At 42.5% G+C, this 71,739-nt stretch overlaps 4 protein-coding genes and 1 pseudogene across 8 annotated transcripts; 3 read left to right on the top strand and 2 right to left on the bottom strand.

Moving 5' to 3' along the window:
* Positions 1-9,508: 9,508 nt before the first annotated feature.
* Positions 9,509-11,284, top strand: LOC127770217 (uncharacterized). Its single transcript, XM_052295882.1, has 2 exons — positions 9,509-10,092; positions 10,162-11,284. Exons 1-2 carry the CDS (start codon positions 9,509-9,511, stop codon positions 11,282-11,284), a joined length of 1,707 nt encoding a protein of 568 aa, XP_052151842.1.
* A 16,397-nt stretch (positions 11,285-27,681) lies between these two features.
* Positions 27,682-29,363, top strand: LOC127770123 (non-structural maintenance of chromosomes element 4 homolog B-like). Its single transcript, XM_052295798.1, has 4 exons — positions 27,682-27,744; positions 28,676-28,877; positions 28,964-29,055; positions 29,160-29,363. Exons 1-4 carry the CDS (start codon positions 27,682-27,684, stop codon positions 29,361-29,363), a joined length of 561 nt encoding a protein of 186 aa, XP_052151758.1.
* A 9,860-nt stretch (positions 29,364-39,223) lies between these two features.
* On the bottom strand, positions 39,224-42,265 carry LOC127769493 (putative inorganic phosphate transporter 1-13). The gene is made up of 3 exons (XM_052295079.1): positions 41,997-42,265; positions 41,647-41,891; positions 39,224-40,280 (listed from the first exon to the last, which is right to left on the bottom strand). Exons 1-3 carry the CDS (start codon positions 42,250-42,252, stop codon positions 39,255-39,257), a joined length of 1,527 nt encoding a protein of 508 aa, XP_052151039.1. The 5' UTR covers positions 42,253-42,265; the 3' UTR covers positions 39,224-39,254.
* A 6,547-nt stretch (positions 42,266-48,812) lies between these two features.
* On the top strand, positions 48,813-57,212 carry LOC127770213 (uncharacterized; annotated as a pseudogene).
* Positions 57,213-61,179: 3,967 nt separating this feature from the next.
* LOC127771981 (probable inorganic phosphate transporter 1-4) lies at positions 61,180-64,206 on the bottom strand. 5 transcript variants are annotated; one of them, XM_052297942.1, is made up of 2 exons: positions 64,139-64,206; positions 61,180-63,076 (listed from the first exon to the last, which is right to left on the bottom strand). In XM_052297942.1, the coding sequence occupies exon 2, from the start codon at positions 63,055-63,057 to the stop codon at positions 61,441-61,443; it is 1,617 nt and encodes a 538-aa protein (XP_052153902.1). In that variant the 5' UTR covers positions 63,058-63,076; positions 64,139-64,206; the 3' UTR covers positions 61,180-61,440. The 5 variants fall into 5 exon arrangements, with proteins under 5 accessions (XP_052153902.1, XP_052153903.1, XP_052153906.1 ...); XM_052297943.1 differs by having other exon boundaries at positions 61,180-63,106; positions 64,139-64,200; XM_052297946.1 differs by lacking the exon at positions 64,139-64,206 and adding an exon at positions 63,359-64,062.
* Positions 64,207-71,739: the final 7,533 nt, after the last annotated feature.

Below are 71,739 nucleotides of genomic sequence, written 5' to 3'. Positions count from 1 at the left end.
CTTGTTCTTAAGACTGGATCGAAAGAGACTCTTGTATACAGTCATCAACTGGTAAATAAGATCTGCATGCATATTTCTGTGGGATGCTTAACCGCGGCGAGCCGCCGCCGATTTCCTTCCCTTTCAGTAGAAAGAGTTATTATTTAATTAATTTTCAATCGTTAATACACCTAAGAACTACAGTCCAGGCAATAAGACAAACAACCGAAGATGCTAATGCAATACAGTAATACGTTTTGCACGCGTTTTCCATTAAACTTCGATCCTATTGGACCATTCGCTATGAAGCAATCAACTAATCCACCAATCCACACGGTCGGCTGCCCGCCTAAGTGCATTAAATTAATTAAGATCATTTCAACGGATTAGCAACGTACTGGCGCCTTCATATAATTAATTTTACGCGCATTCCATCGCCTATATATAGTCGTATTCATGTAAACACTCCAGCAAACGCCATGTTAGCTACACCGTACACACAGCCTGCTCGCAAACACACAAGGTTTGGTAAATTTTTTTACCATTTCCATTCCAGTGGCGTGCAATCACCCTGCCAACGCAATGTCGCTATTTCTTTTTTTTTTCTTTTTTTAGAGATGAGTATTTCTTACCCAGCCTATATATCCAAACTTAGCTTTTGAAACAAACCAATCAGAAATTTGCTCTTATGGATATTTGAACCCTGAATTTTAGGATGCTATCAGGTCACTGTAACCATTAGACTATATGTCTTGTTGCATGCAATATCATTTCTATATTTTCTGCACCTGTGTAGGGTCATGTACTTTTGATGGCGAGCTTGAGGTTCTCGAGGGTCTCTTGGTGGGACTTGGAATCCTAACTCGAGATATCCACGGACCACTACAATTTTCACGGCTAGCTAGTCAAAGAAGACGTGAAATTCCGCCTCACATCATTGCTGCAGAGGTACATCAGGAGATGTGTGTCACCAGAGGAGAGAGAAGCTCCAGACACTAAGTACCGCCAGGAGACCCCCGAGGACCTCAAGCTATTGCCATCAAAATTGCTCCAAAACATTTCATCCCCTCCCACATTGGCAAGGGGTGCTGGCATACCAAATGGACAAGAAATGGTAAACTATTAGCAAAGCTTATCATTCGTATGGTGAAAATGGTCAACGTCATGTGCCGTTAGGCCCTGTTTCTTTCAGCTTAAGATTATTATAATCTAGATTATTGAGTCTGATTACTATAAGCTGGATTGTTATAATCTGTAGTAGAATAAGCGGTTAGTTGTTTCTTTCATAGATTATTAGAGCCTAGATTATTGGGTTTGCAACTTTAAAGAGGGAGTGGGTGGTATGGTGGGTAATTTTTCACCCAATAATCTGGAAAAAGCTCACCTAAATGAGCTTATCAGATTATAATAAGCTGGGCTCCAGATTATAATAAGCTACTTCAATAAGTTGTCTGTTTCTTTCAGCTTACTCCCAATAATCTGGATTATAATAATCCCAAGCTGAAAGAAACAGGGCCTTAAATTTGTCCAATATCAAACACTCACATTCTTGTTTTTCACCTAAATTAGCTTAATGAAAATTTAAGACAACCAAAAAGTTTAATTTGACTAAGAAATTAATTACGCTGTCAGCCTTTAATTAATTAATTTATTTATTGTTAATTGAATCCTATCTTAATATAAAGTTAATGTCCACTAATTTCTATAGCTCAACATGTAAATATGTCACTTTATCACCCACTTAGAATTATTATCTAGAGTATTTTAAATCACATATAATTAGGCATATCATCACTGACTAGCAATTATTTAGGATATTTTAAATATATTTGCACATAACATGTCATCTACAATTTTGTTGTATTAACATGCAAGAAATGTCAAATCATTATCTCCACATCATTTTCATATTATTTAAACATATACATCTATCTTTTCTATAATCTTTAACATTCATTTATCCACATATCCTGCAGCAAAGCGTGGATAGAACTATTACTATATTTACAGTGCCACATTTTTTTTAAAAAAAAGGCAATTCTTTTTTATATTGTACATTTTAATTACACTTTAATTCTTAAAACATACATTGTAAATTTTTCTAGGAATCTTACTACCTTTGACTTTTATGTATGATGTTGTTTTTTCGCATCACATTTGACCATCCGTCTTATTCAAAATATTAGCATGAATATTATATGTAAAAGTTTGTTTGATGATATCATCAACAAAATAAATGTTATTTACATAGTTTTTTTTAATAAAAGAGTAAATTTCTCTTCGGGCCACCTTTTGTTGTCGATGTTTCACTTTGGACCACCTTTTAAGCAATATTTTCACTTTAGACTGGGTAAACCTGCCTTTGTTTCACTTTGGACCACCGACTCTCTTCTCAAGCATATGAACGATCTGGATTACATCGTCTCCTACTTGTCAATGAACTACCACAGCTACATGTAAGACTATTTCTTCGACATATTACAAGTTGGATGTAGATGGATAAAAGAGTAAGGGTGGTCCAAAGTGAAATAAAGGTAAAAATACCCGGTCCAAAGTGAAAACATTAGTCCTAAGGTGGTCCAAAGGGAAACATCGGTAATAAAAGGTGGCCCAAAGTAAAATTAACTCTTAATAAAATGAGTGACAAATGTTATGTCAAAAAAGTCAACAACATCATACATTAAAAAAATGAGAAAGTATATTATTCTTGGACGATTCTCTCTAAAGCAACCAACTAATCCACCTATGCAAAAAATTCTATAAGACCCTGTTCGGGTCGATCAGGAATGCCTGGCATTGAGGCCCAATACCCGTGGATCAACCCGGTGTGGGAAGAATCCCGACCCACGGAAAAATGAGTGATCGGTTAAACCTCGTCGGGACTATAGCCCCAACGTTTACCCCTAATCCTGGCCTGTGAAGAAAACATCTACTACGAAGGCTTGGAAGAAATCCTCGACTCGGAGGGGTGGCATGACTTGGAGGCGCATGGGAGGCCATGGTGCGGTTGCTGCAGCGGCGGTGCGACAATGGTGGCACAGCGCTCTCACCGCCGGCGGTCGTAATACGCTTCGAAGGCTACCTTCACTGCACTTCATCCAGAGGCGATTGACTAGTAGCTTGCCTTCCATATTATCACAAACGTACTAACTTGACGATGTATTTGAGAGATCGCTATAATTTACTAACTTACATCTAAACTACAAATTACAAATTATAAATGAAGTTGTACAGTTGGAATGGGCTTCTCTTTTTCTGCTTGGACTAGTAATTTTTTCTCTTCTCCTGTATATGGGTGCTTGTCTGACTCACATCCATCTCAGACTGATGCGACAATACATGACATTTTCTGCCGATCGCTCCAGATCCATGGCAGAGCATATATATTTTGACGCTAAACCACTCCTGCTACTAAATCAAAATTTGTTGACAGAGATCATAGTTTAATAAGTTCAGTTCAACATATGTTCATATATAAGATTTAGACATTTTCCTTGGTCTTAATTGGCATAGCTCAAATCTGTTGAGTCTTTTAAACGTCGCATCTTGCTATAGTTATTCTTGATCCTCTTTTGATATATAGAGCATGAAATCTTTATAGATGTGCAGAAGAAAATAGTTATGTCAGTGGATAATTATATGCTGAGTCTTATTATCTTTGTCCAGACCAAAGATTGATAAATTGACAAGAGACTATTTGGCTACATGCATGTTAATCAATAACTTTTAAGCTTGGTTGGTTAAATATTGTAGACATCAGTTAATTAATACGATCATTTTTTCTATGGGATCTCTTTTCAATGAGGTAGTTATACCGTCCTTTCTGTGATAGTAGATGTTTCAGTCATCAATGCACCTGAAGGGAAGAGTCCGGGTAACAAAGACAAGCTAAAACAATAGTAGAACGTTTTGTAGGCGTGCTTCCGGTAACCTTCGATCGTACTGGACGATTAGCTCCGAAGAAACCAACTAATCCACCAGTGCAAAATATTTGGTGATCACTAAAGAGTTTGGTGATCTATCGAACAAACTGCCATGAACGAACAAAATGAGTTAATGTTCATTCATGAGAAGGAGCATCAGCAAGAACTTGATGAGCTTATAATATAAGTGATGAACATACGTGTGACGCAGAGGCAAAACATAGATGACTTTTTGGAACTAGAAATCTGGAAAAAAAATTGGATGCAATACTCATTGCTCAATATATAAATAGGGAACAAAGTCTTCTAATGCCAACTGATATAGTTCTACAATGTAATCAGAGATCTCTTTCCCTCTCTTGATTCGGGCTTACTCTAAAGAGACATTGGAGTAAAACAAATGGAAATGGATATGGATGTATAAATTGATGTAATTTGTCGAGGGATTCCTTTCGTTAAGCAGTAGAGATTTTAAATGACGAGTTTAAGGTTAACAAGCATATGCCAATGGTACTCGGTGACCTCAAACTCATCATCAACAGTCTACCAAAAAATTTTGCATGATAACTTTGTGGTTGCAAAAAGAACTTGTACCTCCTATATTGAAGCTGACACGCCATATGAAGCAAAATAGTAAAACATTATCATATTTTACCACTATGGTGATAAAAACTTAGGGTAAATTCTAAAAGTAGAATTTGGAGAATGTCTATTTTTTAGAATAGAGAATAGTTAATATTCCTGTGTGAGAACGGTTGCGAGAGTAGAATGGAGGGAGGGATAAATTGGAAGAGGGGAAAGATGGGTGAGGAGTTGATTAAGAGGGTGTAGAGAAATTTCGCCACTCCCTTCCATGTTGACAGGGGAGGCAAATTAAGAAAAATGATAAAAAATTATAACAAGGTTAAGATCCCCTATAGATACATCCATTGCTCCATCCGTTATATATTTGCTCATCTATAAATACAACTCCAAAATCATGGTGTATTCTCCCCAATAAATTTTGTTCCACACGGTAGCCCATCACCATGAATGGAAGTGTGAGACCAAACAAGGGAACTGGATTACTACCTATGATAGCGACCAACTTGTCCCAGGAGTCCAGCCTCTCGTTTAAGAGTTTGTTGATCTGTCCAACAAACAGTCATTCCGGAATAAAACATGACAAGGAGCATCAGCCAGGCTGCCTCTCTAATGCGCGAGGTGATCGCTTGCATAGGAGGAGCGCGATCGGAGTCGACATAAAAGACACACACGTGCACTGTGCACATCCCATGTTTCCATCCGTGCTTCGACGAGAAAAGGGTTGTGTGAATGCATCCCAGCAAAGCCCATCGAGCCATTCCGAGTCCACATAACTTTTTAGTATTTTCCTTCGACCGTTTGAATTTGAGCCCAAGCAAGCCCGCGACACCAGTTCCAATCATACGGGCTTTCTGAAAAAAAAAAAACCGGCATTTTTTTGATGCACATCTACAAAAGTGAAAGGTTAAACCAATAACGGGAGGAGAATGTGCCACGTCATAAACATTTAATAGCCATCTGATGCTTACAGTAGAACAACCTACACCGTTAGATATAATGGCAGATAATAGAAATGAAAAAATGAAGCGCCTGTATTTTCAGGGAAAAGTCCATTTTACACCCTCGAACTCTTGTGCTTGTCTAAAATACACCCCCAAACTATAAAACCGGATATAATACACCCTCGAACTGTCAATACCGGACACTTAACCCCCCGGGCTGTTTTTACCGTGGTTTTTGCCACGTTGGATGCCACATTGGATGCCACGTCAACCCTAGGCACGTCAGCGCAAAACATTAACATGGGCCAAGCCCATATTCTCTTCCCCTCTCTCCCCCTCCCTCCCTCCCCTGTTCATTATCCTCTCTCACGACCATTGGCGGCGGCGGCGTGGAGCTGCGAAATCGACGGCTACGGCGGCGGCGGCTACGTGGAGCTGCGAGGGCAGCAGCTGCGGCGTCGGCGTGGAGCCGTGAGGGCAGTGGCGGCGGGAAGCTGGTGCAAGGGCGGCGGCTGCGGCATCGGCGGCGCGGAGCTGCGAAATCGGTAGCTACAGCGGCGGCGGCGTGGAGCCGCGAGGGCGGTCGCGGCGGTGTCGGCATCGAGCCGCGAGGGCGGTGGCGGCGGGGAGCTGGTGCGAGGGCGGCGACGCTGCAAATCACAAGCTTGCTGCCTCGCGCGGAAGTGGCCGACCTCGCCGGAGCCATACGCGCGGGGAGGAGTCATCCCTATGCAGCGCTGCCACCGCTTGGTCGAGGACGATGTCGAGCTCAAGCTCTGCATCCGCCGCCGCCTCGTCGAGCTTGAGTTCCTCATCCCCAAGCAGCTCGAGTTCCACCGGCGAGCTCGAACATGGAGAAGATGGAGTTATGGAGCTCCTGGAGGCGGCAGGAGACGTGGGCCTTTGAGCTCATGCTCGCCAGCGGTCAGCATGGAAGGGAAGGCTGGGGATGTGCTTAAGCTCCGTCGCCGCAACGAGCCCCCTGCTCCACGGCCACCAATCTCCTGCTCAGCTCCACCGCTGCTCTCTGTGTGGGAGGAAGAAAGATAGAGAAAGAAAGGGAAGAGGTGATGGGGGAAGAAGTGGCCACTAACGTGTGGCTCTAATTTTTATTCTTAGTTTTATTTGCTGACTAGACTTCCACATCATTGCCACATAGATGAAAATCAGCTGAAAAACCACTTGAGGGTGTAAAGTGAACGGTATTGAAAGTTGGAGGGGGTGGAATATCTGGTTTTAAAGTTTTAGGTGTATTTTAGACCAGACAAATAGTTGGAGGGTGTAAAATGGACTTATCCCGAATTTTCACGAGATCGACTTCCAGAAGAAGCCTCACAATTCGCCGACAAGCCTAATCTCAGAAGACGGAGAAACAATCCTCTGTTCAAGAGGTTAAGGAAAGGAGAAAAATAGGAAAAATAAAAAAAGAGAAAGACATGTAGAGTGTGTCACTTTATCACCCACTAATTTATAAAGATCGACATGCAAGTGTGTCACTTTATCACCTACTAGTAATTATTATCTAGAGTATTTTAAATATTGTATAAACATAATATATCATTTATAATTTTGTTGTATCAACATGCAAGTAATGTCAAATCATTACCTCCAAATCGTTTTCACATTATATACGCATATACATCTTCCATTTCTATGATATTTAACATGTATTTATCCATATATCCCACAGCAAAGCGTGGGTATCAACTAGTTTATTTCATTTTTATATGTCTCTTGGATGTGGATAGAACTGCAACTATATTTGCAGCGCCACATTTTTTAAAAGAAAGTCAATTATTTTTTATATTGTACATTTTAATTACACTTTAACTCTTAAAATAGCAATAGTAATTTTTTCAAGGAATCCTACTACCTCTGATTTTTATGTATGATGTTGATTTTTCACATAAACTTTGACCATCCCTTATTCAAAATATTAGCATGAATATTATATTAAAAGTTTGTTTGATGATATCATCAACAACATAAATTTTGTTTACATACCTTTTTAAATAAAATGAGTGATTAAATGTTACGTCAAAAAAATCAACAACGTTATACAATAAAAAAGAGGAAGTATTTTCTTCTTGGACAATTTTCTCTAAAGCAACCAACTAATCCACCTGCACAAAAAAAAATTCTATAAGACCTTATTTGGTTGGATCAGGAATGCCCTGGATTGAGGCCCAATCCCCGTGGATCAACCTGGCATGGGATGAATCCCGACCCACGGAGAAATTAGTGTTCGGTTAAAGCCTCATCGGGACAATATAACACCAACGTTTACCCTTCATCCTGGCCAGGCAAGAAATTATCTACTACGGAGGAGTGGATGAAATCGTCGACCTGAGGGGCGGCGTGACTTGGAGGCACATGGGAGGCGACGCTGCAGTTGCTGCAGCGGCGGTGCAACGACGGTGGCACAGCGCTCTCGCCGCCGGTGGTCGTAATACACTCCGGAGGCTACTAATTGTCTGCTCTTCATCCAGAGGCGATCGACTAGCTTGCCTTCCATATTATCACAAACGTACTCAACTTGACGATATATTTGGCAGATCGCTATAATTCACTAATTTGTATCTAAATTACAAACTCAGATCGCTGACTGACATCCATCTCAGACTGATGCCACAATACATAATATTTTGTGCAGATCGCTCCAGTCCACTGCAGAGCATATATATTTTGACGCTAACCCACTCCTGCTACTAAATCAAAATTTGTTGACAGAGATTCTAGTTTAATAAATTCAGTTCAACATATGTTCATATATAAGATTTAGACATTTTCCTTGGTCTTAATTTGCATAGCTCAAATCTATTGAGTCATTTAAACGTCATATCTTGCTATAGTTATTCTTATCCTCTTTTGATATATAGAGCATGAAATCTTTTTAGATGTGCAGAAAAAAATAGTTATGTCAGTGGATAATTATATGTTGAATCTTATTATCTTTGTCCAGACCAAAGATTGATAAATATACAAGAGACTATTTGGCTACTTGCATGTTTAATAACTTTTAAGCTTGGTTGGTTTCAAGAAATTGTAGAGACATCAGTTAATTAAGGCCATTCCCAACCCAAGACACTAGACATAGTTTCTATAAACTCCACATCATCAAGAACACACCGCTCTTGGGATGGCGTGTTCGGAAAGGAAGGCGACGAGCGTGGCGGAAAGCAAGGTGACGAGCACGGCGGCGGTAGAGTGTGCGTGCTCGCCAGAGAGACGACCTCCCTCGCCGGCAACGCCGAGGAGGGGAGGTAATCGAGACGTTTTAACGAGCGGGAAATGGTGTTGGAATACCCATGGGTTAGCCCAAGGAGAGCCCAACACTGTTCATGCGGGCTGTAGTGGTCGGGCTTGTGGAATTCGCCATGGATGGTCCATGCGTGATCTGCTCCCGAGCCCGATCAAGGAGGTAAGTTTGCCTACGAGCTGGGTGTGGGTGCCGAAACGGGGTTCTCGGAGTCCTCATCTAGGGTTTCCAGCCACCAGATGAGAGGTCGTGTGCTTTGGGGCGACGGCTAGGCGGATCTGGAGAGCTCCGGCGAGGCTCACTGACGGGAGGTCCTTCCTCGAGGTATCGAAGGGAGGTGTGGATCGTAAACCTGAATTCCAACGTCCTGATCAATGGGTTCCCAATAAGAGAAGAGCGTTCGAAGAGGAGGGGGTGGTGGGAATTGGGGAAATCGAAATTTGCAGGAGAGGGAGGAACGTGAACTTCGGAATCGGTTGTTGGGGCAGCAATAACAGCGTGAGGAGGGAAGGTGGCAGCAAGTTGAGAGAAGGGGGGGAAATAGACAGTGGCAAGGAGATAGAAACAGGGAGGGTGGTGCTTGGGAGGGAGGGGATCGGCGTCCGATTCGTGGAAAGGAGAAGCTGGGGGAGGAAGGGAGATCAGGTCCTTCCCAGAAGGAAGAGATCAAGTGTTTCAACTGTGGAGAAAGTGGTCATCATCAGGTGAATTGCCAGAACCCTCCTCTGTGCTATGTGTGTAAGAATCCTGGACATATTTCATCTGATTGTCCTGTTCATGTTGGGGGGAGTAGTTCTAATTTGGGCAAACTAGAAGTAAAGATGAAAGGTTATGGCATACCTGAGCAGGGTTTCTTTAGCCTGAATGTCGACAATTTGGGTGTGACTGAGAAAGGGGCACAATTTAGAGGAATCCTAACTGTGGAGAAAGGGGTTAGTTCAGTGCAAAAGGTGGCCAATGAGATGTCTCATCTGTTTAGGGAGAAAAATTGGGACTGGAATGTGAAGCAAATTAGCAGTAATGATTTCTTGATTGATTTCCCGAGTGAAGATGCTAGAAGGCAAGTCACTAAGTTCAAGGGGTTTGTGTTTAAGACTTCATCCATCAAAGCGAGTGTAATAGAATCTAAGATGCCTGACAATGCTGTGGATGAGCTCTTTGTGATCTGGGTTAAAGTGTTTGGTCTTCTAGGTTTCGCCAAAAAGCAGGAAATCATTAGAGCAATATCTGACATTGTGGGTGAATTTAAAGAAGTAGATGAGGAGTCTTTGAAGGGGGAAGGAGCTGTTAGGATAAAAGTGGGATGCTTGGACCCTAGTGCTATCAACTATTCTATCATAATATATATCAATGACATTGGATATAAGATAAAATGGGAGGCAGAGGTTGATCCAGAGGGGACTGGGTCTATTGATGGGGGGGGGGGACAATGATGATGATGATGCTGATGATCTGGATGATGATTACCCTCCAGGAGGAAAGAAAGGTGGGGGAAAGATGACAAAGGAAGTCCAAAGAAAAAGGAGCCTGCTAAAGATGCAGATGGCAAAGGGAGGATTGTCAGCCAGACTCAATCTGCCCCTCGAGCTGTTAAACGAAACTCTGAAAACTTGCAAAAGGCCATAATTCTGCAGGTGGAGAATGAGGTGGGGGTCACTGCTAAGGGTGAACTTCTTATTGAATCAACTGCTGTGGAGAAAAAGGCAGACGAGGCAGTGGTGCTATGGAAATCTGAGGATTTTTCACAACCAGAACTGTTTGAGCAAGTTTCACAGGAGAAGGATAAAAGTGGTGACCTTCTCAAAAGAATGGATGTGGATTTAAAATTTGGGGGTGTTAGATTATTCACAGATGAAGAGGGGGAGAAATGTGCTATCCCAACTGACTCAGATATTGAGTTGATGAGGGCAGAGCAAGAGGATGACAGTGAACAACTTGATCTGGAAAGTGAAGCAGAGTTACAGAACAGGGAGGATAAGTTCCAGAAAGTCAGGCACAAGAAAAATCAAGTTAGTTTGGTCAAGAGACAGAGTTCTAGGGTGAAGGATAAGAAGGTACCAGTTCATCTAAAAGCTGAGCTCAGGAAGTCCAAAATGAACATGACCTTAGGTATGTCATCTAAAAATTCTTATGCAATCTTTCAATTTGTTAGTCAGGATTATCTTATCAACATTGCTAGGGCTGGGGGAATTTCTTTGGGTGATAATTCTGAGGAAGTGAGATGCAACTTAGATGCTATTTGTGCTAGGGAATTGGCACAGGCTGCTATTTTTTATGCAGATAAGAGATTACAACAGATGGCTGAAAAAGCAAGTTTGGAAGAAGAAGGGGGACAGGGGGTCCCCCCCAATGAGAATAATGCGATTCTGGGGGTTCCTGTGGTAGAAATAGAGAATGATCAGTATATGGAGGGTCTGAAGGAGGAAGATAGGGATGAGTTGGATGATGCAGATAAAGAGAGTTCTGATAACCTGGGGGATTTTGACTTGCATGACCATGAGGGTCTGAGACAGAAGAAAAAGAAAGGGAAACAATCTGTGCAAAAGGGGTCTGGGCCGAAAAAGAGGGGGCGTCCTAGAAAGAAGTCTAAATCATGAGAGTGGTGTTCTGGAATGTTAGGGGTTTGGGGGCTGCAGGTAGACAAAGACAGTTGAGGGAGATGGCTTTTGAACAGAAAGTGGATATAATTTGCCTTCAGGAGACAATCAAACAAAGTTTTACTGACAGGGAATTGAGGAATCTAGTGGGAGATAACTTTACTTGGAGATATGTGGCAGCCGTGGGTCACTCTGGTGGTATTATGACTAGGGTTAAAGAGTTGTTGTTTGATATTGTTGATTGGGATCAAGTGGCCTTTTCTTTAAGAATGGTGATTAAAAATAAGAAGGATGGACAGAGTTGGGAGCTAACTAACATTTATGGTCCTGCTCAACAGGCACATAGGGGGGAGTTCCTAGCTGAAATTGGCAACAGAGTACAGCAAGGAGTTTATCCTATGATTCTGGGGGGGTGATTTCAATCTGTATCGATATCTAGATGAGAAATCTGGTGGTGGTGGGGTGGATGCGAGAAGAACTGAGGCTTTCAATAATTTTATTAATCATTATGAGTTGCAAGAACTGTTTAAGTTAGGGGGGAAATTCACCTGGACGAATAAGCAAATCAATCCCATCAGATGTGTTCTAGATAGAATACTGGTGACCACTAGTTGGGATCATTTATACCCTTTGGCCATAGTTAGTTCTCTTTTGAGGGTTGGCTCAGACCATTGCCCTTTGCTGTTAGACACTATAGAGGGGGAGAGAGTTTGGGGAAACAATTTTAGGTTCGAGATGGGTTGGTTTGAGCTGGAGGGTTTTAAGAAAGAATTGCTTGAGAAGTGGCCTGCTAGAATACAGAGCAAAATAATGGATTACTGGCATCTCCTTATGCCTTATCTGAGGAGATGGTTAAGGGGGTGGAGTGCTAATATGGTGAGCAAACAGAAAAAGAGAAGGAAAGAGATAGAACAAAAGCTGACTGAAATTGATAACATTGCCGAGTAGAGGGATTTGTTTCCTCGAGAATGGAAGGTTAGATATGAGCTGGAAAAGGAAGTAGAGCAGATCTATCTACAAGAAAAACTGTGGTGCCAAAGGAGAGGGGGTGAACAATGGCTGTTAAGAGGGGACAGCAATACCTCTTTTTTCCATAGGATTGCTAATGGTAGGAATAGGAAAAGGCACATTTTCTGTATACAGCAAGGGGAGGAGGTTATTTCATATTTCCAACAAATACAGACTCATATTTATGATTATTACAAGCAGTTGTTTGGGAGGGAAGAACTGAGAAACATATATTTGGAGCAGGGGGTTTGGGCTAACAGGTTAAGTTTGAATGAGAGGGATAATGAAAGCTTGATGAAACCTTTTGAATTGTCAGAAATTGATCAGGTCATGAAGAGTATGAAAACATATACTGCCCCTGGACCTGATGGTTTTCCAATGGGTTTCTATAAGAAACTTTGGCATGAATTTAGGGATTTGATCAAAGAGATGCTTGATGATCTTTAGAAAGGAATTTTAGACAGTGATAGAATAAAATATGGGGTGATCTCTCTACTGCCAAAAATTAAGGATGCTAATACAATAAAGCAATATAGACCCATTTGTCTTCAAAATGTGATTCTGAAAATTCTAACTAAAGCTTTAACCATGAGGATAGCTAGTGTGATTGGGGGGATTATTAACTAGACACAGACTGCGTTCATTCCTGGAAGGTATATTTTGGATGGGTGTGTAATTCTCCGTGAGGTTTTGCATGAGCTCCATAAAAAGAAAGAATCAGGTGTTATCTTTAAGATCGATTTTGAAAAGGTTTATGATAGGGTGCAGTGGGGGTTTCTTTATGAGGTGATGCAGAAGAAGAATTTTAACAACATTTTATTGAATGGATTAAGAAGATCACTGAAGGGGGTAGTCAGTATAAATATTAATGCAGAACATGGACCTTTTTTCAAGACCTTTAGGGGTCTGAGGCAGGGGGATCCTTTGTCTGCTATCTTATTTAATCTAATAGGGGATGCTTTGTCAGTTATTCTGGATGGTGCTAACAATAATGGGGTTTTGGAGGGGTTGGTTCCTAATCTGGTTCCAGGGGGTCTTACTCATCTCTAGTATGCTGATGACACTATTCTCTTTACTAAAGCTACTAAGGAAAATGTGTTAGCCTTGAAATTCTCTTGCTGTTCTGTTTCGAAGAGATGTTTGGAATGAAAATCAATTATCAGAAGAGTGAGGTTTATGTGTTGGGGGTTCCATAGGATGAGGAGGAATCGTATGCTGACATGCTTAATTGTAAAGTGGGTTCTCTTCCTTTTACTTACTTGGGTTTGCCTATGGGGGTTGGTAAGGTAGGAAAAAGGGACTTGCTTCCAATCATGCAAAAAATAGAGAAAAGATTTCAATCTTGGCATAGTGGTCATCTCTCCTATGGGGGGAGGGAGATCAGGATCAATACCTGTCTGTCCAGTGTCCCAATGTATGCTATGGGTTTTTTTAAGCTTCCTGAGGAGTTCCACAAAAACTTAGACACTATAAGGGGGAGATCTATTGGCAGGGGAATGGAAAGAAGAAGAAATATCACCTTATTATGTGGCAGGGCTTGTGTAGACCTAAGGACTTTGGTGGCTTGGGTTTCATGGACACTAGGACCATGAATATTTGCCTGTTGAGTAAATGGATCATGAAGTTGGACCGTAGTAAAAAAAGCCGGACCGGTAAGTGACCCGGCCGACCTCTCGGTTCAGCGGTCCGCCGGTCCGACCGGTGACCCGGGCGGTCGAACCGCGGTTCACAAAGTACATGTATATTACATATTCACTCATATACACATGTCGTTGGATGGCCTGATGACTAGCTCTTTGCTCTCGTAACCCCTGGACCCGGGTTCGAATCCCACATAGCGCACCATTTCTTGCTATTTTTGCCATAAAAAGACCACCAGCTGCACCAAATGGGCCTTTAAACAGCCCACTGTGGCCCATTAGTGTGTCTAGCCGGTCCAACCAGTGCCGGTTTAGTGTCCGGTTCGCCGAAAACCGGCCGGTTCAGCCGGTTCAGAGCGCACCATTTCTTGCTATTTTTGCCATAAAAAGACCACCAGCTGCACCAAATGGGCCTTTAAACAGCCCACTGTGGCCCATTAGTGTGTCTAGCCGGTCCAACCAGTGCCGGTTTAGTGTCCGGTTCGCCGAAAACCGGCCGGTTCAGCGGGTTCAGAGCGCACCATTTCTTGCTATTTTTGCCATAAAAAGACCACCAGCTGCACCAAATGGGCCTTTAAACAGCCCACTGTGGCCCATTAGTGTGTCTAGCCGGTCCAACCAGTGCCGGTTTAGTGTCCGGTTCGCCGAAAACCGGCCGGTTCAGCCGGTTCAGAGCGGTTCGACTTCATGTCCTGTCTTTAAAGGAAACCAAACCGTGGTCACCTCTGGTTCCGGTTTTTTCCACTATGCTCAGGACATGAGCTGTGTTGTTCTTAGGAATAAGTACTTAGGGAGGGGCAGTTTTTTCAGGAGTTCTGCTGGTGGGGGGTCCCAGTTTTGGAAAGGCCTTCATGAGTGCAAAGTCTGGTTAAACTATTTGGTAGTTAAGAAGATTGGTAATGGAGAAAAAACACAGTTCTGGGAGGATGTTTGGTTGGGAGATGTTCCCCTAAGAATTTTGTTTCCTTCCTTATATATGGTGAATAATCAACAACATCTTTCGGTTAGAGAGCTTTTGGGTGCCCCTAATTGGGATTTGTCCTTTAGAAGAAATCTGGACCAGTCCGACAAGGCTCAATTAGACGTTTTGAAAAGTTTGCTGCAGGATGTGAGGCTAGATGATTTGCCTGACAGCTTAATTTGGCCTCATGAGAAGAATAAGAAGTTCACTACTTAATCTATGTATAGGTTGTTAAAGTTTGCGGGTGTTGTGGACAAAGAGATGATAGAGATTTGGGGGTGCAAAGTTCCGTTGAAAGTCAAGCATTTCTTGTTTTTGGCTGGGAGAGGGAGAATACCTTGTGCTGAACTCTTAGTTCAGAGAAATTGGAGGGGGTACTAAATTTTGTAAATTATGCTTGAGAACTGAATCTACTAACCATGTTATTTTTACTTGTCCTATTGCTTGCTTTGCTTGGTGCTCTGTAATGGAGGTAATTGGGGGGGGGGGGGGTTAATTCCAACTAATATTTGGGATGGTATAAGAGCTGTTAAGGATAAATTGGGGGTGAATTTAGGCCTTTTTCTTTGTGGTAGTTTGTGCTGGGTTTTGTGGTTGGTAAGAAATGACTTTGTTTGTGAGAATAAATTTCCTTGATGCAGATATGGAAGGTGCTGCTGTCAAAAGAAAGAGATCGCGAAGCTTTGAACGCGCTGCTTGAGAAGCTGAAGGCTAAGCTGGAGTCTCTACGTCCTGTGAATGTGCTACCGGACAATATTAGTGCTTAAGCCAGTGATGTTGCTCTTAGGGGTTTAGTCATTTGGATGTCCTTCTTGGCGGGGTTTGTAAGCCTTTTGGGGTTTAGTTTTCTAGCACGTGATGGGTACTGGCAGCCCCAGTTTTACTCTGTTTTTCCTTTAAGTTTTTTTTGTATTCAGACCTTGTTTTGTTTGGCTTTCTCCCAAAAGCCGGGTAATCAAATTACCTGTTATAAAAAAAAAGAAGAAGACACCACTCTTCCAATGCAAACACCACTATTCTATACTTAAATTTCATTATACTTATCTTACATGATGTCTTGGATGTTGTGTAGAAACCATGTCCCATGCAAGACATGGTTTCCTTCTCGTTTCTCATTTATTCACTTGCCATATCATCTTTTATCCTAGGTAGCAGCTTATTTAATATTCCCTCTATCCACAAAAGTTGCACCTATTTCACATTTGAGTTTTTTTCAAATTGGTTGTTCCTATTTGTAGTCTTTATGCATTCAGTACTTAAGTGAAAAGATAAATTAAATATTTTATTAGAACCCAAGGAGTCATCTAAATACTCAATGGTTGCATACCTGCATTCACTCCTTGATTGTGTAACATCCAAGGTGATTTAATTTCTCTTTTGTCTTGGTGTCAAAAGTAATATGTGTAACTTTTATAGATAGAGGGAGTGCTATGGAGACCATGTTAGTCATTAGATTGGGAATGGCCTAATAAGAACATTTTTTCTGTGGGATCTCTTTTCAATCAGGTAGTTATACCGTCCTTTCTGTGATAATAGATGTTTCAGTCATCAATGCACCTGAAGGGAAAGAGTCCAGGCAAAAAAGACAAGCTAAAACAATAGTAGTACGTTTTGTAGGCGTGCTTCCGGTAACCTTCGATCCTACTGGATGATTTGCTCCGAAGAAACCAACTAATCCACCATTTCAAAATATTCCACAAGTGTGAGCTCTAACAATTTGACAGTGCTTAGCCTGTGAAACATTGAGCTGCATGCCATCAGCCGTAACAACAATAGGGGAAGTGCAGACAAGATGGGGGCTTTTAACTATTTGCCACATTTAGATTTGGCAAATAACTATTTGCCACTCCTATCTCAATGACGTGTGGGTCCACATATGTCTATGACATGTGGATCCAGTGGCAAAAAGTTAATTGCCACATCTAAATATGGCAAATGGTTAAATATATCAACAAGATGTACGGCAGTTTAATTTCTAGCTGGCACTCCATTCCAAAGTTATGCCCCGGGATTGCATGTTGTTATGCTTCATTCCCATCCGCTCACTAAAGAGTTTGGTCAACTGTCGAACAAACTGCCATGAACGAACAATATGTGTGAAAGTTCATTCACAAGGAGCATCAGCAAGAACTTGATGAGCTTATACTAGAAGTGATGAACATACGTGTGACACAGATGCCAAACATTGATGACTTTTTGGAACTATAAATCTGGAAAAAAATTTATGCAACACTCATTGCTCAATATATAAATAGGGAACAAAGTCTCCTGATGCCAACTGATATAGAGGACTCTTCCCCTCTCTTGATTAGGGTTTACTTTAATTTGAGAGACATTGGAGTAAAACAAATAGATATGTATGTATACATTGATGTAATTTATCGAGGGATTCATTTTGGTAAGTAGTAGAGACTTTAAATGATGAGCTTGAGGTTAACCACGATCTCTCAGTGGTACTCGGTAACCTCAAAATCGCCATCAACAGTCTACCAAAAAAAACTTTGCACGATAAATTTGTTGTTGCAAAAAGAACTTGTCCCTTCTATGTTAAGCTGGCACGCCATATGAAACAAAATGGTAAAACATTAGCAAATTATAGCACTATGGTCACAAAAATAAGGTAAATTCTAAAAGTAGAATTCAGAGAGTGTCCATTTTTTTAGAATGGAGAATAGTTAATATTTCTGTATGAGAACGGTTGCGAGAGTAGAATGGAGGGAGGGATCAATTGGGAGAGGGGAGAGATGAGTGAGGAGTAGATTAAGAGGGTGAAGAGGAATTTCGCCACTCCTTCCACGTTGACAGGACAAGGGCGAGGCAAATTAATGGAAATGATAAAAAAATAATAACAAGGTTAAGATCCCGATCATCCATTGCTTATATATTTGCTCATCTATAAATACGACGCCATCATCATCGTGTATTATTGTATATATTAGCCCCAATAAATTTTGTTGCACACGGTGGCACATCACCACGAATGGAAGTGTGAGACCAAACAACATATGGGAACTGGATTACTATCGATGATAGTGACCAAACTTGTCCCAGGATTGGAAGTCCAAACATGACAAGCAGCATCAGCCAGGCCGCCTCTCTAATGCGCGGGGTGATCGCTTGCATAGGAGGAGCGCGATCGGAGTCTACAAAAAAGACACACGTGCACATCCCACGTTCCCATCCGTCCATCGGAGAAGAGGTTTGCGTGAATGCATCCTAGAAAAGCCCATCGAGCCATTCCGAGTGGAGTCTAGTGCGCGGAAGTTTGGCCCATGTGCATTTTGAAAGGAGCCCGTGTGTTGTATATTTTCCACTGCCTAGTTCCTGTGTGTTATAACTTTTGAGCCCACTTGCAACTTTCTAGCACACGTGTCTGACAGACCATGCATTGGACAACCCACATGCTTGTATCTCCCGTCCATTTGCACACTTGCATTAGGACTAGCTCATAATTTTTCTTAGGTATAAAACTTTTTTTATTGAACTTTCTACATGATATCTTTATATATATAAACTTTTTGCACATAAAGTTTTGGTGTAGAAACATTGTACGAATGAATTTTTAACAACTTTCAGTAATCAAGTTAAAAAAAAACTATGCATATCATGATGGGCCTGGCCTAATTAAAAACTAGTAGGCTTATACAGCTCCATCGTGTCTTGCACCTTGCAGGAGAGCCCATTTGATTGATAGTGCAGGCAGCTTCTTGCACGTAATTAGGTTCTCTCGATTAGGAAAGTTTGCCGGATTAGAAAAATAACGTGCGCCTCGGTGTGTGGCCACGCATGCCAAACCTGTCAAAACTCGTTCGCGCCGAGGAGCTAACGCAAACGTTCGCGTATTAGGTTTTCCGGGCCCATGATGTTGTAGAATCGTCTTCCACCTCCATCCGCCTATCTCTTTCCCTCCTGGAAGAACCCTAACGCTGCTGCGCTGCTTGATTCCCCTCCTCAAACGTTTCATCTTCGGATTGAGTACGAAAATCTGAAAATCGGTTTCTTATGTTGAGGGCATCGTTTCCCCCAAATCTCCCTACCCAATCGAGTCCTTAATCACCTATAAGGACATAACCGACGATTTTACTCCCTCCTCTGTAAAATCAAAGTGTTTTTTGATTCTTATTCTATGATGAACAATTAGCATCTGTGATTATTGATTTTGATATTTGGAGATTATCGTCGAAGTGGTTTTGGAGATAATCAATTTTCAGGTGATGATCGGATTCACTGTTATTTTATGTGATCGGTCTGACAGGGCTGTGTATGTCAGTCAGACTGGTGGTGATCGAGCGGTCAGACCGGCCGGCCCGCGGTCTGACTGGCTGACGCTGTGTCGGTTTCGGTTTCGGGTTGTTTCTTTGGATATCCGTGATTGTTTCATGGTTATGGCTTCTAGATGAATACTATACGTATGTAATACTGTTGTTTGCTACTAATGAATCAAGTTGGAGATAGCTTGGTCTCGGAATATGGTTTCTTTGTTTGTTTCATGTGTAGATGACTCGATGCCTCGGGAGAGTATTTGCGGTGATGGACCGGGAGTCGACTTGGTGGTAAGACGATGTCCGTGGTGGTCAGATAATATGCGGGATACTAAGGCTAGAGTTGATGCACGTGGTTGGTGAAGATTCCATATGGCATACGACGGAGGTATTGTGTGCGTATGGGATGCGGAGTCGAATTTGGAAGGAGTCCAAATTTGGTACAATTGGTTATGTAAAGTTTGTATCTTGTACTAGAGTGTTCCCTAAGGTGTTTAGGACTCTTAGTATGAGTTTGGTTCATGGCTTTAGGCTGCCTATCTCTTGTATAAATAGAGGGGGAGCGTGAGGCTTCCCGGTATCGCTTTGTATTGCTTTGGAGAGCAATTGAGTTGCTAGATTAGCTAGGGTTTCGAGTTTAGTCGAGATTTTTGTAAGGAGTGCTGTTGTTGCACTTTGTAAACACAGAGAGAAGCAATAAAGTTGTCATCTACTTTCAGAGTTCTTCGATTTGTGTTTCACCGGGTTTTCGGCGGTCTAACCGGCGACTCACGGCGATTAGACCGGCGATGCTCTAGCGGTCAGATCGGCTAGAGCGAGGCGGTCAGACCAGCGGCGACTTCACACGCGGCAGGCGATTTTCAGGCGGTTGGACCGAGTGATCAACACCGGTCAGACCGGCGGCGCGAGAGCGGTCAAACCAGCGGATCAACTTCGGTCAGACCGATCTACATCGAATTTGAGGGTAACTTTTATTTCCGCTAAAAGTTTGGGTTTTTGGGTATACCAACCATTCACCCCCCTCTGGTTGGCTTAGTTCTTGTGATTCGATCCTACATCCTCCCCTTCCCGGTGCTGCTCGTTAACCAGACATCGAATGGGAGACGGACAATGGACGGACGAACAAAAATAGTTGGAAGCAGCATTTATTTTTTTAGTAGAGCTTTTTTTATTTGTTTATTATAAGAACTAGAACATCTAGTGTCGGTTTTTGACGAATACCAATGAGTTGTTATAGGTACCGGTTTTTATTTGTATACCCATTAAAAGACAAGAAAAATCTCATAGGTATCAGTTTTTTATGTACTGGCAACTATGATGGCGTTCTCTTTTAGAGTTCCAATCGTCGGTGTGCAAACTTTCTCAACTATGCTAAGCGACAAAGTGTCCCCCTAGTCCCTATCGCATCATTTCTTCCAATCAATACAAAGTTTCTCTTAATCTTGTCGATGCTATTGATCACCCAGGCCGGCAAGTTGATGGCGACCAGTAGGTAAACTAGGATAGAACTTAGGAATAATTTGCCAGCATTATCCTTCTAGTTGGAGCCCCACTCCGGTGCTTTCTACTCGAAGTAGAAAGAAATCTGGGCCATTGATCATATTTAATTGTAGGGCTGAGATCTAGTTCTACTCCCACCAGCATTAGTGGAAGTAGAAATGTGAAAGGGTGTTTTCATCAAGGGAAAAAAATAAAGTAGGGGTATTATCGTATTTTTTCAGTCTCTTACTCACCCTATCCCTATCCGATTCCTCTCGCATCGTCGCCATTTCACCACTCCCCGTCGCCATTCCCCTCCATCCCCGCCTCCGTCGCCGACCATCTCCCTCGCCGCCTCCAGCGCCGTCGCCTTCTCCGCTCCCTCGTCGCCCTCGCCCTTCCTCGCCGCCTTCTCCCCCGCCAGCGCCCCTCCGTCGACGTCCGCCTCCCCCGCTATCGGCGGCTTCCCTCCGTCGAAGCCCTTCCTCGTCGCCCTCGCCGCCTTCTCCTCCGCCAGCGTCTCCGCGCCGGCTTGTGAGCCCCCACCGTCGCCGTCATCCTCCCCCGCCCCCTTCTCCAGCAAGTCGCGTCACGTCGCCGTCCCTCCACCCGCCTCCACCGGCTCGCGATGAGCCCTCTTCGCCGCGTCGCCTCCCCCCGCCACAGCCGCCACGTTCTCCTCCCCATGGACCGCCGCCCCCTTCTCCACTCCACCGCTGTCACCATCGACCTAGCCGCCGTCGCCATCGACCTAGCCGCCGTTGCGGCTCTCCCCTCCCCATGATCCCCTGCCCCCTTCTCCGTGGAAATCGACCTAGCCGCCGTCACAACTCACCCCTCCTCATCAACCGCCGCCCCCTTCTCCACCGTGCCGGTACCGCTGGCGTCCCCCTGCATCCGCCGCTCATGTCGTTCTCCTCTGCGCCACCAGCAATCCCGCGTCGATCTCCTCCGAGTCTCCCTCTGGCAACCTCCACCTTGGCTAGTGGTAAGTAAACGAGTCAAAATGTCTTACTGTTATGATTTTGCAGATAAAGGTTGTCTGTTCTTCAATCCATTGTATTGTATTTTGATTATTTGATTGAATGGTTGGGAGCAGGGTCAGTTTGCAAGATGGTGGCATGCGCGGAGGGGATCCGCATGCTGGCGAAGGGGTTATCGGTGTTCAGGTGCGACGTTGAAGCATATGCACGTCGGTGACGTCGACAGCTTACTGCCCTGAGTCACCCTGAAGCGTAAGGTTTCATATACCGCTCCTTCTCAAATGGATTCAAATATGAACTATGAATATTATCTCAAAAAGGCATCAATGTTAGGGATCCGTCAAATACCCAAGTAGTATCTAAATGATTTAATAAGGGAAAGAGAGCATAGTAAGGTAATTGTGGTAAATGTTCGACAAATAATCCATTTATGTCGTGGTTGGTAGCAGTGGACGATCTTTAATCTTGTTCAGTTCGGAGTTGATCAAAATTCCGGCCAAGTCCTATCGAAATGTTTTCACATCCTTCTGCATAATGTAAAGGGAGTGCATTTTAAATCGTTTTTCGAAATGGGAAGCACTGGTGCAAAATGTGAATAGAGGTCGTTGTAGTTGCCTGTATTTGAATTTCTGGGAGATAAGATCCGCTCCAATGCTCCATGAACTTAAGGGTGTACAGGCCACACGAGACGCTACAAGAATTTAGTCGTTAGGCTAACACGTTTCCGTAATTGAATAATGTGAATATCATGTGGAAGAGTTTGAGTCACCCACCCGTCTCCTTGTTTTGGAAATTTTTGGACTTTGTTGTATTCCCATTTGGTAATATTGAAATTAGGCCAATCATGTTTTAACTATGGGTGTTGATTCTCTATCCCGTGTAATCCCCTCTCGGTAGCTAGCAGCTGGGAAGTTTCGTGCAACGTTGGTACGGTTAAAACATAGCAAAACCGATTTGAATTATACAAGTGGAAGTGTATCGCTTACCACATGCCTTAGATCGGGTCGATCTTTACTGATTGGCTTTGCGAGCGAATCTAGTATTTGCACCTCACGTCGCTTGGCGTTAAGAACGGCTAGGTACCAATGTGCATATTTAATATTAATTGGGAGGAAAATCTGCAGATGTTCAACAGTAAGATAGAGTCATAAATAGAATTAGCCATTACATAGATAGCTTAAATAAGTATTACCATGTCAAATGCTAGATAGTCGCGTGCCATATCTCTAATCCATCGTTTATCTTGAGGTTTGCTTGCTTCGACATGCACTCCCTCTACATTTAGTAGACCTGTTTTAATGGCCATCTCTAGGAAGGCCTTGCCATCTCCCCTGATTCCTTTCTCTTTATAGCGGAGGCATTGGATGTATGCATCCATGACCTGAATTTGAGGTTAGTTGAGTTACATAACAAATATAGTTATAAAAGAATAGTAGGCTTGTTAAATAGGCAAACTTACATCATCATTCAAGAATTCTAGTTGTGTTAGTACTTTCATTCTTATCCGTTTAACCTCTAGTTCTTCAATATGCACCATCACTTTGTTATCCTTCGTGTTATTAATGTAGGTAATGAAAGGGTCTTCTTTTTTAGTCAACTCTACGAAGGTAGGATAAATTAGTAATAGATCTATAGAAATGTTAAATGGTTAGGCATTACCTTATGAATTTTTTAACGATGTGTGGCCATTCGTTTTTTTCTTCTTTTGACCTCGTAAGGCGTTCTTTGGTGGGCCTTTGTCTATGATTTTTTTGGGTAAGATCTTCCTTCTTAATGTACACTAGAAAAGGGTAAGTCAAATCAGTAACACACAAACATAGAATATAAGTAAAAAATTATGGATGATGTAGAGAGTTCATACATTCAGATATTTCATTCGGTGTTTGGTTGTTTTGTTTCCTCTTCTTTTCACCCCCGTAAGTCGTCTGTGTCTGGCATGTTAGCTTCTTTATCCGTTTGCGCTTGAAAAGGAGGAAAGTTAGTACCATTGACATGAGCATATGTAACTATTAAATAGCATAGTACCTATTGTTTTCTTTGTTTGTGCTTGGGTTCTGATTATGTCGTTCTTTTTACCCCTTGTTTCATAGATGAAGTCAGTTCGATTAGTCGGTTTGTATGTTCTTCCTGTAGGACCTGTAAGCCTCTTCCTGCTTTGATTGCTCTGGTTCTGTTGTCCTGTTAGGTAACAAAGTGCACGTTAGTATTATGATAAGTTGTAGAAACGTTAAGGAGAGAATTAAAATTCAGTTTACCTTCGTTTCACAAGTCATGTTTACATTTTGGTTTATATAGGACTCTTTGTTATGATTTGGTACATGCTCCCTGGGATCAATTTGTTCTTGTTCAACATCCTGCAATAGCGTCAACCTTTTTTTAGCGGTGTTACGTAAGTAATAATGATTAACAGTCTAGCTTATCATCTTTACCTCAAACACATGCCTAGTATCTTTTCGTTCTGGGCATTTTGAATCATTTTCGATGCAATCTAGTATCAATGATCGCATACGTGGCCAAAAATCCTTTGTGAAATCGTTGAAATTATCTTGTAAAGTTTGGATGCTTTCTTGTATCCTTTCTTGTAAAGTGATATCGGCTGATTGTTCAGTGGATGTTATAGAATGTACCTGAATAGCACAAGTGAGAAAAGGATGTCAAACACATTTTGTTAAATAGAGTTCGTATTAAAACCCCATAATATATACCTCTTAAGAAGTGCATAGAAAATCTTCATTGGTACGTGTTTCTGAGTCATTGTCGTGCGCTTTTTCATCGGGGATTTCATTGCAATCTATAGTTCCCCTAATGTCGTCGACAACCTATGTTTTAGTCAAAAAAGTGTATTAGAGATTTTACAGACAATTGATATAATTAGTGCATAGTATTAAAAATGAGATAGTTACCTTCCCTGTTCCAAAAAGGTAAGAAAGTCATTTTTTTTTCTTTTATTTTGTCCCAGTACTAAATTAGTGGCCTTTGATGGCCAGAATGATATATTGTCGTAGCCAATATATCCATTCGCACTTTTTCCCAATACCAAATCTGCAAGCATTTGTACATAAGATAATGAGTATTGCTATGAAAATATGTTAATGTCAATTTTGTAAACATACTCAATCTATGCATTGTTTTGAAACGAACCTGTAAGAGGCATACGTTCCCCTCAATGTTTGTTTCCTTCTCTCTAAATTTTAATATGCCTTTCAGTAACTGATTCAGGGTTAGACTAGACTTGTTTAGTTCCCTCATTTTGTCAACATCGTCGACGAGATTGAGATATTCTGAGCGCACATATCTTTGAGTTGTAGGACATATGAAGGATCCAATTGAGAAAAGAATAAATCTTCGAATGAAGTGGTCATCGTAGCTCGAGGAGTTGATTATTGCTTCCCGTAATGCTTCTAAAGTAATTGTTGTTTGTCCTTTCTTCTTGTACAGGTTGAACAATTCAGGTTTATTGATTTTTGGTGCCTCAAATATCTCATCTCCTTTCGATGGCAGTCCAAGCAAACAATCGACAGCATCGAGTGTCATCGTTACGAACGTACCGTTAATATTGAATGCTTTATTCTCCTTGTCGTAGCTTCTTGCAATCTCATTGCACAAGTCCCGGTAAATATGTATTTTGTTAATCTTTAGCAAGTTGCCAAGACCTGAATCCTCGATAGCTTTCTTTTGAGGTGGACTTAGATGTAGTATTACCTCGGACATGGCAGGTGGAGAGCAAACTAGAGTTCCCTGATTAACAGAAAAGAGAATAAGAGTTTAGTCCATGTGAAAATTTATGCAATTGCACATATATCTGATTGCACATTACCAAACCTAGAGATCAATTAATCCGGCTAGAAATCAATTAGTATCTGTGTATTGTCTTGGCAGGACATGCAGTAATGCTGATGCATTTTTTCCTTTTCAGTACAAAACTGGTCTTCTTTTAATTCATTAGTTGTACAAAAACTGAAAACATAACAGAGAGTACTATTATCTTGAAACTAATGAGCAATGATAAAAAAGGAAAGACTGCAACAAACTTAAGCTGTAATGTATGCATTAATCATTTTTTTATCCTTTACAAAAATACATGAACGCACAAGAAATTAATCGAGTAGACGTTTCCAGGGCAGATAAGACTAGGAAAATGCTTGCTGAAGTCCTGCTCAAGGGATTGCAAGGAAGCAGGTAATTCTCTGCCTAGAATGTATAATTCAGTAGACTTCATTTCTCAATGGAACTTAATTTTTACTGGGATTTCTAGGCCTGTCACTCTCATCGGGTTTTCCCTAGGGGCACGTGTTGTCGTCAAGTGTTTGCAGGTACTAGCTTTGTTGGGAAATAATGGTACCTCTTAACTATGTGCATATATGAAACTTTATTTATAGCTTTTTTGGCTGACCTTCCAGTTTGAATGGGGATCAATAAGGCTGGCTGTGCAGGACATGCATGTCTTTATTAGTACCTGCTCATCAATCAAAATATACCAAACCTACTAAAATCTGTCATCCATGTAGAAGTAGCAAAGTACTCCTACCCCTTCTTTATTAATCTATTCTAGCAGTTGATTTAATCCTGTGTAAATGATCACTATTATGTTAAATAGTCACAAATGTTTCCTTTAATCATGTGTAATATCCAGCACGGGGGGCAATCCATGTCAGGGCTATAGAGCATTTTTGTCTCTAAAAAGTGATGAACTGTAATCTATTAGCAATGAATCATCCCCTCCTGCTCTTCTCCTTTTTATTTTCCCTTTGATGAGAAGCATAAGCTCAATTATAAACATTTGGTGCAGGTATCAGTTGTTCATTTTTAAGAATGCATGGTTGAACCTTGTCGATTTCTATAGTAATCCGGTGAGACATAGAAACATTATGTCTGTTCTCCTTCCTTTATGAAAGTATCCATCAATCTTCACAGTTTTGTTTAATTCACTAAAAAAGTTAATATGTATATGCTCTGTAGGTGGGGAAAATCAGCTATATGTTGGCTAACAATAGTGTAGGGGGCTGCATTATGAGTTAAAACTGACCCCTGTAAACTGTTGCATGTATTCTCCATGTTGCAGGCCCATATTTCTTGGAACATCTTGCCATGCTGTTCACTCTGTGAGGCTGCTACATCCTCTATACAATTGCTCCAGAGACTAGCCAGAGCTCAAAAGAGGCATGTAGTTTAATCAGGGGAGAGACTATATTCATTAACAATCTAATCATATGTGCTGTACTTATCGTAGCGCCTTAGAACTATTGCAATTTTTGCTTGAGGAGTCTAAGATTTCGACAACTGATGTATACAAGAGCTGAGAGTGAATGTTGTATGTAAAAAGACGTACCCGTTTTTTCTTCTGTTGGCTTGTGCCCGTCATCGCTGCATGAGATTGTTTTCGTTTGCTCCCTGTCGGGGGCTCGTAATTTGGCCTCATGTTGTTATTTCGTAATTTTTGCCCAGAACATGTGAACAAATCGAGAACTGTCTCCTCTATCCAAATATATATATGTTACGTGTGGATTAAGCTCTCGGTACGGAATAATAGGAGATCAATATGTTAGACGGTTATTACCTATTCTAAACCCACTGCTACGAAAAACAGATAATTCGGAAGAAAAAAAACACAGCTAATTCGGTCTAAAAAATAACAGATAAATCGGCAGAATAAAATATAAGTGTAATTTGGACGGAAAAAATAACAGATAATTCGACACAAAAAATTCGGTTAGACAACGGATATTCTGTTAGACTTCTATCACCTAATCACGGCCTACATCGCTAGTATTTGTTTAAAAAACCTCGTGTATTTAAAACGGAATAATAGGACATCGTTAATATAACACAGGAAGGTCGATAAGTTTCGACAAGATTTTATAGATATATTCTTGCACGATTCAAAATGACTATGGAGTATATCGTTCCGCTATTTTTCCGTTTTTCCCTTTTTTGTTTAAAGATAAAAAGGATGGACAGGTACCGATCTCATTTTCATTCTTCATAATCTCCTTTCTCCCCGATCTCATCTTCCTCCGTGTGCATCTCTTACTCCGTCAATCTCATCTTCCTCCGTGATTGCAATATGTCTGGTTCCTCAGTGTATCCCGAAGCAGATTCTGCCGTTCAGGTATATCCCGAAGCAGAGGTGAGTGCATGTTCATGTATACACTTGTGAGTTCTGAGACATATAATAGACTTATTTATCTTCGATTACTAGTTGCCAGCAATGGTCTAAGAGTACTTCGGTTACTGCACATCTTATGCTGCCTAGATGTTATCCTTTTTCTTTTCCCTATGAATAGATCTACTCTCTTTGCATTGCGTGTACTGTATCTTAGATTCATTGGTTGGGTCCAACGCACTTTCCCTGGCCTTTATTTAGCTCGGATCCTGTTTACACTGTTTTCAAGCAATCAATCACCAAATTAAAACAGATCTGTAAACCCTGATTACATATGCGATCGACTTTTGGTCCTTGTCATCTGGTTGTCACTTAATTGTTTACGATTTGGGGATAATTTTCTTTTCTAATTCATTAGCGATGAGAGCGCCGTACATTGTTGAGAGACTATCATTACCATTTGTTGCACTAGCAATTCGCTCAAGTATATCGACATATTATGTTATTTCTTATTTAACCTAGTGCTTAATTTGTTACTCTATTTTTTGCCGTCTTCCGTTTTTTCTCTTAAGTATCAACTAACTCAAAAACTTGCATGAATAACCTAAACTTTGACCACAATTTTCTTAACCATTAGTCCACACAAAATGTTTGTTGTGAAACTAATTTGCTATTTGTCCATGTTTGACTTTTGTAACGAAATTTTGGAGTATTTTAAGTTTTTATTTTATTTTTTCATTTAGAAATGACCTAGATTATAGTATGTTGTTTCGTATTAGTAAAACTTATTATTAAGTCGCAGAATTCAACAGCCACCGAAACAACATCATCACTACGACATATAATCCGTCAAAATCGGTCGATGTCATGTGTTACTACTCAAGTTTGTTAATTGGCACAATAGTTTATATGATGATCAACTAAGCCGTTGATTTTTTTTCCTTCTTAAATGCAGCTTGATGATTTAACATGTGGCGATGAAAACATGTTAGCCATGTTTAATGTTCTAAAGAACAAAAAATCTGCAAGGCTCGAAAACCTTGTGTTGGCTAGAAATTCATTTTCCAGAACTGTATACAACATAAATACTTTTTCAAATCTTGTTTATGTTGGAAGGGTACAAATAACTGTGGATGGTGATGGCCGTCATATTGTATGTAAGTGTGTCATTACTTGTTTTCTATTTTTGTTGCTACAAATCTGTGTACTCTATACCTTGATGCTATTATATTTGTTGGTATAGACCCAAGGAATGCACCAACGACAGAAGACATAGCTAGTGGAAAGGTAAAAAATAACCATTTTATAATAAGGACGGATTTTAGGGACTGGCAGGTATGTAGTCATTTTTATATAATATTGTTAATGGTCTCCTCTTCGATTTGGTTGCCCATATTTTAATTCAATATGTTTTAATCTTGCTTCACATTTGTGGGTAGATGATGAAAGACATGGTTGTGGATGGTGAAGAGCTAATGCACGGTCCTCAGCTCACCACACATGGCACCAATGCCAGCAATACGCCACCAATCGTAGTCATCCAGGATGAGGAGGCGGCGGCCACCACCACGTGTGAGAAAATGGAGATGCAGGAGGCTCGCCACAAGTTGAACCGTAGTCTCTTCCAAGACGATGACAAATAATTACATTCACTGTAATCCTGCATAAGCCGTCTCCGAAGAAATCTAAGATGTGAGCTTCGCATTGGGAGGATATTTTTTCAAAAAGTTATGAGATGTTCATTTGTCAATAAGATGTTTTATTTTTAATATTCTAAGTTAGTTTGCTCGGATGTTCATTTGGAATAAGCTAGTTGATAAATATTTATTAAATGATACTCTATTTGGATATTTACTAAATGGAACTCTATTTGGTTATTCACGTGTGAGATACCTGTGGTTCAGTGCACAAATACTGCACCTTTGGTTAAGTGCGATTCTTCTTTCAGTCCAGCAGGGTTGCATTCATTCCCGAACCTGAAATATGAAGATTTTCGTTCAAAAATTGGCTCCAACAGAGTCCCTAGCGAAGTATGTGGTGATGTATTTCCTATAGGGTATACACTATATATAATTTTTATCCAGAAAATATATAAACGTGTTCAAGTAAAACAACTGGAATAGGATCCTAATTTCATCATCATGCCGATTTTATTCGATGATTTTATTGGATTTTGATTTCGGAATTCATCGATCACAAATAGAGGAAAATTAATTAGGAATTAACCCTGAAATTAGATTTGGTTAAAGAAATAAATTATAATTTAAAGTAAAGATTATGTAAGGATAGAAATAAATAAAATATCATCGCGGACATATTTGTATCAATTAGATTTAAATGCAATGGAATAAGAATTAACCCTAATTAAAAATTTAAATAAATTATATAAATAAAATATGAGTAATATTAATCTAGAGTGGATCCATTGGTTGGGCTAATACACATATTGAGTAAACTTCATTCATGCAAGATTTAGAAATTATAGAATCAAATTTATATGGAAAATAAACTAAAATCGGGAAAAATAGGAAAAATCACTATTCATCGACCGCCAGGTGTTCGATCGCGTTCCCTAGCCCTAGCCCCTCCGCTGCCTCGTGCCCCGTGCCGCCCCTGCCGCGCCAACTCCCCTCTGCCGTCGCCGTCGTCATCACCGCGCGTGCCGCCGTCGCCTCGCCGCCCGCCCGTCGCCATCGCCGCCTGCCGCGTGCGCGGCGTCGCCCGCCCGTCGCGCGCGCCGCCGCCGCTGCCGCGCCATCACCGTCGCGTCGTCGTCGGCCTCGTGCCTTGAGCCGCCGCGCGGCCGTCCCCTCGCGCCTGCGCCCCGCCGCGCGGCCGACCCCTCGACGCCGCCCCGAGTCCCGTGCCGCCCCTGCCGCGCCGCGCCAACGTCGCCGCGCCGTCGCCATCGCCACCCGTCCATCACGCCGCCGCTGTCGCGCCGCGCGCCGTCGCCATCACCGTGGGTCGCCGTCGTCCCGCGACTCGTGCCGCCCGTCGTCGCGTCGCCGCTGCCGCCCGTCGCGTCATCCCGAGCCCCGTGCCGCCGCCTCGCGCCCCGCGCCCGTGCCGTCGCGCGTCGCTCGCCGCCATCCCGTCGCGCCGTCCCATCGCCGCAGCTGCCGCCCGCCGTCGCGTCGCTGCTGCCGAGCCGTCGCCGTTGCTGCTTCGCGCCCCGCGCCGCGCTGCGCGCCGTCCCGTCGCCGCGCGCCGTCACCACCGCTGTCACATCGCGCGTCGCCGCATCCGTCGCATCGCCTCGTGCCGTGCGCCCCTGCCTCGTGCCGCCCGCCGTCGCGTCTCCCCTCTCCCCCTTATCTCTTCCCCTCCCCCTCCCCTCCTCCCCTCTCTACAAGTACCCCCTCTCTCCATTTTCCCTCACCCCATCTCACCTTCCTCCCCTTTTCCCTCTCCACCGCGCCGCCGTTCCCGTGCCGCCGCGCTGCCGCTCTCGTGCCACCGCGCCGCCGTTCCCGTGCTGCCGCGCCGCCATTCCCATGCCGCCGCGCCGCCGTTCCCGTGCCGCTGCTCCCGCGCCACCGTGCGCCACCGTCACTGCCGCCGCCGGTGAGCCGCCCTCCTTCCCCTCGCGTCCACCGCCGCCACCGCTCGGGTGGGAGAGAGCCGAGAGAGAGAGGGAGAGGAAAAGAGAGGCCGGCAGAGAGAAAAAGGAGAGGAAGAGAGAAAAGAAAGAAAAAGAGAAAGAGAGAAAAGAAAGAAAAAAAAGAAAAGAAAAGAAAAGAGAAAAGGGAGAAAAAAGGAAAAGGAAAAATAAATAGAAAATTTGGAAGAAAATTAGGGAGGTCAATAGTTTAGAAAATTTAAAATAATTAGAATTTAATTATAGAATAATTATGGTCGTAGAATTGCAAAATTTAATTATTCTTGGTAATTTCTAAAAGAAATCAATTCGTAGTAGTGATTTAGATATAATTAACAATTAGATGAATCTTTATGGACTATTATAGATCATTTTTTTGAATAATCTCTATAAGTAATCAATTCACGGTAGAAATTCGGATTTAATCGCTAGGAATTTTAGACGTATATTATATTTAATCGTTTAGTCATAGACTAAATTAAAACGTATAATATTATAAGATAATTTTAGGATTCCGTCCGACATTTAGCTCGCGATAGAAATTTCTAACCTATTATATGGATATAATGCTCGGGTAGATTAAATTAAAAACTTACGATAACAAAATATTTATACCCGCAAAATAGTTTAGGATATAAAAAAAAATCAAAATTGGGTTTGCCCTAGTTTGCGAATAGTAAAGTTAATATAAAAGAATCAACTTTTGCATTCGACTTCCATTTGGATTTATTTGGATTTTTATTTGAATTCTAACCGAATTCAAATCGTTTCTTCGCACGTAATTTTAGAGCCCGAGGGAGTTGCGGATCCAAGCGAGGACCAAGACCCGCAAGACTTTGAGCAAGGCAAGTCATCACTATTCCTTGAACATGTTGATCCCAATTGCGAAATTATTTTGTTTACAAATAAAATTGCATGCAATGATGAACACCCCACTTGTGATTATGCCATGCCTTGATTATTGTTTACCCTTAAAATCTTTGTAACCATGTTTACGTATGAGTCCCTAGTCAACTATGACAATTGCTTAGAAATGCTATTCTAGAATCATGCATACTCATATTTATCAAATGCTATATGCTTGAGCAATTACCTTTGGGAAGGTAATTGAGATGCGGCATGTGGAGACATGAGCGCCACATTGCTATGATATTGATGACATGATTTGTGAAAGGAGAAATAAATTTAACAACTGTTTTCGACTGGGGCGGACAAAGGATTTGGGTGGTATCTGGAAAAGGCTAGTACCGTCCCCGGTCAATTAAGGACCGAGCCATGAAGTTAAGCATGAAACGACCCCCGTACAACCGCAATTCTCGTATAGGTATAGACCTAGCGGAGTAGATAGCCGAGCGGAGGCAGTATCCCTGCATAGATGGTTCACCCCTGAGTGAGGCAGGTGCGCTACGGTGGGACAGCCGTTGAGGTAGGGCCGAGAGGCGTGCCCTACATCGGTGTCGCCATTGGTAGGACTGCCATGAGTGTGTGAGAGAGAGAACTTAACTTGAACCATAATTTAATATGTGTGTCAGACTTCTCTTTCCCGGGAGCGCCAGAACTCCTCTCACTGCTAGAAACATGGACGCCTAGAGTGCATGAGGATTTAAGTTCATGGAGCGGGTACTGCCAATGCGAGGTTATCGAAAAGCTTTGCCGTGACGCGTCTCATGTGTTGGGACGAGGCTCATGTGTTGGGCAGTCGCGGAGTGCGGGTAAAGTGTACATCCACTGCAATGTGAGTAAACCAAAACTATTCGAATAGCCGTGCTCGCGGTTATTGAGCACCGGGACATGTATTACACTTGGCTAGACTCTAAATTCTTTAACTTGTGTGGGATGGGATATTGCATGATGATTTTTATGCTGATGGAACCACTTCCTGAGAGGCGGGAATGTAGACGTCCTCAGAAAACCATGACGACTCAATGGCGGGAAGCTATCCTTGGAATCACAATGGATGGTGGACAGAACCGTCATTGTTTAATATAAATACTGGTACTAAAATTTGATCAGTCAATGCTAGGTCTTAGGCTTGTGAAAAGAATTACAAAACTGGCTTTATGCAAAAGAGTCATAGCCATCCTTTGAAATACCCCTTTCATATGCATTGTTGCTGTGGTGACTTGCTGAGTACGGTTGGTACTCACCCTTGCAAATATAAAATTAATCAGAAGCGGGAGATGAAGCTTCGGAGGATCCCTATGCCTACTACCAGGAGGGAGATGAAGACGATGGCGCTCAGTAGGTCTTAGTATGGTCATTGCCTGTGGCAATGGCATGCCGCTGCCTGAATTCCGCTGCCTCATCTATTTCTGCTTTTGGATGTATTCCGGACCGCTTGGTCCGATGATTTAAGACAATGCCTGCGGGCTTATGATGTAATAATTAGCACTAGACTCTCGTGTATGTGCTTTTGGTATTTCAGCCATGAACTCGTGTGTACCAGACTACTTGATCCAGGGAAATGGTACTGTTTACACGAATGATTCCTGTTATAAAAACGGGGGTCTACACGCTGGCTTGTGGTTGGTACGGTTATTGTCTCACAACAGTAGCTCGCGAACCGGTCCTTAATTGTCATGAGCATGACCTTCAAAACCATGTGCTCACAACCCACCATTGACAAGTTTTAATTATCATTTAATTATCAATTAATTATCTTAACACGATTAACCATTGTGAGCTACCATTAATTATAATCATAAATAATAATGTAGTATGATTCATCCCATTAATGAGCTAATGTTTCTAAGCATGGCTAAGCAATTATATATATATAGCATTTAGCTGAACCAAACCAATATATAAGGTTCTAGCTAATCAAATTATAACCCATAGGAAAATAAAGTCATCTTCGGCCATTAATTAATTGGGAAAGGCTCACCACCCAATGACATTCGAAAATAATGCATAAGTTGAAATAAAACATTAGCTTTAAACGGGTTCAACATGCTCAACATGCTCAAAGGGTTGTTTGGGATCTGTGTGACTTGCCTTGAGCTTCCTCAAACGCTTCTGAACCTTCCTCAACGTAATCGCTCTACTCCGGAATGTTGGAAACTAAAGCAAATGAATAAAATCAACAAAACAGTAAAAAAACAAGCATAAATAGTACATGTGGATATTTTTAACATGTAGATCTCGATTTTACATGAATTTAGCAACTTGAACCACTTGAATCCGAGTTACGATGATTTAGTTATGAATTTCCGAAGTTTAATCAGATTTCATCTAATACAGAAAAACTAAAAAAAGATTTATGACGTCACGATGACATATCGCAGCCATGGCACTGGACCACAACTCCGCCGGCGATAGAGAGCTCGGTTGGGCTATCCGAAGACACCAACACGAAGAGGACGACGACGCGAACTCACCGGTGCAAAGAACAACGACGAACGACGACAAACGACGGCCGGCGACGAGGTCCCAAGGCGGCACGGTTCGGCTCAACATCAACGGCGGCGCTCCGGCTGTCTTCGGCGGCTGCAAAGGGACGGCCGGGGTGCTCCTCCTCCTCACGAACCCGACGGTTGCGACGGAAGGCGGCGGCGATGACCACAGCAGCGGCGCGGCGTGGCTGAAGCGACGACAACGACGGCGGCGGCTAGGGCTACGCGGTGGCGGTGCTACGGGCAACGGTAGAGCTCGGGACTTGGGGCAAACGGAAGAGGACGACTAGGGCATGCTTTATATAGGCATGGGTGAGAGAGATCGAACTCAAAACGAAAGGATTTGAGCCAGAAAAATCCGAGGGTTAGGTGGAGAGATAAACTCCAAAACGAATTCGATTCGGTTTATCCGGGCAAAATTGATCTCCGAAACTTTAGGGGAAAGAAAAATGATAAGGAGGAGATAATTTCCCCTCAACTAATTTTAGGAAAACACAAGAGAAAAAGTCGGATTTGGAGGGGAAAAACCGAGCCAATTCGGTCTCAGGTCGGCTGCTAGAGGTTGAAGACGATACTGTAGCGACAGGGACAGAAAGTAGACTTTCCTTCATCGGCTGGCTGAAAACAAAGCAAAGAAAGAAAGAGAAGGGGGAGCTCGGCTGGGCCGACTTGGGCTGCACAGCCGTGCACACAAAGGAGGGAGATGGGCTGGAATCAGCCCACGGCTTAGGGGAAGATTTAAAACTTTTTTCAATTAAAATAATCACTGAAATGATCTTTGAATTGTTAAAAATACTTCCAATGCTCAAGTAATTTTAAAAAAAATCCTGAAAATACTTGGACACTCAAAGTACTTAACAAGATTATAATCAGACCATATAATGATTAATTTAATATGTGGGTAATTACTGAAATGTTCTTTGTATGATTAAAATTAGGAATTGAGCTACGAAAAATCCGAGAAAATTCCAGAGAGTATAATTAACCATGGAGAATTTAATAAAAATTAAATCCATCCATGCTTTATATTTAGGAAATTTATTTCTCACATTTAACTTCACTTATAAATTAATGAACATTTAATATAAATTCTAATAATAATTTATTAAATAATTTATAAATCTAAAACGAAAATCAAGATGTGACAATCAGCCGACGAGCTTCTTTGATTACGAGATTAGTTTTGATCTGCCGACGAAGCGAGCGAACTAAACTCTGACCTCCCTCGCCTTAGCCTTTGTCGTGTCCCGGAAGCACACTGTGGAGGCGACGGCTGGCCTCATCTAACCCATCTCCTTGCCCCAATCCTTCCCTGGATCTCCTCGTCCTCCTCCTCCCGTGGATATCCCCGTCGCCTCCATCGCTCGTCGTCGTCTCTGTTCTGACCCTGTAGCATCGGTTTTCTCAGCCCTAGCGTGGCCCCGTCCATGCCGCCGGCACCGATGTGCATCACAAGAGGCAACTCCCTGTTGGCTACCCCCTGGCGGCATCGGCTGTGCTGCGTGCCCCGTCTACCGCCGTCGAAAGCGACAGCACCCTGTCCGTCTGACCCACCCATCGCTGACGTCTCGTCCCTTGGCAGAGGTCTCTTCTGTTCTCCTGTTTGCTACCACATCGATCCTCATTCCTCAATCAGTTCAGGAACTGCTATTGCAGTTAACTAATGTAACTAAGTATATTGATTTTTCATAGCTTCAGTAAAACGCTGCGAGTTTCTGTTCCAGTGTATGATGAATTCATGGTTCAGTACATTGATGCATGTTAATTTCTGTTTGAGTGGATTGATGCAAGTTAATGCCCTGTGTGGGTTCATGTGGGAGACAGAAAGAAGATCACAGAGAGTGGCTATGAGAGTTTTAGCTTTGTCTGAATTGATTGCGGGAATGTACGAGTCCACATGAAACTAGTCATGTATATATGAATTCGTGAGGCATGTGAATTTTTAGAACCAATTTTGGATGATGTGATCTATAGAGTCTATAAGTATATTGTTCTGCATCTGTGAAATGTATGGTGTGCTCTTATAGCAATATACTTGACATTCAGATGAATATGATACTGATCGCTGAAAAATTGTTTCTGGATGAGTTGTGACTTGTATGCAACATGTGTATATCAAGCCAGGACCAAAAATAATTTTGAAAGTACAAAGATGTATATGAGACACATGAGGAGCTGCTTCCTGGTGCTAAATATTTAGTGCTTGTAAACAGACAAAGTAGTTCCCTCTAATTGAATTAATGCCATTCTGGCAAATGATCAAATGAACTCGATAAAATGAGATTTGCCCCGGTCCAACAAAAAGTACATCGAGGTACCGGTATCTCACGGTACCAAATCATTTTCAATCGTTGGATCTAGTTGGACAGGATGAATATTGTTAGATCCAACGATCGGAAACGATTTGGTACTGTGAGGTACCGGTACTTCGAGATACTTTTTGTTGGACCGGAGCAAATCTTCGATAAAATTCATCAGAAGGCACCTTCATTCATATGCAGTCCTCCAAGCATATTGCAAGGATAGATTTTAGGGAAATAGCAGAATACAAGCATATTCCCAACGATGGTGGCGATGGAGACGTCCAGGGGAGGAGGAGGGCAAGGAGATGGGCATGACAAGGCCAGCCGCCGCCGTCGCCGCGTGCGACAGCGATGGCGAGAACTGCTGAGCTCGTCGCCACCGAGAATGAACGACGGGACGAGTATGTTCGCTCGTTTCATCAGGAGATCAAAACTAATCCCGTAATTAAATAAGTGGCAAGATGGTCCATTCTCAGCCATCGCTCTCCAACACGATTGAAGAAAACGGAAAACAGATGAGTGCAATGGAAAGCCTATAAATAGGAACGGAGTTACGATTTAGGCGCTATTATAGTATAAACGCTGAACTTTTGGTGCTATAAAACTAAAAAAGGAAACTTTGGATGCTATAGAACCAATTTTGCATTTTTAATTAGGTATAGATTTTATGAATTACTTTTGCCTCTTAATTGCACGAATTGAAACTGCAATGGCATACAGAATGTGCGCACACTACTTTTAGTGGCAAAATTGTAATTCATGATTTTATGGTTATTTCAAGTTAGGGGGTGAAAGTAGGGGCATATAGACAATTTTCCTTTAGGAAAAGAGGGAAAGGAGACTGACTGGTTAGGCTAAGAGAGAGAAGAACAGGGAAGCGGCATAGGTGAATAGTAAAGCCTTGAGAATTTTCAGGCATTAGTTTGGTTTGGATATTTGGAAGATTTGAATATATATTTGAACTCAAAATTGTTTCTTTAGCTTACCAAAACTTGAGATTTTCATCAACAGGCTTTTGGCTAGGACTTGGATAATTTTGAAATAGGTTTGAATTTGAAATAAATTTCCGGAATGTTTAGGAAGGAAAAGAGTCATTTTCAAAAAAGGACTTGAAGAATTCACAATTGTAAATTTTAAGCAAGGATTTATGAGAGGTGTTTTAAATGGAATTTTTGAAGGAGATGTGTTGATGAACTTGGAATTTAGGAGTTCCAAAACGAACCATGGACGGGACATCCTGAGATTTGAATTGTACAGGATTTTTTTTTGGGGAAAATTGGGGTCTTAAGGAGGATTCAACTGATCAGATCACTTAGGCCCTTAATTCAAACATAAAGAACACAATTTTCAGAACTTAGTTTTTTCTTGAAAATAGTTTTTAACATCCAAAAACCGGTGCATTACACTTGCAACTAGGAAGGGTTTGTTTAGAGTCGAGTTTGTGCCTGTGCAACTGAGAAAAGTAGTACCATATTGATTTAATATTGATTTATTACTCTACTGTTTTACTACTGATCTCAAATGTTTATTAAATCTACTTTTGAAAATGATCCCAATTATGTCGTCATTCCATATACCTCATGCATTTGAATATTTATTGAGTGACTTAGTGAGTATTCTATATACTCACCTTGCTATATCAACAAAATATCATTAGTTGAAGAAAAGTGTTTTAATAGAAAAAAATGGAGTTATAAGACCGAGCTTATACCACAGTTTAGTTGCCTATGGGAGTGGATACGAAGCTGCCCTAGACCCTTTTTCCGTTGTAGATTTTTTCTTTGTGAGCAGTAAGTGCCTATTTCACAAGTATATTTGGCGTTTCATTATGTTGGATCTATACTCTCTCTGTTAAAAAATATAGCAACTTAATAGTGGATTAATTGGATACAACCATTACTATGAATCTGTGTAAGGGGTTATCTAGATTTATAGTACTACGTTGTATCCGATCCGGTACTAGGTTCTTCTATTTTGGGATAGAGAGAGTATATTAAATTGTCACTTTGTTTACCTTGACTGATTTAAGATAAGGATTGAATGCACATATTATTAGAAAATTGGTGGCGGATTTCTATCCGTGACACTCTCATCTCCTATTTAACTACTAAAAGAATTATGCTAATTCACCGAGTATTGCAGAACGGATGGCATATATGCATATTTATATATACTGTGATGTTATAGAAGTATATAAAATAGGCGGGTGCAGGAGCAGGGTTGTCATCGTATTGTTGGCTATAAAGGCACAGTATGTATGGGTCTAGACAAAGCAACTTCACTTCCTTCATCTTCCTCCTGGAACTCTTCAATCTCCCCAGTGAGATCCTCAAGGGACTTCCCTTTCGGCTCTGGTAAGAGAAGGGTGAAGATGAATCCAACAAGATTGCACCCAATAAGGACAAACAGAAAGATCCTGATATGGTATTCTGTGTACAAGAAACCAAACACACCGACAATCGCACCGATCTTCCCAACCGCACCAGATATCCCATGGCATGTGGACCGTAGCCTTGCAGGGAAAATCTCAGCTGGAATTATGAAGGTTGTAGTATTTGGCCCAAAGTTGGCGAAGAAGAAGGTCAGGCCATACATGACTGCAAATCCATACTTGTTCTTGTGCCTCAGCCACTGATCATAAGGAATTGCAAGACAAAGCATGAAAACAGTCATCATGGTGAATCCAATCAGCTGGATCTTGACACGGCCGATGCGATCAACGAAGGCGACAGTGAAGAAATACCCGGGAAGTGCACCGCAAAGCGAGATAAATGTGTGAACTGCTGTCATGGTGATCATCCGCTGGAGGGTATGGTGGTATTCGCTATCTAGACGAGGAAGAAGACCGACCTCGGTGAAGATATTCTTCATGAAAATGTTGAGCGAGTAGAAGGTGACGTCGAGGACGAACCAACAGACGGTGGTGCCAAGGAGGTGGAGGCCATGGCGGTGGAGAAACTCGAACGAGAAGAGGCCATACTCGTCCTGCCTTGCAAGCTCATTGATAACTTCATCGTCCGGGGTTATGTTGACATTGAGCACGGCTGACATGTCCTTGGCGGCCTTCTTTGCATTCTTAGAGATGAGGGCAGTGTAACGTGCTGTTTCTGGCATTTTCATGCGCCAGTGGTAAGTGAGAGCAGCAGGAATGGCGCCAAACATGAGGATTATCCGCCAGGCATAGTCAATCTTTGATGCCGATGAATGCTTGAAAGCTGCAGATACTATCATTCCAATGATCCCAGCAGCAAGGTTGCCGAAACCCTACAAGTCAATTCAGAAGCATGTGGTCTCTGACAACAGTTTTATGAAGTAACTTGTCTGAAGAAAACATGAACAAATTAAAAAGGGACTATCTATTTTTTCACATGAATGATTTTTCTAAATATCAATCAATCACTTTTTAACTTTGTATCAATGTCAACAACTTCACTTTTTTCTGTATATTTTTTCTTGTGGTGAAGCAAATAATGTTTGAATCTATCTAAAAGTAAAAAAGAAAAGGATGCTATGTGGTTTCAATTCATGCCATTATAAAACTTTAAACTATGATTTATATAAGCATAGTAATGCATCTTGATTAATACAGCAACTAAAATATAAAGAAAAATAAAGAGTAAATTCAAAAAAAAAATAGATATATTGATCAATCTTTCGCAAAAACAACAGTATGGATGTGCATCATAAAACTTTAGATTTAGCATCAAATGTTTCACAAAACTACAAATTTAACATTAATTTTAACACAAAAATTACAGCCTTCGTAAGTAAAAAAAAGTGCTATGGATATAAACTCTAAAATATTTAGTTATTTGATAACTTCATCATTAAATTTGTAGTTCTGTAATACAATGCTTTAAATCTATAGTTTTTATGATAAATTATTTGATGCTAGGTCTGTAGTTTTGTGATGCATATTTGAAATCTATAGTTGTGTGATAGTTTTTGCAAAATATCTGTAGTGTTGCGGAATATACTCAAAAATAAAAGTTGCACTTCGTTTCTACTGAAGTTGCAACATTTTATATTTTGCAAGACTTGTGCAAGTTATTTGGCTCCTAGTCTAGTCCTATGGAAATGATGTTATCCTACATAGTTGTAGGATCAAGAATAATCTTACAAGTTTTGTTGTTAATCAGCTAATATGTACTAGACGTTCTGTAATCCTTTGTAATTCTCTTTGCTATATATAATATTTTTACACTGCTGGGTACAGCCTAACAGTTTTGCTTTAATAAAAATTACTAGGTGACAGATAAATAACGAAACTGGGTTAACAATAATTTAGACATGCTCCTATTCAATATTTGACACTTCAATTTTGTCAAACTTTTGACTTTGTCATTAATAATGTCTGAAATATTATGTTTAAAAACTAAAGAATGGATGGTATGGGTACATTTACCTCCAAAAACTATAAGTAATATGCAGAAACCTCATTCATGTTAAGGCTGGATTCAATTACAATAAGAAAAACATACTCCCTTCGTCTCTAAATATTTGACGTTGTTGACTTTTTTAAACATGTATACATATAGCTTTACATATTTCACAAAAAATTTTGAATAAAATGAACGAAAAAATCAACGACGTCAAATATTTAGGGACGGAGGGAGTAGTTTCTACTTACTTGCATAGCGAAGACAGCAGCAATGAAGGCACCACGAGTCCTCTTGTTGGCGTACTCTGACATGATGGTGGCGGAGAGTGGGTAATCCCCACCGATGCTGACGCCAAGCCAGAACCGGAAGAAGCAAAGCACAGCGATAATGTTCATCCCCTCGTGCTTACTGAAGGAGAGTCCGGAGGCGAGAGAGGAGACAACCATGAGGAGGAGGGTGATTCCATAGACACGCTTCCGGCCCATTTTGTCGCCTGAAAGTGTGTATAGACTCAACGCAATGATTAATTGGATTGATAATCCAAGCGGAGTACGTACATATAGGCACAATATAATCCTTCCTTATCTACTCAACCGACCTAGCCAGCCGAAGACGAGCTGTCCAGGGACGGTGCCACAAAGCGCGATGCCGGTGACGGCGGCGTGGATGTTCCGGGGGAGCTCGCCGTGGTAGTAGACGTGGCCGAGGAGGTCGGCGACGAGAGAGATGGAGAAGAGGTCGTAGGCGTCGGTGAAGAAGCCCATGCCGGCGATCACGATCGCGATGAAATGGTACAGCTGTGTCCTTGCAATATCCAGGGCGTGCAGCACCCGCATCTGCTGGTTGCCGGCCATTGTTGTTGTCCGATCCGACTTGCTTCCTTAATTTCTTCGATCCTGTCCTTGCTATTGTAAGTTGCTAAGTTATATAAGCTTCCAAGCATATTCAACTGTCTCTGTCATATCGAAGGTTTTATGCTTTCCATCTAATCGATTTTTGAACGGAATTGCTAAAAAACTGTCAAAGGTTTTTTTTTGCAAAAACTTTCAAATGTAAATGTAGTATAGTTATAGTGTAACTATAATATAATTACACTAGTATTTTTACGTAAATAATTAGTCTAACTGTATTGTAACTATATTGTAATCTGCATATATTATGTTAGGCATTATTTTAATACTTATATACAATTTATATTATAGCTATAGTATAGTTGTAGTGAAAATATATTACAATTATACTATAGTTAGATTTGGATGCTTTCCCTTGAAAAACTTGCCGCAGTTTTTTTAGATAGTTCCCTGAACTTTATGAATTTCATTTCTACAATCTGCTGAACCTGACAACCACTTGGGAGTCACAAATGGTTTATTGTCTCCATGTGTCCGTACTTGTGCAACAAGACACTAGCATATGGTGAACTGAATGAATATTCTTATTGTTGTATCAGATATAATTGGATCTGTAGAAATCTTGAATTTAGTGTAACAACTGATAGCAACTAGGTAGTACAAATTAAATGTAGACTGGAAAATACTAGTGGTATACGTGCTTGGTTCTTCAGATCAGAAGTTAGCTGGAACTTGCTGGTTGCAATTTATTCAAAGTCGTCGCACTTGAAGTCCCGGACGGCAAGCAGGAACAAGAAAGTAAAACATGTCTGTTTCAATCATCCTGGCATCTGACGTGCCCGATGAATTGCTGGGTGTAATATTCTCTAATGAAGATACAGATTCCGTAAGAGCGAGTTCAGAACACACTGCTCCGTTTACAGATAGATCTGGTCTTAGGATGTATGGATGTACAAACATTTTAAGATTTCATAATTCATTTGCAAAAATGGTATCAATAATGTTTTCATGAGAATATATCCATATAGTTATACTTTATATAGCTTTTCATAATATATAATTCAAACAAATATGAACTTGTACACAGGAAACTTTATCGACAACTTTGTTGAAATTAATAGATAGGCCTTAGCCCATTTGAAGATTAATTCTTTGAAAAATCACAAAATCACACCTTATGGGATAACATGTATGAGTAGTTTAGTCCCTCCTTAAAAGGGAGGATGCTCTCCTAGCCACTTGAGGCATGTCAGGCGGAGAGAATAGGGGGAACACACACGCACGCTCGCTCGCCTCGCCTGGCCAGACATAGTGGCGCGCGTGCACGACGTACGCGTCGAATGGTCCGATAAAATTGGTTCCTTATGCAGTTTTGTTTTGCTGCAGAAAATTCAGATTTGTTTTTTTGGAAACACTCCGAATAATACGGTGTGTGAAACGGCGTGGAGTCCAGATAAGTTACGCGCGACTTATTCGATTCGTTTATCTGGAGTGGAGATTGTGCAGGCGCCCTGATCAAGCATCCTGATATCTCTATATAAGTAGAATCGCTGCCTCCACGCAACATGTGAAATCAATCTAGGGTTTGCCTGTTCCTCTGTACTGCGCCATCACTCATAGTCTACTTCATCCCGCTCGCGGGCATGCACCGGCGATTGGGAGAGTAGGTTTCCAGAACCTTCGTCTTCGACGTCCTGCACCGGGAGAAGGTGGCAGTAAGTTTTTTTGGGAAGCGTTTTGCGCGACTACTCCCTGTTCGTCCACAACGGGTCGTCTTCCTCTTCACTCACGTGCTGCGCGCCGTTGTCAACGCACTGTACCATGAGTTCTTCCTACTGAGCAGCCGGTTTTCCAAAACCCTCGGTACGCATTCAACATGTTTCGCAGATTTGACCTGTTCATGCTTTACTGTCTAGTTTACATGTGTAGATCGTATGATGCGATTATGCTATTTTACATCTACAATGTCATGATTTATTTAGGGAATAAATTAAATCATTATGTGCTTATATATTCAACAAACTTGAAAAGAATTAATGGGCAGTGACTAGTAGGCCACATCTTTGCTATCCAAAGATAATATACAGATAACCATTTAACAGTCCTAGTATGCTATTTCTATAAATGGCCTCCTTCACCTTCTGTTATTGTCACTATATTTAAATTACTTTTCTTCGATTACCTACAAAATAGCTTATATATACACAAGCTTAGAGTAACATACTCCACAAATTTGGGAAAATCATTAGCGAAAATATTTTTCATCAACATTATTCATTCTTGTTGAGTCGGAGCCCTTTCGATCCTTTCCCACTTATTTTCCCCTTCTCCCTTCTGATCGACTTCATTGATCCAACTCATTCAATTTTTCCCTATAAAAATCGTGAAAAAACCTAACTCAATACTATTCTTCGTGGGCCAAGGCCAATACGTCCGCCCACTTCCTCCCTTTCGCTCCTCGTCCTCTCTCTCTCTACTTATGCACAAATTATTGGAATACCTGAGTTACTAGGGTAGTATTGTGCCCTGTGCTCGGTTTCAGCTAACGTGGCGAGTTGGCTATAATCAATATGGCTGAGTCAGCATGAGATATATCCACGTGGACTCCACATGTCAGGGCATTTTTCTGTTTCTTTGCTCTCTTTTTCGGGGGTTGCTAGTGGGCGGGTGATCGCTTCCCTCTCCTCCTAGCGATCACCCATCCCTCCCCCTAATACAGTAATACTCATCCTTCATCTCTCTTTTTTAATTTTCTATTCATAAATTTCAAAAAAAATTAGTAAAAGAAAATTAGGAAAAAAAATCTAATACTCTCATTCATGTGCATAGACTTTATATCGTATACTTTGCACGCATAAACTTTATGTATAGAAATATTTTATATATAAAATATTTGAATCCGAATTTGAATTTTAATCGGATATATAAACTTTTGACTTATAAACATTCGCTCTACAAATTTTAGGTGGATAAACTTTAGATGTGTAAACTTTAGGTGTATAAACTTACTAAAAGAGGAAAATATAAAATATTTGAATTTGAATTTAAATTTGAATTGGGCATATAAACTTTTGACTTATAAACATTCGCTCTATAAATTTTAGGTGGATAAACTTTAGATGTGTAAACTTTAGGTGTATAAACTTACTAAAAGAGGAAAATATAAAATATTTGAATTCGAATTTAAATTTGAATTGGGTATATAAACTTTTGACTTATAAACATTCGCTTTAAAAACTTTAGGTGGATAAACTTTAGTTGTGTAAACTTTAGGTGTATAAACTTTAGAAAAAGAAAAAAAAGAAAAAAACTATTGCTGGCAGCGATAGTTAGCCTTCTCGCTCTTTTTCCTCTCTATTTTTCTCTATCCCTTTATCTGCCATTTTTTTTCAACAGCCGGCCGAAGAGAGGGCGAGCGACCGGAGGGGCCACGCGACGTCGGCAATGGCTCGGACCAATGGTGCAGTGGCAGCAGCCCATAGAGGCATAGAGCTGCTCGGTTATTCCTTCGGCCATAGAAGATGCGAGGTGGAGGCGGAGGGAAGAGGAGCCGGGAGATCGCGATCGAGCGGCCGTGGAGGCGAAATCATCGAGGGACCAGGGTGCGGAGGAGGTGGAGCGGTGCCGTGCTTGTGCTCGACCAGCTGCTGTTGCTCCTCGTTGGCTAGCGGTTAGCTAAGGAAGAAAGGGCATGTGGGCACGATTGTTTTTTACCCTCGTAACTGACAGGGTCCTCCTATTTTTTTTATAAAAAAAAGATTGTAATGGCACGTAGATAACGCATCATATTAAAAACTAATGTATGCGCTATGTAGGACGAAACTTTTCTAAAAACCACCAATAGACTCAATTTGCACTTAGGGCCTGATTGGTTGCTACACAGCTGAGCAAATAAGCCTGGTCGAGCCTGTAACTCGCCTGGCATATGTTTGGTTGCTACCCTGAGGATTCTAGCCTGATGAATCTTGCCCGAGTGTACTCGCCTGAGTCAGGCGTATGAAATGGGTGGCGTGAACAAGCCGTGCTATTTCGCTCCACCTGCCTGAGTAAAATCACCGCTCTTCTACACTGTAGTGAAAATAAGACCACTTCTTCCTCCTCCTCACTGAAACTTGGTGTTAAATATATTCACTATTTCCCTGTTGCCATTTGCATGTTTAACCATATGTGATGCTTTTATCATTATGGAATGGAAGATCGTTTGGCAAAATCTTGGTAGAGGGTACTCTCACCATCTACATAGCATACGGTGAGTGTATGCTCAGGCAAAATATTAGCCAAACACTGCCTGACACTTATGTCCACTCAGGCATGTTCTCGGAGCTTCAACCAAAGACCTCCTTAAATTTGTGTCATTCCTGGACAGGTATTTTCTGCAAGCAAGCTCAGGCAGCCCTCAGGCATGGAAAATACTCAGGCAGGTTGCTCAGGGTAGCAACCAAACAGACCCTATTTGTTTTGATGGTTAAGGGATACTTCGTACCAGAGTTTGTGGTTTAGGGAAGCAAATAAAATACAACTCATAGTTGAGGGATATAAAGTGGACTTTTCGCTATTACGTATTCAAAATCATTTCCTAAATTCCAGAGAAAATGGTGGAGAGAGAAAAGGAGAAGGAGTGGAGTGGATAATACCGTGAGGAAAGAGAGGCAAGTGGATAAGACAAAGAGCTGTGGGGCACGCGAGGTGTAGGGCATCCGATATTTTCCCTTCTCATCGGACGCCTAGGTCAAATCTTTTTTGCAAAGATTTAGCAAAACCATTTTCACAAATATGTCTGGAACATCATATAAAGAGATACAAAGGAAATTTTCTCTACTAACTATTATTTTCGCGAACACGTAAAAGAATTACACGTCAATATATTTGAAGAAAAAAAGATTTTGTTATACAACGCAATCAGTCAGACCGAATTATGACAAGGGAAGGGAGAAAAGGCAAAGGCAAAAACGGAAGCTTAGGAACTAGTTCGATGGCTAAATGCAACTCCTATGCTCTACTAACTACTAATAACTCGCTGTTGAGGAATCTGTACGCATCTTCACTAGAGGATATTAATCCTGACGCGTACAATTTCAGCAAGTCATTGGGCAACATATATATAATGAAGGCATCAATTCATCTATCTTTTATTTGCAGGATAGAAAACAGATATGGTTTGTTTGTTCATGCCGTCCAGGACATGAATAGCGACGACTTTGAACTGATTACAACCAGCAAATTCTAGGTAATTTCTGCCTAAGTACCAATGAATTGTTAAACAGAATTTAATATTCTTTATACAGATCTAAGTATACATGTTTCATCTGACATTAAAAAATTCATTCAGTTGAGCAAATGCTAGTGTCTTGTTGCACAAGTACGGACATGAAAAGAATAAACAGTAGAAACAGATAGAGAGAATTAAACAAACACATGGAAACCATAGAACCTCTGGTATGACAGCAACTGGAAGCTTATTAACCTTCAGGAACTTACAATAAGAATTAGGACGGGATCCAACGAAGGAGGCAAATCAGAGAAAACAATGGCTGACAAGTGACAACCAGCAGCTGCGGGTGCTGCACGCTCTGGACGTGGCAAGGACGCAGCTATACCAATTCAAGCTAGGCGATCGTGATCGCCGGAATATGGACTTATTCACCGATGCCTACGACCTCTTGTCCATCTCTCTTGTCGCTGACCTCCTCGGATACATCTACTACAAAGGCCAGCTCTCCCCCAATATCGACGCCGCCATCACCAGCTAGTGATTTCAGTGAACATGTAAGCATTCCGTGCTGATGCTTCTATGATGTGATGTAATATTTTGGAGATTTGAATCTGTGGATGTATTTGAATCTGTGGTGGTATTTGGTCCAGAATGAGTTCTTGGGCTGCTGGTATTATCTGGGCCGGCCCAATATGCCGAGGAAATGGGCTGAGCCAAATTTAAAAGGACAAAGTACACCGCAGGTCCCTCAACTTGTCACCGAATTACAAAATCGTCCTTAAACCGCAAAACCGGATACAATGCCTCCCTCAACTTACAAAACCATTGCAAACTAGGTCCCTCGGCGGTTTTGACTCCGGTTTTATCCGATGTGACAGCTGACTCAGCTGTGGGTCCCACATATCAGCCCCTTCTTCCCCTCCCCTCTCTTCCTCTCTCCTCTTCTTTTCTCTCCCTCTCCTCAGTTCGGAGGTGGGCAGGGCAACCAGCCGGTGGGGGAGGCGGGAGTTCGGCGGCTGACGACGGGCGACGAGGCGGCGGCGGATCTCAACGCGACGTCCCCCGCCCCGACGCAGCGAAGCAATCCACCCCACCGCCCACCACATCGCCGGCGCCTTCTCGTCTGCGATGCAACATACACATCGGGGCAAAATCAATCAAGAAAGCGTCAAATGCCATTAATGGCGGCGTGTTCGTGCTGTTGCTGTTTGGTGTTGCGTTTGTGTCATTGGGTGGTGGTGGTGGTGTACTGACCGTGGAGGTTGGCGGAGATGGAGCCGCGGCCGGAGAAGTGGAAGATGAGGTAGAGGTCGCGGTCGACGCAGCAGCCGAGGAGCGCGCACACGTTGGGATGCCGCGCGTGCCCCACCGTGCCAAGCTCTGCCAGGAAGTCGCGCTCCCACCGCTCGCACGCCCACGCACGGACGCGCCCATCAGCCGACATCAAGCAGCTGTCGCTCCCGGACCCCTCTTCCTCGAGCAGAGGCAGGACGCGCTCCTTGCCTACGCCCAGATCGCGCTCGCCGTAGACCGGGCCACCGACGTCGGGATCAAGACCGCGTGCGGCTCATTCCAGAGCGCGGCAGTGGCGTTCACGTGGATGAGGAAGAGCGGCGTCAATGCCAAGGCCGTCGCGGCCGGGGCCACCACCGTCGACGCCCTCTCCTTGCTCTCCCCCGCCTCGCCGCCGAACCACCTTGCCCTCCTCCCCGCCCTGCGCGACCTAGCTCTCGGCCTCGTGCTCCAGCGCCGCCACCGCGGCGTCCCCACCCCTGCCTCCGCCGTCGCCCCCGCCTCCACCGCTGCCATCGCCGCGGTGCCCCCACCGCCGCGTCCAGCTCCTCCCCCGCCGGCTGCTAGCCGCGCCCATCTCCGCCCTCGCCGGCCATGCCCCATGCTTCCCCCGCCGGTCACCGGTCGGGCCCAGCTCCTCCCCCACCGAACGCCGTGGCTCTCCATCACCGTCGCCGTGGAAAGGGATGAGAGAGGAAGAGAAGAGGAGAGAGGAAGAGAAGAAGAGGCTGACATATGGGTCCCACGCTGAGTCAGCTGCCACGTCGGACAAAACTGGAGTCAAAACCGCCGAGAGATCTAGTTTGCATTGGTTTTGTAAATTGGGGATGTGTTGTATCTGGTTTTGTAGTTTAAGGACGATTTTGTAATTCGATGACAAGTTGAGGAACCTTCGGTGTACTTTTTCCAATTTAAAATAAAGTTGGCTGATTACCCAATATAAAAAGAAATTGGAGGACAATTTGAAACGAAAGTGGGCCGCGCAGAAAATATCTCGGCCCAGCCCATCCTACATTTCGGTACCCTAATAATAAAATTTAAATTTCGAAAAAAAATGCTGTCATGGAATGGTGAGCCACGTCACCAAGCTGACGTGTCAGTTATAGCCACGTCACCAAGCTGATGTGTCAGATGCAGCCCTGTCAGATTCCACCTCACCATGCTGAGATAGCAGTGTTGATGTGGCACAACGTCCATGACGGTCCGTTTCATCACTGATGCTGCCTGAAAACCAAACGAATAGCTATTCCATGACGGTCACAGTCGTCACCGATCCAGCGCGTCTTTTTTCCATGACGGGGATTCTCTTATGTATTTCTGGACTCTCACGGATAGTTACCTGTGACGTTTCTTAGGGTGTCTATGACAAACGGTTATGGATAAGGGACAATTACTCATTTGACCCTGTTCTCAAGTCTAACTACTAATTTGACCCTACTTTTTAAACTTTGCTCATTTGACCCTGTTTTTCAAAATCGAAACTGCCGTCTAACCCTATTTTCACTCCACCGTTAGGGTTTATTAAAGGAACCAGAAGAAAATCATTTTATAATATAAACTGACTAAAATACCCCTGAGCAGTGAACACAAAATCAATCCCCAAATTTCTCACCCCGCGGTCAAATTTTTCATCCTGTGCCTTCTTGGCGGCGCAGCTAGGGTTCGGCAGAGGCGGTGCGCACGGAGTGGGCTTCGGCGGTGGCGGCGGGAACTGTGGTGGTGGCACACGGCGGGGCTGCAACGGCGGGCGGCGGCGTCGGCGGGTCGTGATGGGAGCTGTGGTCCAGCGGCGTCAACGCTCGGTGGGGGCTGCGGTGGCGGCGCACAGAGAGGGCTTCGGCGGTGGCGGTGGCGGCGGGAGCTGCGGTGGTGGCACGCGGCGGGGCTGCAACAACGGGCGTCGCGCGGTAGGGACTGCGGAGACAGCGCTTGGCGCGAGCGGCGGAGGCGGCGCACACAGAGGGCTTCGGCGGCGACGGCGCGCGAGAGCTGCGGTGGCGGCGCACGGGTGCTATAGCGGCGGCATGCGAGAGAGGCGGACGAAAGGGCTTCGGCAACGACAGTGCGCGGGTGCAGCACTGGCGGCATGCAGGAGTTGCAGCGACGCGTAGGTGCGGCACCGACGACGACGCGCGAGTGCTGCCACGGCGGCATGTAGGAGCTGCAGCAGCGACGGCATGCAGGAGATGGCCATCGAGCTCCACCTGGTTAGCCTCCGGGGATACTGTTTTTTTTCGCGGGAAGCCTGCGGTGATACTTAACTACATGTGTTTGTGTTTTTCTTGGACATGTACATTTTGAGATTGATGTTGTCAAAAATTTATCAAATATGTGAAGTGTAAGTTAACTTTGTCAAAAATATATCAAATTTGTGTCAAAATTATCGAAATTTGTCAAACGTATGTTAAATTTATCAAACCCATATCAAAATTTCTCAAATATAACACTGCTTTGTCAAACTTGGATAAATAAACAAAAATAATAAAAGTAGTGTCAAATAAGCAAGGGATAAATGGTATTTTTGTCATGAGCTAACACCGTTAGGTTGTCTTCACAGAATAGGGTCAAGTCTGATCTTCATTTCTGAAAAAGAGGGTCAAATGAGCAAACTTAAAAAAACAACAGGGCCAAATTGAAAATTAGGCATCAAAATAGGGTCAAAAGCGCAATTGCCCCAACGGATAATGTCATGTATCAACATAATCCTTGTAGTGTTGGCTGGCCTGGCGACAACATCGGTCAGAAGCGTGTCTGCGGAATCCCTCTCCTCCTCATCGTCGTCTCCTCTCTCGCTTCCGGACAAACAATATCGCCGTGCTTTGCTTCTTCTGGTTCTCGCTCGATGTTAGCATCGGAGGTGATTACCCACTCTCGGCGACCATCATGTCCGAGTATGCCAATAAGAGGACTCGTGGCACCTTGATTGTTGCTGTTTTCGCCATGCAAGTAACCAAGAACAGTACTACTAGACATTCGATTATTAACAATGACTGAAAAAGTGCCCATGTGTTGCAACGGGAAGAACATTGAGGAAAAGTTGAGAAAGATTTACATTATGTAATTAATTGAAATACAAATTTCACCATCTTCTTTATATAACACACTACATATGAAATCACAATTACACAAATATACGAATACAAATTTCACCATCTTCTTTATATAACGCTACATATGAAATCACAATTACACATATATATACGATGTTGAGGAAAAGAGATCCATGAAAATCAAGGTAAATTCTGGACAGACCTGACTAGATGATAGGTCTAACATCACCGTACTATCTGCCGAATGAGAAACGTCCGGACGAATGATTGGAGTTGCATGTAATGTTGCATCCTAGTTGCACATCCTCTCTAAAAACAGATGGGATCATTGAGTTCAAAAATCTTGGGAACGTGTTTTCATCTAGTCATTTTCATTGAATTGATCTTATTTATCTCTATTTTAATGAGAAGTGACAACAGAAATTTGAATGATGCACAATTCTTGTGACTTGTGAGGGACATGGACATATGTATGCATCATCCTAATCCAAATTAAGAACGGGATGAACTGTCACACCTTGGTTTTCGTTTTAGGGATTTATAAATTATTTCTAGAATTTATACAAAAGTTCAATTTATTTACCAGTGAAGTAAATGTGGGAAATAAAATTTTCCAAATAAAATATGGCTGGATTTAATTTTTATTAAATTCTCCACGATTAGATACACTATAAGAAATTTTTCGGAATTGTCAGAGCTCACTTGATAATTTTAATAATACAAACATCATTTCAGCATTTATTTAAATAAAAATCTAAATAAAACCCCTCCTTTCTCTCTGGGCCATTTTCATCCCACTTCTTTCCTCAGCCCGTACCGAGCCAGCCTGCGTTCCTCCCTTCTCGTTCCCTCCGCCTCCGGCCCGCAATCGCGAATCAGGACCATCAAGCAACCACAAGTCTAATAATCCTCCCCCTTGTTCCTCCTCTCACTATCGTGTGGGTCCCAGCGCTACAGTGTCATGTCCTACCTCCCGCTAGACTCCCGCATCTGCCCGACGCTGTTTGAAGTCGCCTCCTCCGTGAAATCCGACCACAACCTTGGAGATAATCCAAAATTGATTGAGGGGTTTCGATCATTATCTCCTCCTCTTTCTGTTTTCCCAAGAATCGGAGCAAAATCGCATCGTATCGAGTTTGGACTCGAGTCCTGTCCTAAGTAAGCTAACTCTAGAGTTTCCCGTCTCAGTGTCTGTTTTCGCTTGAACAAAAATCCAGACGGATGAAAATAGTCCCGGAATTCATACGTATTTTTTAATTAGGTATAGATATATCATTCTTTCATCGTCAATGTATTAACAATCGCACATTGTCATAGACGTTAATGTGTTAACAACCACATATAGCCGTGATCGTTAATAAATTAACGATGATATATTGTCTGTCATTAATAGAAATAACGACGGGAAATACTATGTGGTCGTTAATACTATTAACAACGACCATATTTTCTGTCGTTGATATTCTTTTCTCTAGTAGTGGAACTTAGCTACGTTTTAGGTTAATAGTATTGCATCCAGCTCAATATCAAAGATGTATCCCCATAATGAAATAAATTCTCCTGTCATGAATATTTAATGTTTAGTACAATATTTGATCAAACTATCAAATCTGATAGTGGTTATTGGGGACCACTTGTATGAGTTGTCTTTTAGAGTGGAGCCTGAAAATGGTACTGAAGAGCCTGTACCTTTGGATATGGAGAATTTCGATGATGGATGTTCGGAGAGGAAACATGAGGAGAATAAGAATCAGGATATGGGGAAGGAGTCTGGCTTTGGGGACTCTGGAAACAGTTCCACTTTGGGTTCTGGTGGCCTGGGCATTGTGAGGGGTGGGCCTTCTGTACCTGCTTCTCAATTAAATCTAATACCTGAATCTGAGGGCTTGACTACGTCTGATGAAGAGTTTGATGGCTTAGATGAGGATACTCTTATGGTTGAGAAGGTTCACACCCAGGAAAGTCTTGTGGCAAAGATCTGTGCTATTCTCGAGGTAATAGTTCTCCATCTAGAAAGATCTTGTGATCAGCTTGTTCTTTAAAGAGCTGAGAAATTGAAGGCTGAAAGGAACTTGGAGAATCTTCATGCCAAATATAACTGTTATGATAATGTATCTTTTTTAGAATTCACAAATCATCAAATATCTGCGTCTTATGATAAACTTGGTGTGATTACTACTAGTAAAAATGTTATGTTGAATGATGTTATTGATGATTTAAATTGTTTAGAGAAAAAAAAGGTTAAGTGAACCTGGTTGTACTGTTGATAGTGAGGTTTTAGCTAGATGACCAATTGGAAGATAATACTCTATTACAACATTTGTGTAATGAAATTATGGAAGAGGTGATGGATTTTAGTGGAGATTATAATAATAATATCCAGTCCACTATGAATTCTTTGTCACCTTCTCCTAAGAGTAATAAGAATGATAAAAGGGGTAAAAAGAAGAAGAATAATAATAATTAGTTTTAAATGAAAGGAATCTTTTGGAATTGTGATGGGTTTAAGGATCTGAAAAAGCATAAGTTTATTTCTGACTTAACTAAAGAACATCAGCTTGACTTCATAACTTTGTCTGAGACTGTTAAAAAAGATTTTTCTCCTGCCATTCTTAAGAGTTTTTGTGTTGGTAAGGATTTTTTGTGGCATTGCAAAACTCCTAGAGGTAGGTCTGGTGGTCTTCTTTTGGGCATCAATTTACTTAATGATGATATTGGTTTAATTGATGAGGGAGATTTTTATATTAACTTTCATTTATGTAATAAAGTTGATAATTTCAAGTGGGCTTTTTAGTTTTAGTTTTGGTCTGGTGGTTGATAATTAAATAGGATGAGTTTAAGGATCAATTCCTTGCTAAATTAGTTAATTTGTGCAGTCGTGAAACCTTACCAATTTTAATTGGTGGTGATTTTAATATTTTACGTAGCCCTAATGAAAAAAACCATGATAACTATAATGATAGATGGCCTTTTCTGTTCAATGCTATTATTGATGGGCTGAGTCTCAGGAGTTACGAATGACTGGTAGGATTACTTGGGCAAATAACTTAGCAAATCCAACTTATGAGAAGCTTTATAAGGTTTTATTGTCGACGGAGTGGGAATAGAAATTTCCTTTATCTGCAGTGGTTGTTCTTAATAGAGATATCTCGGATCATACCCCTTCAATCTTAAAGACAAAATCCTCTTCTCCAAGTAACATCCAACATAGTTTTAAGTTTGAACTTGGTTGGTTACTTCGTGATGGATTTGATGATATGGTGAAGAAGGTTTGGTCTAGTGTGGATGAGGGTAACTCTCCTTTGGAGCGTCGGCAGGCGAAAATTCATCGCTTAAGACAACATCTCAGGGCATGGGCCAAACATACAAGTGGTATTTACAAAAAAGAATAGAAGGAGAATCTAGATAGGTTGGATTTACTTGATAAAAAGGCAGAAACTGTTCTTTTGACTCAAGAAGAAATTGATATTAGATGGTTTTATAGGAATAGGTTATCTTCGATTTTAAGGGAAGAGGAAATTAAGTGGTATCGAAGGGCTAAAACTAAAGATATTTTGGAGGGTGATTCTAATAAAAAGTATTTTCATTTGGTTGCAAATGGTAAGCATAGAAAAACTAGAATTTTTCAGTTACAAGATGGAGAGCAATTAATAAGTGGTGATACGAATTTAAAATTACATATTACCACTTATTATAAAGGCCTTTTTGGTCCTCCTAAGGATTATGCTGTTCAGTTTGATGAAAATAAATTTGATGATATTTCTCAAGTTTCTCAGCTGGAGAATGAAGCTTTAACTCAGGATTTTACTGAAAAGGAGATTAAGGAGGCTATTTTCCAAATGGAACACAACAAAGCACCGGGTCCTAATGGTTTTCCAGCTGAATTTTATCAGGTCTTTTGGAATGTGATTAAATATGACCTTTTAGATCTGTTTAAACATTTTCATAATGGTACTCTACCTTTATTCTCTCTTAACTTTGGTAGTATTATTCTTTTGCCTAAGTGTGTAGAGGCCATGAAAATTCAACAATATAGGCCTATATGCTTACTTAATGTTAGTTTCAAAATATTTACCAAAGTTGCTACAAATAGAGTAATGAGTGTTGCTCAAAAGGTAATTAGTCCTACTCAAACTGCTTTTATTCCTAAGAGAAATATTATGGAAGGAGTTGTTATTCTTCATGAGTCTTTACATGAATTACATCGGAAAAATAAAAGTGCTGTCATCTTTAAGATTGATTTTGAAAAGTCTTATAATAAGGTTAAATGGTCTTCTGTACAACAGATGTTGAGGATGAAAGGCTGGCGTGAGGGGATAGCTTCTTTTCTCCAAGGGGGTCATGTTGGTATTAAAGTAAATGATCAGATTGGCAATAATTTTCAAACATACAAGGGCCTTAGGCAAGGGGATCTTTTATCACCATTTCCTTTTAATATAGTAGCTGATATGCTTGCTTTATTAATTAAGAGGGCTAAAGAGGTTGGTATTTTAAATGGTGTAATTCCTCATTTGGTGGATGATGGTTTGTCTAGTTTGCAATATGCTAATGATACCATTATCTTTCTGGAGCATGATTTACAACAAGCAAAGAATTTGAAATTGATTTTATCTGTGTTTGAAAAGTTGTATGGCTTGAAAATAAATTTTCACAACAGTGAATTATTTTGTTTTGGCCAGGCAAAGAAGTGTTATGATCAATATTCTAATATCTTTGGTTGTAAACTTGGCACGTTTCCTTTCAAGTATCTTGGTATCCCAATGCATTTTAGAAAGCTTGGTAATAAATATTGAAAAGTTATAGAAGAAATAATTGAGAAAAAACTAAGTAGTTGGAAAGGTAAACATTTGTCTATTGGTGGTAGACTGGTTTATGATATCCTTTTTTGAGATACCGAAAGGGGTTCTTCAAAAAATTGATTATTATAGATCATGTTTCTTTTGGCAAGGGAATGATCATAAGAAAAGGTACAGACTCACTAGATGGGATATCATTTGCCAACCCAAAGACCAGGGGGTTTGGGGATTCATAATCTGGAAATACAAAATAATTATCTTTTGATTAAGTGGTTATTCAAACTAATAAATGAGGAAGGTGTTTGGCAAGATTTATTAAAGAGGAAATATCTTTATAATAAGACTATAACTCAAGTTGATAGGAAACAAGGGGACTCTCATTTTTGGTCAGGTCTTATGAAGGTCAAAAGTACTTTCTTAAATATGGGTTCTTGGATTGTAAATAATGGGGAAGAAGTAAGATATTGGGAAGATAAATGGCTAGGAAACTTGGCTTGTAGAGATAAATATCCATCTTTATATGCTATTGTCCGAAGAAAGACTTCTTCCATTGCTAGTGTCATGGGAACTGTTCCACTTAATGCTTCTTTTAGTAGAGCTTCAATTGGTTAGAATCTTGTATATTGGCATGAACTGTGTGCTGCTATTGTACATATCTAGTTGAATCATTCTTCTGATTATTTTAGATGGAATTATCATCAGAATGGTAGATTCTCGGTGAGGTCAATGTACCTAGCTTTAATGAATAATGGCTATACTGATAGGAATAAGTGTATTTGGAAACTTAAGATGCCACTTACCATTAAGATCTTTATGTAGTACTTGCTTAAAGGGGTTGTGTTAACCAAAGACAATTTGGCAATATGGAATTGGAATGGTAGTTTAAGATGTTGTTTTTATATGAAAAATGAGAATCTTTTTATGGACTATTGTTATGCAAAGTTTATATGGAGAGCAGTTAAGTTCTCATTTGGTTTTAACCTTCCTACAAGTATATCTCATATTTTTAATAATTGGCTATTGGGGGTTGACAAGAAAAATAGTAAACTGATACTTGTAAGAGCATCTGTCATATGTTGGACTCTGTAGTTGAGCGGGAATGTTATGGTTTTTAACAAATCACCATCTATTACATATATGTAGGTAATTTTCAGGAGAACTCATTGGCTCTGGTTTTGGGAACAACTACCAAAATGTGATGAAATGGAGAGTTTCTGAAAGTTGCATGTCGCAATCTTGAGAAGACAGTCATACAACTGCTTGCCAACTATAGATGGAGATTCACAAATAGGCTTGAATAAATGTGTTCTCCTTTTCTTGGTTTGGTTTTTTCATTTTTATGGTTGGTGTGTTCTTTTATTTATGGACTACACTCTATTCTAGGGTAGTATTGTGCTAGTTTGTAATAATTGGCTGTAGCTCTTTTAAGTAAAGACCGGGATGTTATACACCATTATGTAAAAAATCCGAACACAGACACGCATCACCATGATTCATAAGAAGGGTTCGCTTGCACCTCTCTATCATGGCATCTGTAATAGAGGCAGGTAGCTTTCTTACTCTGATCTCAAGCTGCAGCTCGATTTGGTTTCCTCCATCGGCCACGCTAATCCCACTAGATCAGATGCAGAGGAAGGGAAGTGGTGCCGGACAATCCTCACCAGTCACCAAGGGAATAATTAACTATTTGCCACTCTTACGAGTGATGCTAAATTATTTACCATTGGACCCATATGTCATAGACACGTAAGAGCCCACATGTCATAGACAGCGAGTGGCGAATAATTAATTGCCACATCTTAAAAGTAGCATGAAGTTAAATGTCCCGTCACCAAGCATGCCGCCCCGCTACCACAAGGATGTGCTTGCAAAGCCCCATTCCAACTAGAATGTGCTATTTGATATTCTATCGACCTGGCACTAGCAGGTTCTGTTTCTAATTTTGATTCATGATCTATATTTTTCTGAAGACAACCTACGAACTAAATATTTAATTTAATTTCCAAATGTTAAGTCTATATGTCCAGTCTACACGTACACTGTAGAAATACTAGCTGATTTTTTGCATATTGAATGTGCTTATTTTTGCCTATTGGATGAGCTCTGTTCCCAACAGGCAACGGCAACACCCCCAGAGTAAAAAAGAGTTGTCTAATGATGATTTTGTGCAGATAACAAAGAGTCAGAGACTGATCTATGTTTTCCAAATGCACTCTATGAACTAATATGTAGTTTTCCATGTGCCATGTCGTATAGCTTACTGTTGATATTCTTTTGATTTTTTTTAGATTTTGGTCGCCATGTCAATTTAATACAATGGATACATTGACAAATTTAACTTAACAGTCTTTTTTCTTTTACATGCATCAACCGTGGAAAAGAAACACGGAAAGTCAAGGTCAGTGTAATAGAACTCTGAGATGCCATAAATCCCAACACCAACAAACTAAGAGCATCTCTCACAGTCTCTCTATTGCACTCTCCAAGCCAAATTTTAGCAACTTTAAACAAAAAATACACTCCAACAGCATGGCTATTCCACTAGCTAAAAAATAACAATGGTCAAACATGGGCTCGAGCTAGCCAAACTTGGCCAGCCTTTGGCCACCCTTAGCCACTGGCCATCTGTGGGCCCCACCATATTTTTTTTCCCTTTCTTCCCACCAACCGCACACCAGCTCCCTCCGCTCGTGCCTGCCGCCACCATGGGGAAGGAGGCGTGCCGTCACTAGCTTGCATCATTCGCCCGAGCTCATCGTCATCGTTGTCGTCGCCGTCAGGAAGGAGCACCTCGGCTTTGTTGCCGCCGGCGAGATGGGGGATAGGCACCGCTCTCCCTCCCCTCTCAGGCTCTCACTTCTCGGACAAGCACGACATAGATGGAGCCCGAGCTCAAAGATGGAGCGGCGGCGGCGGATGGGGACGGTGCCCGAGCGACGGAAGCGGCGGCGTCGGATGGGGACGGAGCCGGAGCGGCAGCGACGGATGGCGGCGGATGTGGACAGAGCCCGAGAGCGGTGGCGGCGGCGGATGGATTGGGACGGATGGGGATGGAGCTCGAGCGGAGGCGGCGGATGGGGGCGGAGCCCATGCGGCGGTGGCGGATGCCGGCAGCGGATGGGGGAGGGAGGGCTCGGCATGGCTCTTCACCGTCTCGGCCACAAGCCTCGTTCCGCCGCTGCCGTCCTCACGCTCCCGGAACTCAACCCTCACGCGTGCAGTGGCCGTGGCCACGCTATCGTCGAACCTGATGGCGCGGCCGAATTCGTCATCACCGCCTTGCCGAGCACCGCGGCGCGGCCGCCGAGCTCAGAGATGGAGCGGCGGCGACGGATTAGGATGGAGCCGGAGCGGCAGCGGCGCATGGCAGCGATGGATGGGGATGGAGCCCGAGCGGAGGCGGTGGAAGAGGGCGGAGTCCATGCGGCGGTGGTGGATGCCGGCAGTGGATGGGGGCGGATGGGGGAGAAAGATGAGAAGAAAGGGTATTAGAGACTGACATGTGGGTCCCACTGTCATACACAGAATAGAGAGGATGAATGGAGAGACTGTTGGAATAAACAACGAGTTTGACTTGCTAAATTAGATGGAGAGTTGGCCAAATAGACATTTGGAGAGACTGTTGGAGATGCTCTTAGCTCTCCACATGATACGGATCGATGAAGAGGTTAGTATATACATTCCTTTCACAAATAATGCTAATATTTATTTATGTTTTAGCACTTACTTCCTCCGTTTCATAATGTAAGACTTTCTAGCATTGCCTATATTCATTTAGATGTTAATGAATCTAGACATATGCGTGTGTTTAGATTCATTAATATCTATATGTATGTGGAGAAAGTCTTATATTTTGAAACAGAGAAACAGAGGGAGTATATTTTTATAGACAAATTAATATGCAAATAAATATTTCAATTTAAATTTAATAACAACGCTATTTGAGATTTAATAATTCCAATTTTTAATTTAATAAATATGAAACTGTACATCTTCATATGAAATTCCAATTAAGATGCCAGACATTCTTTTATACTAACCGATTATATTAGTCATCGGTTAGCTCAAAAAGATTTCACTCGACCGTCGATCGTATAAAATTCCATGTTAAATAAATATGCTATTCAAACAATCATGGACAATTCAATCTATTAGTAGTTTATGATTAATATGACTAATCAACATTAATTTTAAGGGTCCATTTGAATAGCATGAATGGAAAAAATAGATGAATAGAAAAAACGCAGAATTCTGATATGAATGCAAGTGCAAAAGAGATGATTGCAAAATACTGGAAAAACACATGAATGACAGTTTGATTGGACCGCAGGAAAAATGTAGAAATCGGATGAGAGAGATAGACTCAAAGGAAAATTTCCAAAGAGGTTAGAACTATTGCTAAATTTTCTCTAAAATCTCTATAGGATTAATCAATCCATAGGAATTCCAAAGGATAGGATAAGATTTAATCATTTGTTTCAAATGCCTTCATAGCAAATTTTCATGTAGGATTAAAACCATCCAAAACTCCTTTATTTTTTTTTCAAATCAAATGGGCCCTAAGCGAATTATAGGCGATGTTATTGTTATTCTAATGCAATCTAAGCCGCAATATTCTTTTTTTACAAAATTTAAGCCACAATAATTTTAGAAAATATATTTAATACATAATCTTAAGTGGCATTTATAATATCAACAACCGTAACCCGTGCGTTGCCTGGGTTGATGACTAGTATTTGTAATTTTGTTTGGTACACTAGTAGAACCAGAATAATCATCCATTGCACATATATTACAACAAAACACTGATGATTGACCATTTGGGTTTTGCCGCGGGGTATCAAGCTGGCGGCGCCGGCGCAGTCCGGTGATCGGCCGTCGCGGGCGCTTCCGGCACATCGTCATCGTCCTCGTTCTCGCCGGAGAGCTCCTCCAGCGACTTCCCCTTCGACTCCGGCACCAGGAACGTGAAGAAGAACCCGATGACGTTGCATCCGGCGAGGAAGAAGAGCGAGTTGCGCACGCCGATGCCCGGCGGGTAGCCGGCGTCCGTCTTGCTCGCGTCCGTGCTCTGCGCCGCGTACAGGAACCCGAACGACCCGACGATGGCGCCGGCCTTCCCCGCCGCCGCCGAGATGCCGTGGCAGGTGGAACGCAGCCTCGCCGGGAATATCTCCGCCGGCACGATGAAGGTCGTGGAGTTGGGCCCGAAGTTGGCGAAGAAGAAGGTGAAGGCGTACATGACCACGAAGCCGATGTGGTTCCCCGGCGTCGTCCAGTGGTGGTACGGCACGGCGAGGCCGAGCATGAACGCCGTCATGAAGAAGAAGCCGCCGAGCTGGATGACGAAGCGGCCGATGATGTCGATGAAGAAGACGGTGAACCAGTAGCCCGGGATGGTGCCGCACAGCGCCACGAGCGTCTGTGCCCGGGAGATCTTGAACATCTCCTCCAGGGCGCTCATGGTGTCCGCCTTGGGCAGCCACTGCACCGCCGTGTAGATGTCCTTCTGGAACAGGTTCGACGAGTAGAAGGCGATGTCCAGCACGAACCAGCACACCGTCGTGCCCAGCAGGTGGCGCCCATGGCGTCTCAAGAACTGGCGGGAGAAGAGCCCGAACTGCTCGCGCCGCGCGACCTCGTCAGCCTTCTCCTGCTCCTCCACGATCTCGACGTTGAGCACCTGCGTCATGTCCGCGGCGGCCTGCTTCGCGTTCTTGGCGACCAGCGCGGTGTAGCGCGCCGTCTCCGGCATCTTCATCCGCCAGTAGTAGGTGAGGAGCGCCGGGATGGCGCCGAACATGAGCACGATGCGCCACGCGTAGTCGGCCTGCGGCACGGTGGAGCCGGTCCGGTCGTCCCTGTACGCCGGCGCGTCGAACCGCGACTTGAATGCGGCGGACACGATGATGGCCACGATGCCGCCGGTGAGGTTGCCGAAGCCCTGCATGGCGAACACGGCGGCGATGAACGCGCCACGGGTGCGCTTATTAGCGTACTCCGACATGATGGTCGCCGAGAGCGGGTAGTCGCCACCGATGCCGAAGCCGAGCCAGAAGCGGAAGAAGCAGAGCGTGGCCATGACGCCTTTCGCCGACGACCCGAACGAGAGGCCGGAGGCGAGGCAGCAGATGACCATGAGCATGAGCGTCATGCCGTACACCTTCTTGCGCCCCATCTTGTCGCCGAGCCAGCCGAAGAAGAGCTGGCCGGCGAGGGTGCCGCAGAAGGCGACGCCATTGACGGCGGCGGAGACGTTGGGCGGGAGGGAGCCGGGGCTCTTGGACGCCGGGTTGAAGTAGTAGATGCGGCCGAGCAGCTTGGTGACGAGGGAGATGGAGAAGAGGTCGTAGGCGTCGGTGAAGAACCCCATGCCGGCGATCACGATCGCCGTGAAATGGTACCACTGCGTCTTCGCCGAGTCGAGCGCGTTCAGCACCTTGAGCTCGCCGGCCATGGCGCCAATCTCAGCTACTCTGCAATATGCAATTTTTTGCAGAGAATAACTGAACACCAAGTTTATTATTTCGACAAAATCTCGCTGCAATTTGCAATGAACGAGAAACTAATTATTTGTGAGAATTACACAAACCGCGCGATAACAGAGCTAATTAGCCTCAGATGTCTATGTGTCGAACTGAGCAAAAGAAAATCTACAGAATGCACGTGGCTACGAGAAGATAATATTCGTTTCAGTTCACCAACAATATGGTCCACTGAAACTGAAACGGAAGTTCAGAGAGACATCTGGAACAGACCATGCCACTACTTCAGAAACTCCTCGTTTATTCAAGGTATCATATATCAAAATTTTGTTGTTTCTTCAAATCCAGCTTTATCAGCCAACAATCCCCGACCCATCCCCGTGAAAAATGTCTGAATTTCGAGAAAAATCCCTACATAAATTCAGTTTCGTGGGCAATTTAGGAGAGTAGAGATGGGATTCTCGTGAGGCTAGATAGCCGGATCCAGGTGCATCTCTGCAACTCAAGATTCGCACCTTACTGTACAACTTTCATGGAACCAGTCCAAATCTGCCGCTATCATCCGTAGTATCCGGACAAACTTCTCGAATTGACGAAACTATATCTTTGTCTCCTCTACTATTTCGTGGCTCAAGCATCGTTTGGTTCAGGTCATGAGATAATATTGCACAGAAATTTCTGAATGTTCATTAGTAAAAAGTTCAGAAAAGAAATCTTGTGGTTGCTGAAGTATGACGAGGAGGGAGACTAGTATGCAAAGGTGTTTTTGTTAAACTGTTCGTGACCTTTGCATGCCGTAAAGAGAGCACAAAAGGTCTCTTCTTGTGATGACTTTATGAAGAACTTTTTCATGGATTCATGAGGGCAACTAATGACCAATCAGTAATTAACACCCTTACACAACATCCTGCCTTGACGCATGTTTCATCAGCAAGAAACTTGTGAACATATCAAAAAAAATTTAATCTCCCATACATGTATATACTTAAAATTGACATATATAGACATGTCATTAATAGTAGTACTAGAATAAAATGTGAAATATATACACACCTGATATTAATATACCAGTTTCTTCAGGGGAGTCACTGCACTCTGCTGCAGGCCGTTAGCACTGTAACTCTGAAGAACCGATGGCAAGGTACACATGGATGGTATTTATAGGGAGGCAAATGACAAAACTAGCTAGAAAGAGCCACGTCATCGCTTCGATTTGTTTCTCTCCTAATGAAATACTCCTATAAGAATAAGATTAGTCAAACAAATCACGTACTAATATCTTCGAAATTTGGGCAGCATACGTGTTATCTATGTTATCCATCTACTACCAGTGATGTTGAATTGACTTTTTATTGTTTTGTATCATTGGTTTATATTCAGGTTTCTTCTACTGTGGGGCCAGATAGACAAATAGTCATGTCCCCAATGTGCCATTTAGATGCTCGAGGAATCAATAATTTGTCAAGTCAAAACAAGACAAGGTTACCTATCTCCGTATTCAAGGGATTCTTGGTCTTTTAGAGAGATCAAGAATGAGAGAGAGTATTATCAATTCGACGAGTAATTGGAAAGCGTAAGGGTGCATGGGGTAGGATCGGATAAAATGTAAACAAAGTGTGTTCCGATGGGATAAGTTCTCCAAAACCTGTAACACTTACATATTTTGGGACAAAGTGAGTATCAAACTGGGTGGCATTTCTTGTTTTTTTTTTTTTAAGAGAACATGACTTTTGGTACCATTTCTTGTATCATTTTTTAAGAGCGGGGATTTTTGTTTGTGCATATCAATGCGAAATATAGAGGTCGGGTTGATATTCATTAAAAAAATATTCTATTTGCAACTGGTGTGTAGAAGTAAAACTCAACTACGTTCTCATTTTATTGGACAATTATATTTGTTTGATTAAGTTAAGTGGGTACGCCTATTTGTTTGAAGACTGGTGATTTTCTTATGACACTGCACTGTAAAGACAAGAATGGCTTCACTCAGATAGCGATATCGATGATTTACACCACTTATTAAAATCGATAAAAAGCCTGTTGCCTCAAAATTTGTACAACACACCAGAACATGACAGATCTGTTTTAGCTCTAGTGTAGGCCCTAAAATCCGAGTTCAGGACATGTCAATTAGTTTAATTCTACAACTAACACGTATAAGATTAAGGAGCTGATCGGCTAATAGGTCGATGTGTTGTAGCGTGGCCAGCCGATGTCAACAGCGTTTCAATCAATGGCTATGGTTCCAATGTAAACTTGAATAGATTAATATAAGAACTTATGCTTCGATCGGCTAGAACCAAGCAATGTATAATCAGTAATAAATCGTTTCACATTAAAAATAACCTTGGTAGATCGGACCAAATCAAGATAAAATGAGATCTAACTAGTGAATATACTCAATTAAACATGAGCTGATGTAACACCCAGAAATTATAACAAAATAACTAATTGGCTAGAATTCTTATGAATGTTGCATAAAAACCTATTGACTTAGTAGAATTAAACTTATTGGCAGCAATCTAATAGATCGGACCTAACCAAAACACTGTAAAATTGTAGATAATAAGAAAAACAATTTAGTTGAGAGATCTATACAAGCGTGATGGATATATAAGATCAGACCAAAAGATTGAAACGACTCAGCTTTAGCCAAAGCTAGTATATGCAACGATTATAGCAACTAATTAGAATATCGGAACGAACCTAGAAAGTCCTACCTAAGCCAATATAATTGAAGTTGGTGGAACTTACTTCCATGCCTGATGAAATGATGCAGCCTCGCTCGAAACTAAGAACTCACCAGAATTAAAATGTGCTGATGCGTTGAAAGTAATTATATTGATCTAGAGAGATAGATTAAAAAACCCTAGATGTATATATTTATAACCTCGGGTTTGTAAAAGTACAAATTACACACAAGATAAGATTTCCTAATAAGAAAAGACAACTAATTAATCATACCTATTTAAGGGATATACTAAATTCAGTCATATCCATTTCCATCTACCAATTAGTTTATTTCTATAACCGAATCCACTGAACAATTCTACCAAAATTTGATGTTAACAGTGCTATATATATTTTTAGTCTAGGGTGAGCTGTACCGTATCCTAGATGTTGATTTCACCGAATCTCTTACAGAAGGAAATGCTTAGCCTGTGTTCGGAGGTGGGTGTTGGGAACCCATCTCCCATGCACGGAAAACGGAGCGGTCCATTAGCGCATGATTAATTAAGTATTAGCTATTGTTTTAAAAAAAATAGATTAATTTGATTTTTTTAAGTAACTTTCGTATAGGAACTTTTTTAAAAAACACACCGTTTATTAGTTTGAAAAGTGTGCGCGCGAAAAACGAGTGAGAGGGTTGGGAAAAGGGACGGCATCCGAACACACCTAGCTAATAGTACCACATCTCCCCCATAGCAGGTGCGGACTTAGGGATGGCACGTTCCTCCATGGGGGCAGGTGCCAATTCTGCCCCGTGGGGCCCGCATTCAGGCGGGGGAGGGGACATGATTGACACTCCACTTGTGGGGCCCCGGTTGTTATATTACCCATCAAAACAAAGCCCATAGAAGCCCAAAAAGCCCAACTTAATGGAAATACTTGAGATATGTAAGCAAAAACCTAACAGTCTAACCCTAACCTTATCCTTTGCCAATCCGTCTGCCCCAATCAGCCACATAGGCGGAGGCGGCGCAGGGCGCACTCCCTTTCTCTCTAGATCTCGCTGTCGCCAGTCGCCCTCTCCTATCCCCTCCTCTCCCCTCCAGCCTTCCGTCCTCTCTCCCTCCGACGCACGCAGGCGAGCGTGGCCGGCGAGGGGCGCGACACACAGGTGTGGGGGCTAGAGAGGAGTGTAGCGCTGAGGCGCGGTGGCCGGCGAGATGACAGGCGCGGTGTGCAGGCTGCACAGGTGATAGGCGCAGTCAGCAAAGCTGCATAGGCGAGCCACGAGCAATTCTAGCACTGAATTTTGTTTCCTGCTGAATTTTTTAAATGTTATTCAAGTATTCATGCTATTTTTTATGGTGTGTCAATTATGTACAGTATTTGTTCTTGTTGAATTGATGAGTCTCTTGTGTTGATTGGATGGAGATGATACCTAATGTGGGCACCGATCAAGTTACGTGGCCCGAAGGGGTCGAGGACGGGGCCTGATTTGGCCCTGCATCTCCACTCGGGGCCGAGGCCAGGGCCAGGTGGAGAAGTCGGCGGGCGGGGCGGGGGGGGGGGGGGGGGGGGGGGGGGTCAGGGCAGGGCCGTTCGAGCCCAATCCACCCCGTTGCCATCCCTAGCAGAATGCATGTCAATGGTGCGAGGGTTAGACTGTACTTTCGCATACATCGCTGGATTCGAAGCGGAGTGGAATTCGCTATCGGTCCTGACGAATCGCTTGCCAAACCTCATTTTAGTCCTATTTCTAACACATTAGTTATCAGTCTACTATTGAATAATCAGATAAATCAAGTATTTTAGGAACAAAAACATTTGTGAAAAATCATGTATAAGCAGTACCATTTTGACAGTTTCTGATTTTGGCCATATATAAAATTCAATTTTCTTTCTATTTCTTTAGCGTATAATACAATCTAAAAAAATATTTAAATTGGTAAATATATATAAAAAAGTTCAATTTTACTCAAACTATTTTGGCGAAACACTTAAACCCCTGAATAAGTTTTCATCATGTTTTATACACCCCGAACTATTGAAAGTGGTTCCCTTACTGTGTAAGAACATTTGTCATTTTTTTCATCTTTGTACTTACAAGTCATATACGTTTGTTCGACTACCAATCTTCGTTGTTAACTTTCTTGATGTTCGTGCCGTGCGGTGTTGCGCCAATGCCGCGAACCATCGACTACGGTTTATGTATTGTGCCATCATCTAATTAGTACTAGCTCTGCCACCCTATCTATATTTTAATCCTTCGTCCGCAACTGTCGCTTAGTCTTTCAGATGAACGGCGGCATGACGAAGCGGAGGAGCGAGAGCTTCGTGGCGAGCTCCAACTTGCGTGCGAAGGGCACGTCGAGGAGGCCATCGGCAAGGTAGCCGGCGTCCGCCGTGAACGCCGGCATGTCCCAGATGCATAGCATCTCCTGGAGGTCAAAGCTAGGCCTCCCCGTCTCGTAGCACTGGCCTCAATGAGCGACATGAGCCGGCCATGCGCTAGCTAATCGATGTTCCTCGACCAGAACTCCATTAGTGCACATCGACCTCACCATCTGTCGGCTCTAAATCGAGAGAGCTCCTATACCCAGCGGTGGATCCAGATCAAGATTTAAGGCAGGACTCATCTCGCCTTCTTACTTCTCCACACTACTAGAAAAAGGATTTTCGCAGGCGGCTCAAAACCATTTTCGCAGGCGGGGAGGAGGACCGCCGCTATCACATCGACTATGAAAATAGACCATTTTCGCAGCGGGCCTGTGGCCCGCCTGCGAAAATCATCTCAAAAAAATAAAAAAAAACACGGGCGCTGCCGCCGGCCTCACCACGGAAGCCGCCGGCTAGGGAGGAGCCGAGCTGCTGCGTCGGCACCGTCGTCGTCGACGTCGCCCGTCATGGTCGTCGGCACCGTCGTCGTCGTCGTCGTCGCTCGTCGTGGACGTGGGAGAGGAGGGAGCTGCCGGCGCGCGGACATGGGGAGAGGAGGAGAGCCGGCGGCGCGCGGTCGTCGTCGTCGCCGAGTAGGGAGCCGGCCGGCGGCGGAGGTGGGGAGCCGGCGGCGCGCGAACATTGGAGAGGAGGGAGCCAGCCGGCGGCGCGCGGACGAGGGGAGAGGAGGGGAGCCGGCGTCGCAGTTGTCATCGTCGCTGGCGCACGGAGGCGGCGTCACGGTCGTCGTCGTCGCCGGCGGCGGAGGTGGGGAGCCGAGGAGGGAGTCGGCCGCGGCGGACGTGGGGAGAGGAGGGGAGCCGGCGGCGCGAAGGTCGTCGTCGTGGCCGAGGGGAGCCGTCGGCACATAGAGCCGGCGTCGCGGTCATCGTCGTCGCCGAGGAGGGAGCCAGCCGGCGGTGGAGGTGTGGAGCCGGCAGCGCATGGACGTTGGAGAGGAGGGAGCCGGCTGGCGGCGCGCGGACGTGGGGAGAGGAGGGGAGCCGGCGTCGTGGCGTCGCTGTCGTCGTTGTCGCCGGCGCGCGGAGGCGGCGTCGCGGTCGTCGTCGTCGCCGGCGGCAGAGGTGGGGAGCCGAGGATGGAGCCAGCCGCGGCGGAGGTGTGGGGCCGGCCGGCGGCGGAGGTGGGGGTGGAGAGGAGATTTTTTCTAAGTGACAGAGAGAGAGAGGTGGGGAGGGAAATGAGTGGTGGAGAGGAGAGGTGAGGATAGGATAAGGATGGGGGAGGAGAGGATAAGGAGGTAGGTACGATTTTTGCAAGCGGACCACCTAACATGCGCCGCTCATTTTCGCAGGCGCCGCTTAAGTGGTTCGCCTGCGAAAATCTATTTTCGCTGGCGGATAGCTAACTTCACCCCGATTTATATTTTTATAGGCGGTCGTTTGGCTTCAAAGGTCATGTCCGACTGCGAAAATAATACCCCTACGTTGAAAAAAATGCTTTTTCTAGTAGTGCCAATCCCCTCTATTCATCCCCTTTCATCTCCCCTTCTAAGTTCTAATAATGGTGATCCAGCGGGGGTAGGGGTGACTCGACTCCCCCAACACCCACGCTGGATCCGCCCCTATACCGGCAGCATTCCTATATGACCAAGTGACTTTTTTTTCTCAGTGGTGACGATGACCGATGGCGTCTGCAATGAGGGACGGCGGGTTGGTGGCGCTGCAAATCTTTTTGTCCAATCTTACCCCTAGCTAATGGATGGTGAGATTTTATTGGTGTCTTATAGTACCTTGTATCCCTGGTGGTACCTCTTCAAGTACGATTAAAAAATCGTATAATTTTACAGAAATACTTTTAACGTGCTTTACATGGTATATGTTGAAAAGAATAAATTTTGAATGACTACTTTTGATCTTGTCAACTTAATGAATGAGAGTGCACGATTCCAAACTCCTAACCTGTGCGCTTTTGCAAAAACTCTGTATATCAATTTCGTTGTTAATTCATCCTTTTTTATCCCTGGATGATTATCACGAATTATCCATCTATAAAGCCATTCAGCGCAAAACAACACACCAGGATACAAAATGATATGAAGCGTGTTTGATTACACAAATAAAAAACAAATATATATATATAGCTCGACACTACCTGGGAGGCTGGTACTGGTTTGCATGCAAAGACAAGCAAAACAAGCCTTTAGTTAATTAGCTTATCATATAATAATAATAGTAATAATAATAATAAGGATATATACATTTTTTAAACCCTTGCGTGCCCATACGTGTCTCGTGCATTTTCCATTTTATTCTCCTTAGCTGTTGCAATTGTATAAGCTACAGTCCCATGTTCACACCAGGGAATTTATGCAAATCTGGGGAATATACCTCTACTTAGCTAATTAAGCTAGTATTCTAACTTGAGTGAGCTACCGTCCCACTCCCTCCGTCCCAAAAAAAAAAGGCAAACCCTGGATTTGCGTGTCCAACTTTGACTGTCCGTCTTATACGAAACTTTTTTATAATTCGTATTTTTATTGTTGTTACATGATAAAACATGATTAATACTTTGTGCGTGACATGTCTTTTTAATTTTTTTCATAATTTTTCCAAATAAGAAGGACGGTCAAAAATTTGGCACGGAAACCAGGGTTTGTCTTTTTTTAGGACGGAGGGAGTACGTACTACGCGATAGAGGCTGTGTTTAGATCCAAAGTTTGGATCCAAACTTCAGTCCTTTTCCATCACATCAACCTGTCATACACACAACTTTTCAGTCACATCATCTCCAATTTTAACCAAAATTCATACATTGGACCTAACTAAACACAGCCAGAGTATTCCTAGCAAACAAGCGTCACATCATGTTTCTTGACACGCCTTCTAAGTTGACTAGAAAAACGCGGTTTGAATATCTCTATCATTTTTCAAGGGCAGACTTGCCATGACTGACCAAATTGACAATTCATATGAATGAAACTTTGTTCTTTTATTAGAATATCTTCTGTGGTCATGAGCGTAAGCATAATTAAGCATGGATGTAAATGGAGTAACGGACCAACCCATAAGAAAAAAAAAATCCAAATGCTACATGATGAAAACAAATGGACCAGTCCGTAGTTCGTCTGGTTTATACCATTTGAATAAGATAAATGGTCAAAATATATATTAAAGAGTAAATTACATCACCGGTATACAACCTTGTTAGGTGGGTGCAATCTAGTACACGAACTTGTAAAATACTCGTTTTGGTGTACGAACTTGTCGGGTGCGTGGGGAGAAAGGAAAAAAGACACTACATGGTTAATCTTATTGATTTAGGGATTGGTTAGGATACTACGTAAACATATATCTGAGAAGGTTGCTATTAGACATACACATCTTCAATAAAAAAAGAATATCATGATAGTAGAAAAGGATTAAAAAAACCGAGCAATGATATAAGGGTTAGAAATATATGAAATTCATCATTTCCATAATGAAGGATACAATAGAGACCAAATTTATAAATATTGCATGTCTTATGCGTACTCATTACACGTATGCACATTACATCCTAATCAACATCAACTTCGTAAAATTAAT

The sequence above is a fragment of the Oryza glaberrima genome, chromosome 4 (assembly GCF_000147395.1).
Source record: "Oryza glaberrima chromosome 4, OglaRS2, whole genome shotgun sequence".
Lineage (NCBI taxonomy): Eukaryota > Viridiplantae > Streptophyta > Magnoliopsida > Poales > Poaceae > Oryza > Oryza glaberrima.
The sequence above is the reverse complement of the archived record's forward strand: the minus strand, read 5'-3'. Positions and strand labels throughout refer to the sequence as shown.

Bases quoted from the DNA above. Each gene is read 5' to 3' on its own strand.
- LOC127770217 (XM_052295882.1), top strand. From the start codon at position 9,509: ATGAAAGGTTATGGCATACCTGAGCAGGGTTTCTTTAGCCTGAATGTC. The intron at 10,093-10,161 runs GTCTATTGATGG...ATTACCCTCCAG, and splicing joins GTTGATCCAGAGGGGACTGG to GAGGAAAGAAAGGTGGGGGA.
- LOC127770123 (XM_052295798.1), top strand. From the start codon at position 27,682: ATGTCTGGTTCCTCAGTGTATCCCGAAGCAGATTCTGCCGTTCAGGTA. The intron at 28,878-28,963 runs GTAAGTGTGTCA...TTGTTGGTATAG, and splicing joins TGATGGCCGTCATATTGTAT to ACCCAAGGAATGCACCAACG. The intron at 29,056-29,159 runs GTATGTAGTCAT...ATTTGTGGGTAG, and splicing joins CGGATTTTAGGGACTGGCAG to ATGATGAAAGACATGGTTGT.
- LOC127769493 (XM_052295079.1), bottom strand. From the start codon at position 42,252: ATGGCCGGCAACCAGCAGATGCGGGTGCTGCACGCCCTGGATATTGCA. The intron at 41,892-41,996 runs GTCGGTTGAGTA...ACACACTTTCAG, and splicing joins GCTCGTCTTCGGCTGGCTAG to GCGACAAAATGGGCCGGAAG. The intron at 40,281-41,646 runs GTAAGTAGAAAC...ATTGACTTGTAG, and splicing joins CTGCTGTCTTCGCTATGCAA to GGTTTCGGCAACCTTGCTGC.
- LOC127771981 (XM_052297942.1), bottom strand. From the start codon at position 63,057: ATGGCCGGCGAGCTCAAGGTGCTGAACGCGCTCGACTCGGCGAAGACG.